General features: G+C 47.2%; 1 pseudogene; it reads right to left on the reverse strand.

Moving 5' to 3' along the window:
• Positions 1–12,612: 12,612 nt before the first annotated feature.
• Positions 12,613–59,901, reverse strand: LOC149351767 (uncharacterized; annotated as a pseudogene).
• Positions 59,902–60,948: the final 1,047 nt, after the last annotated feature.

Consider the following 60,948-nt stretch of genomic DNA (forward strand, 5'->3'; position numbering starts at 1 on the left):
GTGACCTTTTTACATGTCGGACGTTGACCCCTAGGGAATGATAAAATTCCCTAGGCGTTGTGAGAGGGTACTAAAGCGCGTGCTCTGTCTTGCACAGAGAATTTCCATATTCATTTCTGCCTTGAGAATAAGCCGTTAAGTTTTCTCATCCTCCATCTGCCTCTGCTTCGAGGACCACCTTCCGATGTCCTAGGCACAAAGGGCCGACGTGTCGCTCGGTGAACGATACACCTTCGGTCGAGTATCTCAGTGGGCTGTTGTGACTGTGCATTGGCAACGCGGGGCGGAGCACGCGGCACCCGCGAGCTGGCCACAAAGCCCTCATCCTCGCGACCACTTGGCGCCGTCTCCCGACAAGCAGCGGCGGCAGCGGCGGCGTCTTTCCTTCGTCTCGAGAAGGGAGTCCATCCCCACCTTGCCTGCAAACTACTTTGACGGGGTGCTCCAAATAGCGCGAGTCTGCGTCAGCCGGTCGTTGCCGAAGAAACAAAAGCCCCAATCTTCCCTGGGCGGAGAACGGCGGTGAAAACCGTCTTCTCCCACGATGGCTGCGAACAAAAGTCGACGACCTGGTGACCTTTCTGGGAAGGAGGCTTCAAGTTGCATCTAGTCAGGGACCGGTTCTAGGAGGGCCGGCATTCCCTGGTATTGAATTTCCATTCATGCCAGAAGTGTTGCGTCACGGAGGCCTCATCGTCATCGCTGTCGGAAGAGCTACCCTTGCCAACGTAACAACTGTGAGGTGGGTTCTGGTTGCACCTCTTGCTGTGGCCGGCCACCTACGGCAGGCATGGCTGTCCAGCCAACTGCACGCTCGTCAAGTATCTACATTCCCCAGCTAAATTGCTTGGGACATGAGAGCGTATAAACCCGCCGCTGGCACATGCTTCTTTGAGAAAAACTGTAAATATGTAAAATAGACTGTGCAGTCCCCTCTACAGCACTCTCGGGCTTTCTCAATTCCATCAACGGCCTCCTCGTTCCTGATCCGACATAGTCCACGCAGCCTGGGCCACTAGGCCCAAAGTAACAACTGTTGGTAGCTTTGGGATCCCCGCAACACCCCTTAGGCGCAGTGCCGAAGGGCGAATCGAAGGGCATGCTGCAATTATCATTATTATTCGGTATAAAAGCCTGTTAACATTCACAGCAGATTCCTAGAATTACCCATGCTTTTATTTTGGAAAACCAACCCCTTCGACTACTTTGCCGTCACAAGACATAGTTTATGGGTACACAAGAGCCTACACATTAGCGTGCACCTCACCTGAGTTTTTTGCCTATATGTTTATCCAGAAAGCTGGCGTGTCAGTTACTCATTATACGTGTGAATGCCGATCTTGGGTGCGAAACGTCGTCACAGTCACTTGACTTCTCAAGCCTTTTGGAATCCGCATCCCTCCTGGCAAAGTTAAACCGGAGACACAAAAAAAAACTACTTGTAGCGGAATTCGAGCCACGCCACTGCGTGCGCAAATTGCATCGGTCACTGCTGTAAGAGTGCAGGTGTCGTTGTAATTGGTATTTTGTCCGAACCTAATAGCAGTTGCAGGCTCACATCTTTCTGCAATCAGAAACGGCCGCAATTGCTGGACGAGATTAGACAGCGTATCCGCTCCACACGCATACCAGATACACCAGAGTGCGCATATATCGAACTCGAAGGGGTTCGCGAAATAGTTCAATATACTGATAAATCGATACAGAAAAATGGCTGTAGATTAGGTTATCGTCATCTAGAAGCAAGGGTGCATAGCGCCCACTTTAGTGACGAGCTTCTTGCAGCCATGTGGTGTACCCGCCGGTGTGCTAGCAGCGCATCGCTCGCTAGGCGCCAGTGGGACCAAGTTGCTTTGTATCGAAGCTGCAGCGGACGATGCTTTGGAACTAGCCACTACCTATCATAAATTTGTAATACAGTTACCACTACACTACAAATGAAATAATCTCGCAGTAAGTTTAATGTAGAGTTCGTTTCCGCAACGCCTTCAGCAGCGAAGCACGCCAGGCGAGTGTCTTTAGTCATTGGTTGCCTGGGTTGGCTTCACCGCATGGCAATGGCGAAGGAAAGTGAGTACAAGAGACCGAAGGCCTTTCTCAAGCACACTCTGCATTCTCTCGTCATACTGTTCCCGAGCGCTAGCGTTGCCTGCTGGTGCCCAAAGCCGCGAGCTGAAGCGCCTCCACGCGCGAGATGAGATCGAAGAACGACGCTAACAGAAACGCCGCTTGAGGGGGCGCGGCGCTGTTCGATATATTGAAAGTTCCGCTGAACGCAAGTTAGATAAACGTGAACAGTACTGTGATACCTTTCCATTGGCTTTTCAAGAAGGTATTTTTATTGTTCGATATACGCAATAATTCGACATATCTGGGCTGAACTGTCCTATACCAGCCATTTCCACTGCTTACTGACGGAGGAGGCATATTGCTGCCACCTGTTGAGGACGAATAAAATACTGAACCGAGAAGTTTCGTCATTCCGTGGCATATGACGCAACATTGTTGCGGCGACAGACACACACACGCACTACGTTAAACCGTGGTAATCTGTCATGTCCATGGTTTTAACGCGATAGCTTTAAGGCTGCCGTTGTGCAGAAAATCCGGCGTCGTCGTCGCCTGCTTCATCGGCGTTGTGAGGGAGAATTTCGCCGGAGTAGCAACCTAGGTCACGTGAACTTGTGGCGTCATCACAACTTGCCCACTGGATTGCGAGCAAACTGACCACCGTGGCAGGTGTTAGTTAAATTAACAATTGGTGGCGAGGAGTTCCCCAGGAGGACAACCTGGGTCCCACAAGTCGCACCGATAGCAGCACCTGCCGTCGCAGGGCCATCACTTAACCGCTCCACCACTGCGCCAGGACTGGTATGAGAACTCCCAGGCATCTATGTTTGTAAAGTCGACGATGACCAATTCCGCATATACGGGCGTTAACCTATCAAAACTATCGCATCATACATACCCGTAAAGCAGTTAAGTGTCCTCTCCAATTTTTAATGCACATAAGTGTGTGCTTCTCCATCCCGACTTTTCGCGTCAGTGTGTGCGCATGGCCGGGCATAACAGAAAAGTCACGTGGTCACTGGATGTGCGTGTGCAGAGCGATCGTTGAGCGGGTGTTGACTTCATCTCAACTTTTTACGTCTCTGTGTACAGGTTGAAGAGGCAAGGCCTCGTGACCACACGGTAAGCGGGCGCACCGCGACTTCTGTGCGACATGATGTTTAAACTGTGCTACGTTTAAGCTAATTTTCGGTGTGTGTCATGCCTAATATGACAAGCCTTAAGGATGCATTCCTGCAGAAATTCAGGCCGTGTATAGCCCGGTATACGGGGGATACCCAAAAGAAACCGGACTAAATTTTTTGGTCGACAAAGCTTCTGTGGTACCGCGTTTTGCCACTAGGAGCGCATAGAACGAACATTTCAGAGTCAGTAAGCCGAGTGCCGTCGTTGAAGGAGGTCAGACTAGTTTAGGCAGAGTTTTAGAGTGACGACTGTTTTGTGTGAATGTCGTTTTTGCAATGGCTGCTTTTTGTGAACAGCGTGCGCCGGTGAAATTCTGATTTTTGCTCGGAAAAAGTTGAATGGAAACTCTTGAAATATTAAGAAAGACGTACAAGGACGATGCTATGGGGACAACTCAAGTGTTCCTGAATCGAATCCTGAATCAAAGCAACAATCATGCCAATGGAAAACTTCAAATTCACCTCCCCTCAAGAAAGCTCGTCAGGTGAAACCAAACCTCAAAACAATGCTGATTTGTTTTTTCGACGTGAGAGGAGTCGTCCATTGAGAATTTGTTCCGCAGGGTCAGACAGTTAGCCAGGCTTTCTACTTGGATGTTTTGAAAAGATTGGGCAACAGTGTGCGGTGGAAGCGGCCAGATTTGTGGCGGTCGGGTGACTGGTTTTTCCATCATGGCAATGCCCCTGCTCACACAGCCCTGTATCTACGACAAGTTTGGACCAAAAATGGCATGACCCCTATTCCTCAACCCTCATACTCTCCCGACGTTGCCCCTTGCTACTTTCTTTGTTTCCTAGAATTAAAAAATAGGTGTATGGAAAGCGTTTCGCTGATGTTGCTGAGGTGAAGAAAAAAAACGACGGAGGCACTGTCAAGCATCACAAAAGATGAATTTAAACAATGTTTTGAAAAATGGAATGAAGGATTCGACAAGCGTATCATTGTAAGTGGGGAATACTTTGAAGGAGATTGAAGGTCTGTGCTTAAAATGTGAACAAATAAGTTCAAACAAAAATAAGTCCGGTTTCTTTTGGGTAGCCCCTCGTATACATCAATTTGTTTCTTTAATGCGAAAGCACGACTAGTCCCATTACGAGAAAAGGCGGCGTCTGTGTGTGCGTGTACTCGCATATGGTACAGACAATCCCAGTGATGGTCAGAAAAATAGGGCGACGTCATCATGCGGCCGTATGGCGCACACAGCAAGCCGAGACCCCCCACTTCAGACAATCACATAAATGTCGGTCGTCTATATAAACACTCCACTGGCCGACCACAATATGGTGCCAGTTTTTCCGACACCATTCGTACCATAATTGTGACAACAGTTTGTCGTACAGCTTTCCGGGTGGTGTCATGCGATTTCCCGTTGCATATAGCTTACATGTGACGCATCCGTTTGTCGTACAGCGTTACGGGTGCACAAGAAAAAAATTTGCGCCTATAAAAATGTAACACTGACGACTACACTTTTTCCACATCATTACTTTTTCTTGTTTCTTCATGGGTGCGGCGAGCTCGTTAGCACCTTTAATGCACCCATGCACCCTTGAAATGTGCACGGGTGCAAGGCTGCTGAAGCTCCTTCTTGTGCAAGGGTGTGTAAGGTGGCACGGGTGCTCTTGACTTTTTGAACAACTTTGCAGTAGTTTAATCTAGTGTGTTTTTGAAATTATGTGAGCTGTTCAAACTTTCCATTAAATGTCACCTGCAGCTTTGATGCATGCATTTATGACTGCGATTTGCCCTCCCATAACGTAATAAATAACTGAATTATTTGAGCTTAACTGCTATGAACCACTGACTTCTAATAGGGGCTGGTTGAAATGACATATATAAACTTGGAGAAGTCGTGGGCTTAGTAAGTATTGCGCGCAGCAGTGATGTCTTCAGTGTTGAAGTGCCTTAGACCACACTGCCCAATAAACTTCTCCCAAGTGTGTGTGCTGAACTCTGTCGCCTCAGTTGCTTTGTACGACTCATTCCAGGGACGCTTATACCTGTTTATGTTCATTTGGCAAAAACACGTGGCACATGCTAACATCGTGTTACATTACGAGCGGATTTGCTAAAGGTTGGCCTCCTTTAGCAAGAGATTTTTTTCTTCTTTGAATACATCCAGAAAAATCCAAGCATTACGAATATGAATCCACAGCAAACAGGTTCAGAAACGCCATGAAAGACATATCGGGGCATCATAATTATTGTTCGGGATGCCGTAACTCTAGTGCGAAGTGAAGTCGTTGGCAGCTTTTCGTGGGGAATTTCTGGCTTTCCTGGAAGGGTGTACGCAGAAAAAATGACCATTGTCTTTTAAAACACTCAAAACCTATGAACTGTAAAGCAGTCGGGAAAAGAGTGCAACTGTAACGACCACACCTTTACTGCACGGGTGTGACAAGCATACCTTGCACCCTTCTGGGAGAGTGCAAGGGTGCGAGTTATAGACACGCAAATGCACCTTTAAGGGTGCAAAATTTTTTTGCAGTGTGCTGTCATAGGATTTCTCGTTGCATATACCTTTCATGTGCTATTCAAGGAGGCTAGCTTACGACAGAGATTCGAACCGTCCGCATATACACCTTCAATTGTATGCTTCCCAGACTCTTTACCTCTTCCCTTAAGCACGGTTGAGGTGTCTCACGAGATGTAAGACAGTTACCGCTCCATTTCCTTGTCTCAAAAACACAATTTTCGCATCAAAATTGTTACGCAACCGTTCCTCGTACATCATTCCGGATAGCGTCATACGCGCATGTGTGTGGGGGTGTTGTGTGTGAGTGGGTGTCAATTCATGCACCCAGGCGCAGTAATGCTTTCGCTTTCCACGCGTAAGCAGACTTAAGTATCCTTGCCGGACTTTTGGTCTTACACGGCCAGCTACCCCGAAAGAATAGCAGTGTACAAAGGTCTGCAGTGGTTCCTCTGGTCAACAGTCTTAGAAAAGCCGCGTCGCGCTGGTTCTGTTTGCACTACAGCAAACATTTCAACGCGCCAGCTATGACCGCAACCGCACTCGTTACACGGAACTGAATCCTTCTTCAAAATATGTGTTTTGCGGCTGTGTAAGCTATGGTATATTTGCTTTATGTTGCACTGTTTAACCTCGTAGCAGTGGTACAAGCACGAAATGCCGGTTTGAGCAGCGTGCGGTCTATAATTAAACGGATAGATGAGAAGTCAGCATTTGCCGTCGGGGTCACTCTTGTTTTACTCGGCTAGGCGACCGTCGGACTCTATATGGCTTCGGCAACGACAGTTAATGTTTTTCCATGCCAAAATTTAATTTAGAAGATAATGTTTGGTCTTTATTAACAATCGTATGCTCCTGTAGCCATATCGCACCATTTCTTGTTAACTTTAATGAACTGACTAGCCTTTGTTTGCTGGGCACAATGCTGCTTGAAGTATGCTTTTCAGCGTCCAGGAAAGCGACCAGTGCTCCGCGGGCTTTGCTTCCGTGCTGAATTAGGGAGGTTTCAAACATCGGCGTGGCGAAGAGTTTGCACAAGTGCCTTATTACTTCCAGAGAGGGAGAAAAACTTTATCATGGCAAGTGTGTTGACCCCCCCCTTGGGTCAATGGACCACCGCACGGTCCCACTCTACGTCGGAACGTTCATGCGGTGTTTGTTTATTACTTCCAGAGTACTTCCATGGAGAGAGAGGAACAGTTCGTGGGTGCGCTGAATCCTTAAGCCTGCCCGCCTTTTTCGCAATAAAACTTCACTAATGTGAGGCTCGTATATTTATATTTTCTCACCTAGTGTTGTCAGAATCTGCTTTAACTAGTTCTGTGTCCTTTTATTGCAGGATATAGCTTTAGTACAGTACAAAAAGCGCTAACTGCACTTAGCTGGCATAAATCATCAGATTATTGCTTTCCGTGGGTGTGATTGCGTTTGGAGTGGTTTTGTTGTATTAAGTGGACAGAAATAGTGACAAAAGTTAAAATACAGAGCGTTTCCTAGTTTGCACTGTCGAGCGCATGGCTTATTCGACAGAGCAGCCTCCAGTGGCCTTAAAGGGCTCATAGAAAAAGGCGCACTGAAATTTGAATTTACTATTAAAAAAGCGAACGTGTCCGCCCTAACCCCAGAGTCCTTGAAGTGCATGTGCCTGTGAACTTCTCCGCGTGTTTTTTTGGTGAGTTGCAGGTAGTTCCTCGATGTAGCCGCCATTCTTACTCAAAACCTAAGCCAGACAAGATGTTCGGAAACTTATTCAGAATGTATGCAGCGACAGTGGTGAGATGTAAACAGCTTTTGACTGCTCAGTGTAAATACCATAAAAAGAAAATAAATGCTGGTGTATATCTTATCCATTTCGATTGAGCTTATATAGACCAAAACATTCATAATACTAAGAAAATTGGAAGGAATAAATCGAATCAGGGGTATTTGGAGGCAACATGATAAACCTAACAAACAAACGATAAACGAATCTTAAACGGTACGTGGTATACGGGGACTTTTCCTGCGTCCTGAAGAGACGGTGATCTGCCTTACATGGTTTGTAGCTTAAACGTACTATTGAAAAAAAAAAAATCATATTTTCACTGTTTTTTACGCCATATTTTGATACTTTTCCCATAAGTCTTTAACGACTGGATTCACAGCGATAGAATCTCCCTTTTTACGGACGTAAGACATGCACTGAGTACTACGCTTACTCTAAAAAATACATCTACACTTATGAAACAAATGGCCACTGCCGCTTGCCTCGGATGAAAAGTAACTGCAAATTTATTATTGTACGGACGTTCCATTAAGCATTATTGCAGGACTAAATGGAAAAGTAATTAATTACCTCCCTTCACTGACGTCCTCCGTACACGATGTGTAGAGTATTAGGTCTCCGTGCGCAAGTATTGCTCCTCATGGTCGATAAAGTTGATGAACTTTATGCACGTTATTTCGTGCTTGTTCTAGCTGTCTCTCAAACGAACCAAGATTTTCAACGCAGCAAAGGTTTTAGCTTATTAATTACCACACGCGCAGCAGACCGTTTCTCTTCAGGCCGAGCATCAACGTAAAGTCTTTCCGTTGTTGCATGTAGGCCCGCTGCAAATCAATATAGGGTCATTATTATGATTAAAAAATGCCGCTTAGCTTAGCATTCATTTTGAGGAGATAGATACGCTTCCGGAAACACAAGGTTATGGCGTATTCTTCTTAGAAAACCGATAACAGTGCCATAAACTGACGAGCACCTTGATTGAATTGGCTGCAACATTTTTGGGTAATGACGCGAAGGGCGGTACAGAGATGGCTAGTTCTCCCTGTCTTTGTAGTGAGCAAAAAAAAAACTGCTTGGGGAATAATTTCTGCGTTAAAGAATATAAAAAAACAACTAGCGCTTCATTCAGGAGTTTTTTGAGGGACGTGCACTTTTTCGTGACCCTTACCTATTGCTCTCCCCGTAGGCCATTAGAGCAATAAGAAACTCTAGAAGGGGACGGTTATTTTTACTGTTCTTGTGATAACGGCGCCTTCTCTTCTGGCTATTAAAGTTATTGGTATCTCCAGCAAGACGACATTGGGTCTACACCAAAACAACCGTTCGAGATAAGTAGGGAACGCATGTAATTGCTTTTTACTTTCATGCCTTAAAAACCGCGACAAGAACATCACTAACTCACTGACTGCTCACTTAACGATCGCTCATATATATCATGATAGCTTCATTACTCGCCAGCTATATCAGCGCCAGAAGGTTTGATCTAAGGTAGCGTTACATATTCTTTTCACCCTCGATATCTGCTATGCCGCGTTAAGATTTGTGTGCATAGTACAATTATGTTTCTTTTTTCCCCGCCTACTTAGCCCAGTTTGCCTCCATTTGCAGAATAAAATATGTGGATTTCGCTCATGCTCGCTTAATATGCGGGTGCCTCCTACTGCTAATTCACAGCGTTGCCGTTGAGCGACTGAGTAAAGATGCCAAAACAGAAATTAGAATTAGCCAAAAGGAGCCAATACTTTTGTTTCGGCGCCAAATTTCTCGCCAACGCTAACAAATACAATGAGAAGCTCAAAAATCACGACTTGCCTCAAACTATTATCATCTACAATATATGATGACACAGCTCGAGTAGTTCATATTCATTTTCTGCTGAAGATCCCTGGCAACCTCAAACACTGAAGAACTCTCGCCTTGCAGCAGTGATCCAAACGTCAGACTCATTGCCACAAGTAACTCCACCTTCATCTTGTTCATATGTTCGGCTTTCGTCAAGGCAACCTGGGGGAAAACGCGCTTCGCAACTCCGCGTTTGATATCGGAATTGGCATGATCTTGAGGACGTCTTCCGCCAGTTGGAGAATAGGGCACGCATCAGAAATGTTCCATTCTTTTGCAGCTGCATACATGCGGGTGCTTATGAATTGTAGGAATGTGTCGTCTATTTTTTATAGAGCAGCGATTATAATCTCCGGGAGCGCCATGCCATCTTAGTGCACTGGACAGTTTGAACACGCGCCTATTAAATCGAGTCGATCAAAGCGCTTGTGTCCAGCCTGCACTGTGACAGGACCATGAAATTCACTTTGCAATCCCAACCAATTTTGATATTTTGCTCCGACTTCTTCCGGACGCAAACGTCAAAGTAGCTCACCCGGCTATTACGACATCTGAGATGGTTGGGCTTTGCAATAAAAACTGATGTAAAACTCGCACGTTTTTCAGAGTGGCGAAAAGTTTCCGTCTTTAAACTATGAAAACAATAGTTTAAAAGTGGCCAACAAGCCGTCAACGCAAAAATGCACATCTTTAGTCCAACAAAGGTCTTTGACGCAAAGCCGCCACCAACGGCAACACGTATAGAGCGTTGCTTTATCATACATTGCGTTGTAACGTTCTTCTCCCTGCTTGCTACCCTTTGCTTTCACCCTTCACGTCAGCAGCGTGGCTTCGCACCATGTCCTTTTTGTACTTCTGTCTGTTTTTCTTACATGGATACTTGGATCTCCGCCTGGTTGAGCATATGAGCCGACGTCTGGAGATGAGTTTAGAATTCCACAATTATGGAACGCGATCAAAATATCTGCGTAGGTCGAGCTCAATCGATACTGAGCAAAGCTACCGCCGGTGCTAATTGTTGTAATGCTCAGGGTATAGCATCAGCTATCTCTTAAGGCTCTTTCGTTGACTGCATAGCCAACTCCGTATAGATCGTTCCGCAGATATACAATGATCTGATTCACGGGAAAGTGAGAATCCCACTCACTTACAGCATAGACAGAAGCATTGTCTATGCTGAAAGCGACTGTCCCGTTTTATGCTTTTCACTTTTTTTTACTAAGACATCAGAGCTCGAAGTATTGCGGGTGCAGTCCAATATCTCAACTTGTCGTCAAATTTCAGATAAGGTTTTCATTACGACGCCGGTAGGCACCACTAGAATAAAATAACTTGATTTCTTTTAATGTTGTTTCTTTTTTATCCTGTTTCCCTTTACTTGCGTTTCGCATTCGCCGGTCCTTGCGCGCTTTAGTTTATCATTTTGTTCTAGGAATGCTCGATCTAAGCGACTAGAGAGGAAAATCTTGCTATTTACCACACGATTTTTGATTCACAATCTTCACTTATTAATCAGTGTGTCTGTAAAGATGCAACTAAAAGGGTGAACGCATGGCTCACAAAGCTGTCAGCGCCGCTGAGGTTTGGCTGGTAAACCGAACTTACATTATAGACTGGCATGCCGCACACCATCGACAGTGGAAACAACTGCCACGAATATGAGCCTGTAGCCAGTCAATCTAATAACTGTGCTTACTGCCGACCGATGCGGCTTCGCGAGTCATGCTGCTGTCTGAGGCCCAATGGCCAATACTCTGTGCTCTACGTCGAATGCGCTGGTATGCGCAGGTATTCAAAATAAGTCTTCAAATTAAGTGCCACATAGGCAGTGCGGCAAAGTATAAATGGACGGCAGTGAGTTAGGAGTCAGGCCCTGAATCTACAAAGCAGTCTTCACAAGGACTGTTCTTGAGTTGCAGGCGCCTGCGTTCTTGCCACTCGCACTCGTCGACAATAGATAACTGAAACGCCGACTGTCTGCGCACCTTTTTTTAGGTTGCAGGATAATGATAATTCGACGCCCCTATTGTTTCGGGGTTACTGTGTCCTGAATATTTCTGGAGCAAGCCGAATAGTGTTTTGCTCTTTTTCACCACACAAAATAGCATCGGGACAGCATCGGACATGATAAACAGGAAATGTGCAAGAAACGCGTAAGGACCAAAGCTTCTTGCATTGCATAAATTGTCTTGCAGGCCGCTGGTGAAAATCAAGAGAAACCTGCCGGTGGGCGTTGTTAATCAAAGCTGCGGAACCATTTCACGCGTATGCACACAACAGTAAGCGAGTCCGATTTGCTTGATTTTTTATTGGCAATTGGGATAACACCCCTTTCGGAGACTGGTGCTTAATCTGCACAACAAGCTGCGCAATATTACACTGTACACCCTGTGCACCGTTCGCTTATGGGTGATGCGTCCGAAGCTGCTTTCCCCAGTTGCATCTAAGCATGTACTCGGCAATATGCCTTGCGCAAAAAGTCACCATAATTTGTCATTGATGAACCTAATTTTATTCGTCACGGTGCAAGTGACTACGAGCATGTTATTATTTTGAAGTCTTTGAAAGAATTAATAAAACCGAAAAATGAAAGCATATAATTATAGCTTCCCCGAATTCGATTCCGACACCTTTCTGCAGTTTGTCTTAAGTTGCACAAATCGTTCGCGTAACTCTTTTTTAAAATGTGCTCTGGAAATCTGGATATATGAGCACGTTCATCACTTGTGCCCAGACGATACAGGCCCGCTCAATATTGTGCACATGGGGGCGGCGATGGCTTTTTTCCTGTTAGGAGCGAAAGAGCTGGGGGTGTAAACAAAGCACCCCACAGCCCATAGCTGGGCCAATACGCCGCTATGGATGCACAAGATGTACCGCGGCACCTCGCCCTTGTGCGCAAACTGTGATTTGGGTGATGTGAACCATTTCGTTAAACCGTGCCCACTTTTTTCTGCCTAGCGTGAGACACTACTCGACAACCTCATGGGCTTGAACGTTCCACTGAACGACGTCTCTCGCATCGTGAAACCTAAGGGCTCCCGAAATAAGCGGCGATGAGTGTAAAAATCACCCTTGAAGTTTTTATGGCTCTGGCCCTATGTAGCTGTGGTAGAAACAACCATTCAAAACAATGACTGAGGCGGAGCAAAGGATGACAAGCCACACTAAGGCTAAGTCCACCTGTACATTCACACCACCACCACCAGCCCACAACTCGGGGTCTCAGGCGCGCTGCTGAGAGAGGACGGGTCCGGGGAAGGCGCATGAGTGCAGCTCAAAACTCGTCCCTCTACTTGTGGTCCTCGGCGGTTCTCTGTGCGTCACCCCCGGGCGCTGAGCAGACGCAGCAGGAAGGGACGAGGAAGCGTGACAGGAAAGGGCCTTTGTACGGGTCTGTGGGGTCGATCACCAGCAGAACCTGCAAGTTGTAGCGTTGCTGGCAGGTGGCGTAGTAGCAGGGCGCAACCAGGTTGCACGGCGCGTTTTCGTACCTGCATACACAAGACCGCTTAAGGAAGAAAAACTAAAGAAACCGTCTAGTAGAGAACTACCGCAGAGTGCACATGGGAGCAGCACATTTTGCTGCGCTAGCCCTAGGGCTTCCACTCCGTCGAAAAGCCATTGCCTGTTTGTCTGCAGCCTGATTCTGGCAGGTGGCCCTTCCCTCCCGCCTTCACACCATTGTCCCGTTGTCTGTCTGGTCCCTCAGCGACTTGGAAGAGCTGGGTACCAACCACCTGGTCAGCAGAGGGGGGGGGGGGGGGGGGGGGGCACTTAGGTCACGGGACCTAGTGCCCCGCCCGGTCACGGGACCAATTCACTCTATGCACCAGATTGTCAGCAAACTGCCCACCGTGGCAGGTGGCAGTTCAGTTATGATTAGCCGCGACAGGCCCACTGGGAAGAGCAACCTGGTTCTCACAAGCCCCACTGCCCACTGATGGAAGCACCTGCCATCTCAGGGCACTGGCGCGCCGCTTAACCGCTCCACCACTGCGCCAGGAGTGTTATGAGGACCCCCAGGAATCTATGAATGTATTGAATGACCAATTCTACTGCAGTCCGTCTAAAACGATGCAATATCACGCAAAATTACCACATATGATATATCAACCAAGCTAAGTCAGTTCAAATGAAGCAAAACCACAGAGAGTCAACGTAAACAATGCAAAATCAAGGTTAACCGCGCTAGCGCACGATAATTCGTGGTTAGCCTCAAGCTAAGCCGCCCGTAATTTTATTCCCTTTCAGATGTTGCTGGATTACAGTTTTAATGAAATACGTACAATATGCGCCGATCTGATACGAAAAGTTCAAATGTTAACAGGCCTACGGAAGTGACGGAAACGCGCGCACCTTTCTACGAAACGGCAGCATAGGTTTTAGAAAACACTTTACGAAACGGCAGCGTCGAGCTCGAACGAAATAACGGAATTCCTGGCCGCCATACTTGGTTTCAAAACCACAGTATAGATTGACGACGATCACTGCGTCGTGGTGCGGTCCTGTGCATACTTCGCCAGGAAGTGACTGAGAGCCACGAACGCTTTTTTGCAATATATAGCTTCCACCCTCTCCGTTCGATGACGTTCTACGTCACGCCTGCGGTAACTCAGGACGTTCTACGTCCGCCGTTTATGAACGTGGGCGGCGCTGATGAACACTCTCAAGGTTAGGTTAGTTGTAAACATAAATACCCCCAAAGCAGAAGGTTTGACAGCCGTCGCCGAAGCTCAGAGGTAGAGCACCGGACGCGTAATGCGGAGGTCGTGGGTTCGGATCCCACCGGCGGCATGTGGTTGTTTTTCTTCTGCTTTTCTAATCAATTAGCTTTAAGCGATATTATATTCAGTAATATTCTAAATTGATCAACAGCACGAAATCAATAAATAAAAAAAAATCCCCTGTGCACCTTGGTTTCTGTGGCTGTTGGCTTCTGTCATATCTATAACGAGTCCCTCATTCCCCTTCTCTTGTTTGCTTAATTGCTTAGCGAGGGCCTCGGTTCTGGCAGCCTTGACGCCATAGAAAGCATAAGAGGATTCTCACGCAGCTTCCACCCTCTCCGTTCGATGACGTTCTACGTCACGCCTGCGGTAACTCAGGACGTTCTACGTCCGCCGCTTATGAACGTGGGTGGCGCTGATGAACACTCTCAAGGTTAAGTTACTTGTAAACATAAATACCCCCGAAAGCAGAAGGTTTGACAGCCGTCGCCGTAGCTCAGAGGTAGAGCACCGGACGCGTATTTCGGAGGTCGTGGGTTCGGATCCCACCGGCGGCATGTGGTTGTTTTTTCTTCTGCTTTTCTAATCAATTAGCTTTAAGCCATATTATATTCAGTAATATTCTAAATTGATCAACAGCACAAAATTAATAAATAAAAAAAAATCCCCTGTGCTCCTTGGTTTCTGTGGCTGTTGGCTTCTGTCATATCTATAACGAGTCCCTCATTCCCCTTCTCTTGTTTGCTTAATTGCTTAGCGAGGGCCTCGGTTCTGGCAGTCTTGACGCCATAGGAAGCCTAAGAGGGTTCTCACGCAGCTTCCACCCCCTCCGTTCGATGACGTTCTACGTCACGCCTGCGGTAACTCGGGACGTTCTACGTCCGCCGTTTATGAACGTGGGTGGCGCTGATGAACACTCTCAAGGTTAGGTTACTTGTAAACATAAATACCTGCGAAAGCAGAAGGTTTGACAGCCGTCGCCGTAGCTCAGAGGTAGAGCACCGGACGCGTTATTCGGAGGTCGAGGGTTCGGATCCCACCGGCGGCATGTGGTTGTTTTTCTTCTGCTCTTCTAATCAATTAGCTTTAAGCGATATTATATTCAGTAATATTCTAAATTCATCAACAGCACAAAATTAATAAATAAAAAAAATCCCCTGTGCCCCTTGGTTTCTGTGGCTGTTGGCTTCTGTCATATCTATAACGAGTCCCTCATTCCCCTTCTCTTGTTTGCTTAATTGCTAAGCGAGGGCCTCGGTTCTGGCAGCCTTGATGCCTTAAGGCCGGGATACATGCGACGTTTTTTTCGACGACATTCGCGCGGCAGAAAACGTCGCGGCGGCGCGACGCCCGGCTGGAGATACATGGAGCGTTGAAGCGGCGGCGCGCCGCCGCGTATCCCTCGACGCGAAAGCAAATGTGATCAACAAGTGGCAAACACCACTGTGCAAGGAGGTCTGTGAGAACAGCGACGCTGCCCATTCTGTTAAAATCAGGAAGGTTTCACTTCGACACCATTGTACACATTATAGCACGCGCGCTTAAGTATCTAGAAAGATTTGCGTGCTCGAATGCATGCCGTCGCGTACCTTTGGACGCTCGCTCAGCCGCGGACACCAGCGGCTGCAGTTTTCTTCGACACATTCGCTTCAGGGAGGGAGCGCAGGCATTCCGATTCAAGATTCGGCCGTGTTCTCCAAAAAAAGCGACATTTCAAGTCTGATGAAGCATTTATTTTCACGACAATAACATTTCCGTGCCAAAAACACGGCGCAGCTCGACGGCCATGGCGGCCATGTTGGCGGCGGCAGGCAGAGGACCGGAAGAGCGGGCTTTCTGCGCCGCCATTGGCTCGCTTCAGCCGCCGCTTCCGGTCTCACCGGACGCCGCGCGTCAAAATCTAGCCGGTCCTGATCTGTGGCGGCGGGCGTTTTTCTCGACGCCGGGCGTCAAATCTGCGCCGTCGGGCGAAAATCGACGACGCGCCGCGGTAAAAACGCTCCATGTATTCCGGCCTTTAGGAAGCATAAGAGGGTTCTCACACAGCATCCAACCTCTCCGTTCGACGACGTTCTACGTCACGCCTGCGGTAACTCAGGACGTTCTACGTCCGCCGCTTATGAACGTGGGTGGCGCTGATGAACACTCTCAAGGTTAGGTTACTTGTAAACATAAATACCCCCGAAAGCAGAAGAATTGACAGCCGTCGCCGTAGCTCAGAGGTAGAGCACCGGACGCGTAATTCGGAGGTCGTGGGTTCGGATCCCACCGGCGGCATGTGGTTGTTTTTTCTTCTGCTTTTCTAATCAATTAGCTTTAAGCGATATTATATTCAGTAATATTCTAAATTGATCAACAGCACAAAATCAATAAATTAAAAAAAAATAATCCCCTGTGCCCCTTGGTTTCTGTGGCTGTTGGCTTCTGTCATATATATATATATATATATATATATATATATATATATATATGCATGCGCGCGCGCGTGTGTATGTGGGTGTGTGTGTGCGCGTGTGCGTGTGTGCGTGTGTGCGCGTGTGCGCGTGTGCGTGCGTGTGTGTGTGTGTGAGCGCGCGTGCGTACGTGTGCGTGTTTTCTCCATCTCTACGTTAACAACGTACGTAACGTAACAGATTATCTCCGCGCGCGCGTGTGTGTGCGTGTGCGTGTGCGTGTGCGTGCGCGTGTGCGCGTGTGCGCGTGTGCGTGTGTGTGTGTGTGTGTGTGTGTGTGTGTGTGTGTGTGTGTGAGCGCGCGTGCGTACGTGTGCGTGTTTTCTCCATCTCTACGTTAACAACGTACGTAACGTAACAGATTATCTCTCCACTTCGCACTTCTTTACCTGTCTCTCTCTGCCTGCCTTCCATATTCTTCTGTAGATCGATTTCATTTGAGTCAGGCGTTGTGGCATTTCTGCATTTCTCTCATACTCGGCACTTCCTCACTTCCTCAGCGCCTGTGTTTTGTCCTTCTCTTGTGTCTCGTCTTTGATTGCGCTGTTTTTCCAATTCCTCACAGCTGTTTTTGGTTATTAAATCAATTGTTGGGGAAAGTGCAAACGGCACCCTTCTTTTTATAAATGACCTAGCTTTTCCCCCACTTTCATTTTGCAGCCACATTAATATGGACTTGGCCCTGACCGCAAAAATTTTGAGAACCTCTTACAAGGTGCCGAATGTCGTTGCTATAGAAAACTTCCTTGAAGTTAGGCGACCTTGACTGGCATCACACGACTTTTGTTGTGCACGTGTGCAGTGGGCAGAGAACGAGGTGCGCGCTACGGGCACCCCTGGGTGCGCGCTTCACGGCTCCACGACCCAGCTAATTATTCTATAGACCAAGTACTTAACAGCGGGAAATGTTCAACTCTATGGTGAGTAAGCAATGCTACCGTCGGTATTGCTGTCGCCTTTCATGCTTGTTCACTTCTCTTCAGAACCCACGTAGCCCTTTCTGTTAGATTTTGTTAAGCAGACTTCAATAAAGAGAGCTGACAGTGCAAAATGTTCCTACAAAGGGCCGCAGGAACACATCCAGAGCCTGAATTTGTATTTGAAAGATGCCACACACCGACGAAAACCCCATGATGCCCTGAAGACTTTGGAAGAGAGGTAGCTGTCTGTGGCAAACATTTTGTGTTCATGGCTAACAAGTGCTATAAAGAGGCATGGAAAACGCGCAATAATTGACTATGTAGAGGCCTCGAAAACTTTTAAACAGCAGTATAGGTATTTTATTCGCGGTGTATATTCCATGTATTTCAGGGAAGACTTTAAGTAATTATTAGAAATAGGCTTTTTGGGGCAAAAAACGGCATTTGTGGCATAGTATTACCAGCGTTGGTGGAAACCGGAAAGCCGGTAAATTGTCTTATGTAGTAAGCTAGTTAACTAATTTTTAATAATTACCTTTTTGACTATTAGAGTTAGGCGCCTAGTTCCAAATAAAGGTTTGTAGCTAGTCTTTAGTAATAGCCATATCAGTTTTTACAATTTAATAATCGCGATTCTCCTCAGCGCTGTGGCTCGACAAAATTGGGCTACATCTTGCCAAAATGCATGCGCTTTCGAAAAGCGTGCAGGCAAAGCAACCTTTGTCGCACCATAGCACCCAGAGTAATCATCTTTTCTAAATACAAAAAAAGACTGATATGGCTATTACTAATGACCGGCTACAAATCGTTATTTGCAACTAGGCACCTAACCTTAATAGTTAAAAAGTTGATTATTAAAAATAATTTAACCTGCTTACTACTTAAAACGATTCACCGGTTTTCGGATGCCCGCCACCATTGGTAATGCTATGCTCAAAGAGCCATGATTTTACCTCAAAAAACCTCTTTTGAAAATAACTTAAATCCTTCCATGAAACATCTGGTGCGTGCAGCGATTTCTCTGGATGTTTGAAGTAGCATATACAAGTGGATTCGATTCCATAAGCTGATTGCCACTATGCTTTCACATCTGTTGAGCATCGTACATTAGTGGGTGTTTTCTCGCTGTTCTGGCAGGTTATACATTTCACAGGCACGGAGGGCACTTAAGACTGCTAACGTGCAATGGGTGCGAAAGCATTTTTGTCTAGCTCCGCGCCTCTGGCGCCATATGCCGTTTGTCGCACCCTAGACTGTTACCCTTTCCACATCACGTGACGTGGTGTGTTAGATCACGCCACATTGTACGATGTGACGTAGTTGATCACATCATATCTCATACGATACGACGTAATAGATGACCTAGTGTCACGCATTTATCATGCATGCTCTTCACGTCATCATGCACTAGACGTCATCATACACTATAAGTTTATGGTTTATGGTAGTTTAACATCCCAAAGCGACTCACGCTATGAGGGACGCCGTAGTGAAGGACTCCAGAAATTTCGACCACCTGGGACTCCGTAACGTGCATTGACATTGCACAGTACACAAGCCTCTAGTATTTCGCCTCCAACGAAATGCGACCTCCACTGCCGGGATCGAACCCGCGACTTTCGGGTCAGCAGCCGAGCGCCTTAACCACTCAGCCACCGCGGCGGCCCTTACACTATTACACGATGCCGTCATCAACAATGCCTGTAACTAACTATCACTGTCTTCGACGTCGTAGATATCACTGTCATTAGACGTTTTTAGCATATCGGCGACGTACTAGCGTAGACGTATACCGGTTCACCGGACGCCTCCTGCGCACGCGCAGTGGCCCCGCCTGGTCGCACGCTTGCCACTGCGCGTGCGCGAGAGGCGGGCGTCCGGTAAACTGATATACGTCTACGCTAGTACGTCTCGGGTGTGCTAAAAACGTCTATTAACTATTACTACCGCTAAGAGCCGCCGCGATGGCTCAGTAGTTATGGTACTCGGATGCTGACCCAAAAGACGCGGGTTCGATACCGGCCGCGGCGGACGAATTTCGAAGGATGCGAAATGCTAGAGGCCTGTGTACTCTACGGTGTCAATGCACGTTAAAGAACCCCAGGTGGTCGAAATTTCCGGAGCCCTTCACTACTGCGTCCCTCACAGTCTGAGTCGCTTTGGGACGTTAAACCCCCATAAACATAAACATTAACATATTATTACCGTTAACTATCTTATGGTTTACTTCTAACTTCATGGGGCCTTGGTGATGTCATGGGGGATTTTTGAGAGCACTTTTTCTGGACGGCGACGCCGACGCTGGGTTTCGTTTCTAATGACCCAAACACTGCTTCCGCATTAATATGTGTCTTTTGCGTGTGAATCGCTTCTCGTGATGAGTTTCATTATTCTTTTCTTCGCTTGCAGGTGACAAACGGCGTGATTTTTTAATGGCCTGCTATTCCTTTCGGTGTCATTTTTATTCAGTAGCGGTGTTGCCGTTACCAAAGTCAGAAGGAGTTGCCGGATCCTTTTAAGACGCCAACAGCGCCTCTGATACACATCTGAATAAAAAGTCAGTCTTTTCCGCTCTCTTAATCGGGGCACCCACTGCCACCTAGCAGGAATAACGAGCTCGCCGTTACCTCGCCGCTAAGGTTTTGAGGTTTTCGCGCCCCAGCTGCCGCTTTTTCACCTGCTCGCCGAATTCATTGTACTGAGTGCACACTGTATTATTAAAGAGCTGCGTAAGCTGCCGGTTTGTCAAAGAAAAACAAACCGCCACTTGTGCTGCTTTCTACCAAAGACAGAGTGTATCAACATTACGTCTTCTGAACGGTTACTCCCGAGCCCTTCTCGAGCTAATATTCCTTTTATATCACCTCCATCAATCTACTTCCGTCTTCAGTGCTTAGCGACTCTCGACGTCTTATTTTGATCTTGTGCAGCACTACCGCGTACTTGTGTCCTTGCGCGTACGGTTACTCCAATTTTTTTTCTCTGTGTCTTTCATGAAACCCCCCGCGCAGTAGATAATTCGATGCTTGAATGTACCAGCGGCACATGATACGAAAGAGATTCGCTTTCCGCTCTCCCGCGGACGAAGACCATTAACGGGCTATTTTCTGCTCCGAGACGACGAAGTCGAGTTTGTTTTTTAGCGCTCCTTACTTTACCGCTCACCCTATCTCTACAGCGACAACACAGTGGGATCTACTTTTAGAAACCGTCTTTCAGAGACACCTTTGTTCCCTCTGCGGTAGTAATGTCCAATGGGGATTTGCTACAAGTGTGTGGTGCGCGCTTCTTACTCTTTTAGGCATTTTGAGCCTGCTTTTGAGTGGGATCTCATCTTGAGTAGTTTTTTTTTTGTCTTACTTTTTTGCTACTTTTCAGTTCTCGGCGAAGACGAATCAGGGCGAGTGTCTATACAGTGATTTCCAGAAAACGACCATGCGGCGGAGGAAACATGCTCGTTGAAAGAACGTTTTGTCGGGCGAGTTGCTTCATTATCGTAAGCTGACAGAAAAGCGCTACATAGACTACCACAGAATGGAAAAGGGACACAGGCGAGTGCTTCCTTGTGTACTTTGCTTTAATAGTCGATTTAGATCTTTACTGTCTGCTCACGAAACCTGCTCGGCCGACGGCCATGAGAGATACTACGGCAATGATTGTGAGTGCTGTCCAATCGATACTTCGTCCATGCGCTACAAGTCGAGCACAATTTTGATGAAGAGTACAAAAGCATAATCAATAAGGTCTGCACAGCGTTCAGGATAGGAACTGCCGTTCTCCCGCCACGTGTGCACACACCGCGAAGCAGTCTCTTTGTGGCGGTGAATATTGTCTAAAGCATAACCTTGGTCTGAAGGTCCCTCAAGCGGCGAACTTGGTTAGACTGCAGTTGTTCCGGCTCAACTTTCTCTGGATCTGCGTTAGTAAAGAAACAAAAAACTGACAGGACGGTTACTACTGTGTAACGCGAGATTCAGCGACAGCTTTTGAGGTGTATTTCGCTTAATTATGAGGCAAAGAATTTGAGAGCGACATGAAAATATGCGTTGTTATAGAGCACCATTTTATTTTTCAGACGTGGTCGCTCTTAAAATAGCACTTCTCTCCCAGTCCATGATAGTCGTGAAGAAAGCCTTGTGACCTTAGTAGCACCAGGAGGAGAATTGGAAGTGTTGGACCAATGCCTAATTTGGAAAGACGAAGTCTATACATGTATTTCGGGAGGTCGTCACAGCAGTGGAATGGGCTAGGAGGCAGATGAACTAGACTGTCACAAGTGAAGTAACTTGGTTCGGACCACTCAGCGTGCTGCGTTGCCGTGATTCCTTACAGAGGTTAGATTGGGCTAGAGGAAAACAAATGCCCTGCCCGAACCATCTTGCGACACAACGGGCTGTGATTCCTTACAGTGAGGTTATAGCTGACGTCACGGCAACCCTCCTCCTCTTTCCATGGTGGCACCTATCTGGTGTTTTCCGTGGCTATCACGTTCCGCCTCCGCAAAAGCGTTCTATTGCCCTCCGGTTACGCGGACTATACTACTACAACTACAGCGCCGATGTTCTACCTATAGAACGGGGCTTTAGCACCCATCGCTTTAAAAAGGGCTCAGTATTGCATGCGGTGTTCTTTTGATGGGGGCCATCGGTCCTTTCTATTCGCGGCTTCCAATTAAAGCGCGTCAAAACAGTTCATGCAGGCGACTGTTATCGGAAGCAACAGAGACGCGGGCCTCGTCGATTAAAGCCGCACTAAAGGTGCTGCCTCTCTATGAGCGCATACGCTTCTGACAAGGCGTGGCCTCGTCAGACACACTCCCTTTTGGCAGGCGGCTTTCGCGGCCGAGGAGGTGTCGGCCGTAGCATACTGTCAGCAACGCGAGAAACGATCCCTGAAAAGCAGTCCTGTGGGTAGCTTTGCTGCAATCTTCCAAGGCAACGATTGATTTTGGTTGGTTCATTGGTTTCTGAAGTTTAACGTCCCAAAGCGACTCAGGCTATGAGGGACGCCGTAGTGAAGGGCTCCGTAAGTTTCGACCAGCTGGGGTTCTTTACCGTGCACTGAAATCGCACAGCACACGGGCCTCTAGAATTTCGCCTCCATCGAAATTCAGCCGCCGCGCCCGGGATCGAATCCGCGTCTTTCGGGCCAGCAGCCGAGTGCCATAACCACTGAGCCAACGCGGCAGGTTGCGATTGATTTTATTATCTGCACTTGTGCGTGCAGTGGAGCTATGTATGCTAAGCATGCAGTGGTGAAAATCAAGTTTAGAAATTTTTGTAGAGGAAAATTTTGATCATTGCACAATATTATACCCCCGTCACCCAGAATAATTTAATGTCATTCGAATCGAATGGTATTCGATGGATCGAATATCATTCAGACTCTTTCAGCGCTCCATTATAAAAAAAAGTAATGTTATTGGCAAGTGATAGCAATGGTGCTCAGCTAAAAAAATCGCGTAGGAAACCGAAATCACTTTGCATAAAATGTGTTTTAAATTTTCCTGGAGTAGAGTGAAGTTGGTGAGAACATGTCTGTGGGATATTATAGGCGTCGAGTATTATTTCTAGCCATGCTGCAGCGTTTCAGCCATCAAAAGCCAAGCTAAGTATAAAGTCAACTACAAATGCGATAAATCTAAATAAGCAGTTTTGCTGACACGACAGAGCGGAGCACGGAGTATGAAACTTTCATCAGAAAAGCGAAGCGTTCAGATACAGCTTTATGTGCTTCCCAGTTAAGCGTACATGCAACACCAACCAACAAGAAACACGGAACCCAAAGTGATGGACGATCGCGGGCATGGCCGTGCTCCATGCTCGGGCGCTGTTGAGACCGAGAGCAACAGGTAAGCACAACAGCATGTCATGCAGATGTTTTCATGCCAGAATCAACACCTTTCTGCCTTTCAGAACTCAAGAAATAAAACTGTTGACCTAGGCGGTGCACACATTATTTTTTTCATGTTCCTCGTTTGGTTAATGACATTAGATACTGACTTCATACGAATCGAATGAAATTTTCCAGTGTGAAAGTGATATTAGTCTGTTATCACGGCTGATCTCGTCATCAATGAATCTTGTCGACCAAATAGCAAGGTTACTGTAAAGAACAAGTCTACACGCGTGTTGCCGCAGACACGCACACGCGCGCACACACACGCTTGCAAACACACATACGCGCACGAGTACAGATACGCACTCACGCACACACACAAAAAAAACATTATGCACTTATATTTTCTTCGGATGTGAATTGCTGCAAAACGCCAAGACGCGTACGGAGTTCGATAGGAAGAAATCGATGTGCCCCATTTGCGCACTGTGTGCTCGAAACACGTCTCAGACTGAAAAACTCCGGCGGCGAAGAAAGAAAGCTCTAATTTAACTGTCTGCTTCGCAAAGTTACAGCAAAAAAACTCACAGGCGACCCTGGCATGAGGAGAGATTTAATATGCACACATGGGTGTCAGCTGCGTTAAAGTACAGAAAACTCCTTTTTTTTTGTTTTTTTTTAATCTTCTCTAAGAGCGTATGCAGGGGCTGTTTTTGTTGTGATATTTATTCCTGAGAGGTGAGCAAGCTTAACCCATATTTTGTGCTTCTTTCTTCGTACATTGTGCTTTACGCTGAAAAAGTAGTTCTAAGTTAATTCTCAATAACTCTCAGTAAGATGCAGACTTATTATGCCATCGCTCTCAAGAGAGAATGCCAGTTCTAGAGGGTATCTTTTTCCCTTTCCAAACAGGTAGATATTTAATCTGCAGAAATGAATTGAGGATGCCTCAACACCACAGAGATCGGGGCGGAGATTAAACACAAGAAACACACAGGGTCTTAGCTTCCGTATAAATAGAACAATGCAGTCGAAAGAAAACGATCTTGATGCTAGCTGACTTAAAAATAAGAATAAAATGCTACTGCAGTCATACTGCCATCAGATAAGGCCCGCTTGTATACAGAGTGTTTGTTTTTTTTCTTTATGATGCATATATCAGGTATTTTCAAGCGCTTCACTCTCCTCACGACTGTGGTGCGCGTTTGCGCTTGTGAGGTAGTGTGCACAAGCTGCAATCATGAATATTCGTACTGTCCCGGTCATATGAATTCAACTCGACACCACTGCTGCGACAGATTGCATTTTTAATTATGTTTATATGGTACTCAACAGAGTGTGTTTCGTTGTATTTAGTCGTTTTATTAGCATTCACTGCTGAACTGTACCCACCAAAACTGCCATTTCAAGCAAGCGAGAATGAGATCGCGATAGTGGAATTTGGCAGTAATAGGAATGGCCATAGTTAAACTACTCTGGCGATTATGTGTAGGCAGAATGATGGAAAACAGTAATTTTCCTGAGCAGAGCTGTTAGTGCTTATGTTCCGCCAACAGAAGCTCGGGTAGTACACCTTAGGCGATCTGCCACGCTTCCGTCTTCAACCACCCCCTATGGCAATTATCAGGTTCTTACACCACCTCGCAGAAATTCTGCGCTGCCGAAGCTGTAGAAATCGTTAAAGTAGGGTCGGGATTAAACTCGTGTGCAGAATGATTGTTTGTGCAGAACAGTTAAACTGAAATCCTTGTGCAGGGTGTGCAACCGCACATAATTGTCATTGATCTTCAGTACTTCCGTTATTTTTCATTCTCTGCGAGTAATTTTTCACCTAGACTCTATATCTCATGAGGAGAGTGTTTTTTGCTTAAGCTCATAACGCTTGGCAATATTGTCTCCGCGTTTAGAGAAGAACCCGTTTCGTCAAGGTCGATAGCACCGGACTCCCGGAAAAACACAATTGCGTTCGCTAGCATTGCTTTAGCAGGATCGTTTGGGGCGTAGCGGAAAGTGCATGATGCGACTCACTAACATGTCTTTGGTTCGTAAGACTTCAGTTTACATTCAGGAGGCGCGCGAAGCTGTTTCTTTTTTTTCTTTCAAACAAAGCATTTCAGTAAGCCGTAGGAAAACAGAACATTGATTTTAAGCTTACCTGCATGAGATCTCCGTTACAAATTGCTCGTAATAGAGCGTATTAATGACCACGAACCAGCGGCCGTCCGTATTCTTGGCCCAGCCTGGACGTACAATTCTCGTTACGGTGTCACACGCGAGGGCTGCGCTGGCGTCGTCTGCCAGTGGAGGGCTCTGCAAGTGGCGCAGGTCTCGGAAGAGCTTTTCAAGGGGCCACCGCAGGAACTTGGTCACTTGGATGACGACATCGCTGCGGAAAAAGAAAAAAAACAGAGTTATGGCGTTTGTTTTTGACCGAGAAAGTGTAAAATACGCGGGCTTCTTTTCCACTGTGATGATCTTGAGGGAAGGCAGGGAGCGATAGGCTCTCAGTTCGACCTTTGCACAACTGACGCTTCACACTTTTGATGGAGAAATCTCTGTCCTCTGTACTTCGTCGCGCAAAAATAAAAAAATGGCATACGGGATGCACTTTACGTTCTTGCTCTTATCATTACACAAAGTTCACCGCAGAGCTTTCATGCCACCAGGTTCCGTGTTATTCCGCTCGCGTCGAGTAGCACTGCCTTTGCTACCTCTGAAATCTAACACGACAATCAAAAGTTTTGTCTTAGTACGCCAAGTCAGGGCCACGATAATGCCACCAGGGTTCTCAGTTAGACCTAATGAGAGGAGAGTGACAGCGACCAGCTATCATTGATTGCAAGAAGATGCTTTCAGCAACACGCTCCTTGGAAGCGGCGGAGGTGTGTGTGCAGAGCTGGCGCGCCTCATTGCTGACGACACCACAAAGCAGCGATTAGAAGGTGCAGCTGATAATGCGTTCCAAAACGACGGATTTCATTTTCGGAGCGGGCTGCTTCAAAAGTGGGGCTGTGTTGAGCAGCGTCACTGGTTACATCTGTCGTGGGGACGGGGCGAATACACGCGTCCCTTGCGAGTGCACTTGCCTCGGTGCGCAGAAAAGCACGCACCTAGGATCTTCAGCTCGTGGACGAAGAAATTGAGGACACTGGACTGAACACGTAAGGGAAGCTTCTTGGCAAGCGTATTGAGTAAAATGGAGCATGTGGTTCGCGAGGCATACAGCTCTTTTGTCTTGCTTGCAGATCCCAGTGCAAGAAATGGCGGAGCACCAGAACAAAGAGGGAGAGAGGACGGATCGCTGAACTATCAAGTTTTATTTCGGAAAGAGGCGAACCCGTATTTAAGAGGTGTATATCAGGCCGCATGACCAATGCAACCTGAAAAAGGGCAGAAAAAAAACACCTTTGCAGGAAAAAACCTACAGAGAAAGGGGGTGACTGAAGCTCTTTTTTCTTCCCCCATGTCTGCGTACCTTCCTACTCTTCCTCTTGATACCTGCCGCGGCGGTCACATTTCGATGGAGGTGAAATTCTAAAGGCCCGTGTACTGTGCGATGTCTGAGCACGTTAAAGAATCTCAATCTCAGATGGTCGAAATTTGCGCAGCCCTTCACTACGGCGCCCTTAATAGTTTGAGTCGCTTTGGGACGTTAAAATCACCATAAGCCATAAACTGTTCCTCTTTCAAACAGTTTTGAGCCGGAACCAGCACTGGTTAACCGTCATGGGCTTTTTTTCGCATTTTCCTGTCACAACTGGCGGGCGGATGTTCTGCGGCCGTAACTGTTACAAGGCACGCCTGGAGCACCGCTAGCGACCAGTATGAAGTAATTCGAAGCTGGAAGTCAACTGAGGCAAGAAGCAGCTGAAGCTCACGCGTCTGATTCGCTCGGAGTGTTCTGTCGTTATAAGGTGGTCAATAATGAAAACGTACCGCAGCGGTGGCCTAGTCGTTTGAGCATCCACCTCGCATGCGGGAGGTGCGGGGTTCGATCCGAAGTGCCACCGGGTGCTCACCGGTGATACAATGGGTACGATATTTCCCCTGGTCTGGTGTTCGGCTTATTGGGGGAAAAATGCTTGGGAAATGAGTATTTGACCCCCCCCCCCCCCCTTGAGTAGAAGAAAATACCTTGTGCCGTGGCACTCTTTGACCTCAGATGTCCTTGCGCCATAAAAACCCATCACCATCATCAACAAAGAAAACGTTTTGGCCGCATAAGACTCAACAAATAAGCCACTGCGACAGAACGTCGCAGCTGGCAAGGCTGAATACCACATCGTAACCATGCTGTAATTATGAAAGGATGCAATCTGACGACTTTTATCCCATGCAGTGTTTAGTATTAGAGCTCGCTCAGAAAACAAGAGGGTCCGAAGAGCGACTGTGCCGAAGACCATTTTATTTTTAGGCGAAACTAAGCGTAAAACATCTGTCGAGCTTAGACATTTCACATTCCGAAGCAAGGGACATGCAAATGTGGATACCATCATTTATTGTGCCGCCGAATGTCGACGTCGGTGAATAGATTAGTAGCAGTGCTTAATGTGGAAGAAATGGTGAACAAAGAAAAGGTGGTAGTTAAGTTTGGTTGGCTGCCGTACAGCGAAGGAAGGAACATTTATTTATTTTTTTTTATTTAGAACATACTGCAGGCCTACAGTAGGCCCAAGCAGGAGGGGCGAATACATAATATATGAAAAAAAGAACAGGTTTAGCAAAATTGAAAAATGTTAAATACAAGTTGTAACACAAAATACAGCAATAAATACAAATAAATAAATACATTAGCCAGAAAGGGATTATTACGGGCTCTTAAGACATACAGTAGCTAAGGAGTTGGTACGGCGCTTATATTACGTGAAAATAAAAATATTTCCCATTACACAATTTAAATCATTGTACAGTCTGACTTCCCAAAAACAGGTCCCAGTACTTTGAGAAGTGTCTCACCCCGACGGCGCATACTTTGTTATCTTTTTCTTCATACGTGCACTGCAGTGCGTCCCACGGCATGCATGTGCCGCGCGACGAGTGCCAAGGAATTCTTGACAGGGCTCGCTGCCAAGTATTCAGATATGGCAATTCTATATGCTTTCATTGTAAGCGGCACACAACTCCTGCTAACCTGCGGCGTTTTCTCTGCTAGACAATGGTACGCTAAAGATCAGTGCCCTCCATAAAATGCGCATGTGATATCTGAATTACCGCATGATTTCTTCGCAAAATGTAAGCGTTTCTGTAGTAGTATTTGAACCTGGATACGCAATTCGCCACCCTCAGCTCTTCTTTCGTATTTTTATCGCTGCTTTTTATACAGCTTAAATCGCAGCTCAATAGTAAATTTCCAACTTTTTCTCGGAGATTATTCCGGTGTTGGTGAAGATTTCATGTCATGAACACGCGACTGACAAGCGCGCACTCCTTCCTGAGAAGAAAATGTATGGTGCACGTACCCAAAATCAATTCCAGTGCAATATGTTCGCAACAATACACGGGACTGACAAACTCCTCATAATAACTAACCACAAGAAACCCACAATAAATAACGACATGTCAACGCTGCTGCGACACGCCAGTGAAGCCACGAGTATATCGCGTCATCGGACTGCATCTGCCATTCGCTACGCGCCGACGCATCTCTTTAAAGTGTCGTTCCATTAAAGTACATTGCTAAAGATGGCTGCAAACCATGACGCACATGGAACGAAAAACTGGCAGCTGTCTGTCCACGCGACAGTTGCTACTATCTATAAGCGGTATAGTGAATAGTGATCAATTTGCCTTCGAGAAGGAGCATTTCAAGCCAAAAGCTCGAATATATTGTTTTTTTTTCATGACAAAACAACTTCACCGTAACTGATGCCTGAACTTTCGCAAGTGCATTCTGAAAAAAATAAAAGAAGGAAATAATAAATTCAGCATCACTGCATGCTCGCATTCGTTGTCATTGGGCTTACAGCTTCTTACACCGTTCAAACTTTCTCTCCGGATAGTTAATGTTTTAACGTCTGGTAGCACCTATTTAACAGCCTGGTGGATATGGTTGAATGAGTGAAAAGCAAAGCGTGGGCGATCGTGCTCTCTAAAAAGGCGATGAGAGAGACCGGTTTTAATCAAGCTAGAAATGCCATCGTTGAAGGCGGTCAGACATGTAGGAGATGGAGGGCGTATGTTTCAAAGAAAGAAGTAGAAAAAACCACACAAAAACTGGGAGCCTCTCCTCTTGATTGCCTGCGGCTTTCGCGTGCAAACAGTGAAAGTGGTCGAGAAAAGTTTTTGATCAGTTTCCTTTATAAGTTATCGTTGGAATTTATTTGTCTATTATACTATTGGTTAAACCCACAAGGGCTGTCGGCTTTTAGAATCACGGCGCAAAAGAAAAAAAGAAATCCCCTGTATAGTAGGAGAGTGACTGAAAAATCTAGGCCTCACCACTAACTTGCCCCCCCCCCCCTCCCTCCCCTTTCTTTCTTTGGCGTAATACACAAATTCTATTCCTGCAGGCCCTTTTTGCACTCTCTCAAAAACATGTCAGGCCTTCTACAATGCCACTCACTCAAACGATTGGCCGCTTATAATTCATGGAACTAAAAGGGAGGCGAAATAAAAAGCAGCGAGCGTCCGATCATTATTTCATCAACGCTCAAGTTTCGAAGTTTAGATGATAGAAGGCAATGGCCGGTGCTCTCCCATTCATAAAATCACAGGATTCGTGTAGCCTGAATGTTGGCGTATTGTTACCAGTGTGACAATGTGATATTTTTTTGTGTACTTATCCCCACATATAAAATCCCAGACAAAGCATGACTGCAGAAAGAACTTATTTATTTGCACATAAAAAAACTGTTTTATTGTGCTCAAACATGATTTCCTCGAGTGAAAGCTATCAGAGCGTAGCATATCAGTTCTTTTTGTATGAAGCTTTGAATGACAGTGAACTACGAGTATTTTTAAACGCTAATTTAGATAAATGCACTGCCACGCGTAGATTACATCGCCAAATATGTCATGTGCTTTGACTTATGCAAAAAAAAAAATTCGCTGCTAATTCTCAGCATACAACCTATTTCTTGATGCGCATTGCTGGAAGCATATTTCCTTTGCAACGGCTTTTATGAGCTGTATTTTCCTTTTCAATGATGTTATCTATGTGGATCCGTTCGCGTATCTGCCTTCTGTCTACAATCGCCTCTTTCATTTTTTTTTCGAAAGCACTGTACGCTAACAATTAAAATCCTAGCATTGGCTTGTAACCCGCTCCCTGCGAGAAAACCAGCGCATTAGATTGCTACGTAATGTCGCATTAATAGCGAACATAACAAATTCTTTCTTTTTTAGGCTTGTAGCTGGTCACCTCCCTGGAGAACCGAAGAAAGAAAACGTTAGCGCCTGTTCCCAACCAGTTCTCCTAAAAAAAAAAAGCGAAAAACCTCTACCAAAACCATTGGATCCGTTAGTGCTAATAGGATTCCCAAGGTGCCCTATAACGCCTTAACTACTGAACGAAAATCAACTATGAATACATACATTGGGTAGTCCTCCGTGTAGGGACAGTAAACAGCGTTGAACTCTGAGCACGGTGGTGCGGCTGGTGTTCCAACTGCTGGCCCGAAGTCCTCGACCGATCCTGATGAGCTGTGATGTGTCACGTCATGCTGACCCGTTTCGCTCGCTTGTTGCTGTATTCCTTGCTTAGCACCTGAAATTTCGGTACCTGAGGGGCCCTGGTGTAATGCCACCCCCTTTGGCACTGCTGTCATCCAGTGATGGACCTGGAATGCGATGAGGCTCGCAGTTAACAAAACAATCGGTAGGGTTTTAACATATTTAAACCGCGTAGACGCTCGAAAGCATGTGTTAAGCCTGGTTGGCACATGGTTTTGCTTTGCTGCGTTGTCGGCACGTCTGGCGACGATATAAGGCTCTGATCGAGGTTAAGCTGATCTGATCTGTTCGCGCCGCAGATGGAAATAGATTAAGATGGCTACGTGCAATGCACAGCGCGATGTTGTGGTAATTTAACACGAGGTGAGGTGGGCTGCGGCGATAGCATAGTGCTTTCGTGGAGTGGCCAGCGAAACTGATCTGTTCGCGCCGCCGTGGATTCGACACCAGTCGCGGCAATATTTATTCTATTTCTTCAGGTATCGGAGAGGCCTGAGACAGACATCGCCTTTTCAGGATTGCTAGTCAAGCAGTGCTTTCGCTCTAAAAGGGGCTTTTGTCATGCCATACTACTCATGGTGGGAGATGCGATGTTTATGGGCAAAGCAGTCAAGTTTCGGTTCTGTTCATATCCGAAAAAAAAAACGCGTTTGGAAAGCGCTATTGACCTATAATTGCATAAGAAGAAAATGTGCAGAGTTGAGGAGGCAACTGTGTGCACTATCCCTCATGACGCGCACGTGAGCGGCTCTGAAAGAGTGCCTTAATCGTCAAGAGTGAACTACAGCATATTAAGCCGTTCATTCAAGTCTACACAACTCTGTTTTGTCCCCTGGAGCACTGTTAGCGGTGATTGATGGGTAGAACAGATTATATGCGCAGGGACAAACATTTCATCCCCATATGTAAGCGGTGTTGTTAACAGCGCACGCCATTGCGCTCTGGGCCAATATGCCTATTTTGTCTCTGCTGTTCTCTGCTGTTCTTTACGCTCAGCGAAGGTAATAACTCTTGATGTCAAGGCGCCCTGAGTGGATTCTCTTTATTTTTAATAATAATGTTGTTGCCTGTGCTGACGTTGAAAGGCTGTTTTCAGAAATAGTGTTAGGTGTGCAACACACCTTGTGGGTTGATCGACGCTCGCGCTCGGCGCGCATCGTCGGTCGCGAGATTTGACCAAGGGAGTTTTGTGACTCTAGAAATGAGGTCAGGACGTTTGGCGATATTGCACTTCTGCGACGTTGGAGGGAATTGAATAGTGCGACAGCTAAATGAAAGCCGATGCCGGCATGGACGCCCAGCGTACACACTGTCTTAAGTGCTCTCCGTAATTTTTTTTTACAACGTGCTTCGCAAAGAGATTGTGCATTAGCTGCAGGAATATTTAAAGACAATAGTCCAAGAATAATTATCTTCCTAGAGAGCGCGCACTCTCCTCAATAATGTGGCCGTGAGGGTGACAGCTCAATAGCGCGACTGTTGGTTATACGAGGTCTGTTAGAAAAGTATCCGACCTTTGGTCGTTGAAAAAAAACTTGCATAACTGGAGCGTTGCAAACCTAGTCATCTTTAAAGTAGTCTACTTGGGACTCCACACACTTCTCCCAGCGGTGCTGCCATTGTGGGAAGTATTCCGAAAAGGCCCTTTTCGGAATGGAGTTTCGCTCAGCTGTCGTTGCAGCCATAATGTTCTTCCTTGTCTGAAATCGCGCTCCTTTCAATGGCCTTTTGATTTTGGGAACCAGCCAGAAATCACAGGGGCCATATCAGGACAGTATGGAGTCTGTTGAACTACATGAGTCTGGTTTTTCACCAAAAAATCACCTCAGCTCCGGGTTCTTGCGCCGCACAGCATCACGTAGGCAACGGAGGACATCCCTGTAGTACTCTTTGGTCATTGTTTGACCCTGTAGAGTGCGTACTCGTGGTCTGCCACACAGAGGGTGTCAAAGAAAGCAGTCAGCATCACTTTCACATTGCTGCGCAATTGGCGGGCCTTCTTAAGTCTTGGTGACGTGGAATGCTTCCACTCTGACGACTGGGATCTGGTTTCCGGGTCGTACCTGTACACGCAAGACTCGTCACTAGTGTTTATGATGTTGATGAAGTCGGGGTCACTGTTTGCGGAATCCAGCATGTCCTGTGAGACTTCAACACGAAGCTGCTTTTGCTCCACCGTGAGCAGCTTCGGCACGAATTTCGCCGCAACTCTCGCCATGGCCAAATCTTCGGTGATAATGGAATGTGCGGAGAAATTGCTCATGTCCACCTCTTCCTCAATTTCTCGGATAGTCACGCGACAGTCCCGCATCACCATAGCGTTCAGTTCGGCAATGGCCTGGTCATTTTGGCATGTTGATGGCCGATTGGAGCGTGGCTCGTTCTCCACCGATGTGCGGCCATCTTTAAAACAATTGTAACACTGCTTAAACTGTGTGCTGCTCATAGCATCTTCACCGAAAGCCGTCTGAATATTTCGAATGGTTTCCACTCGGCTGTCGCCAAGTTTATGGCAAAATTTGTTGCAGTAGCGCTGCTCCTTTCACTCCGCCATTTTCCTTGCAATAAAAAACCGACGAGAGCACTGCACACTGCCTCACTCAAACGCTGCTTCCCAGCGACTGACGCTATCGGCAGGCGGGAAAAAATTCATGCATGCGCATGAAGGTTCAAGGTCACCTGATGCAAGCGCGCTTGTCTCATATCCATCAGGTGTTCGCAAAAAAAAAAAAAGTCGGATACTTTTCTAACAGACCTCGTATAGCTGCTTAGGGAAGGCCATTACATTTCTTTCGCATTATACAAGATGCAAGCGGCACTGCGCTTGGGTAAATAATGTCTTGACATTTGCAGCGACAGAAGGTTTACTTTCACCGTGCGATGACAAGACAAGAAGGACCGATGATAAGACCACCTTGCTGGGAAATGCTTCATAGCCAGTGCAGTTTACGAGACCAGCTCAATTGTTCTCGCCCAATCTATCTTTATCCTGCTATGCGTCTAGTATTTGATATTTAATCTGCATAGGAATATATTCGTTTAGTTTATGGGGGTTTAACGTCCCAAAACGGCTCAGGCTATGAGGGACGGGCATAGGAATATATATATATATATATATATATATATATATATATATATATATATATATATATATATATATATATATATATATATATACATATATATATATATATATATACGAGGTCTGTTAGAAAAGTATCCGACTTTATTTTTTTTTGCGAACACCTGATGGATAAGAGACAAGCGCGCTTGCATCAGGCGACCTTGACCTTTATGCGCATGCATGAATGTTTTCCCGCCTGCCGATAGCGTCAGTCGCTGGGAAGCACCGTTTGAGTGAGGCAGTGTAGTGCACTGCACGGGCTCGGGCCAGCCCAAAAGCCCGGGCCCGGCCCAGCCCGCGGGCCGGGCCGGGCCGGGCCGGGACATGATTTATTATGCCGGGCCTGGGCCGGGCCCGGGCCTGAAGTTGCGGGCCCGGGCCGGGCTCGGGCTTAAAGCTGCGGGCCCGAGCCGGGCTTGGGTCCGTACAGAAACGGCTGGTGTCCGACTTTTCGTTCACTATTGTAGAGTGAAGTACACGACTGCCGCTTTGAAGCAGCGACACGGATGAGCTACGAGTTATAGTACGCGCTGAGAGAAAAACTAAGCTTTATTCACTGACTTATTTATTTCCACGCCGCGGTGTGTAAAAGTAAAATGCAAACGGCCTTAATTACTATTAGAAATGCATTCGTTAAGAACATATTAGTTTAGGACGCTTGTAGTCCTCAAGCACATACCGTGAAATACTCAAGCCTTTTAGCTTTTCGTTTCTGCTGAAAGGCGATCAGTTCGGCTATGAGCTCAACGTGTAAGATCGCGTTCACTAAAAAAATGTCATCCTACTGCTTGCAAGGCAGCTTTAATATTTATACTTCGCCGGCGGCAGAATATCAATAATTAAAATCACGGGGAACGCAAAGTAGACTACTACGCGTGTATGCAGCCCTATATATTTAGCTCTCGGAACTTCCGAATTAATCTTTGCCCACCTACACGAGATCACTCTCCAAAAGACGAGCCTGGCGAGCACTACTCTTCACCACTTCCTTCTCGGTTAAAAAGAAGCAATTTTCTGGAAGCAAAACTGCCGTTTCAGAACCTTTGTTGGCCAGTTCCTTATCGGTGTAGTAGCAGTCTACTTGCTCAGAGTGAGCAATATACCTCAAGCTTACTGTGAAGTGGGCCGGGCCCGGGCTGGGCTTCACTCCGGGATTCACGGGCCGGGCCGGGCTCGCTAGAGCGATAATTTAGCGGGCCCGGGCCGGGCCCGGGCTTGAAGCCGCGGGCCTGGGCCGGGCTCGGGCTCCAGGTCTCGGGCCCGGGCCGGGCTCGGGCCTCAGATTGAGGCCCGTGCAGTGCTCTAAGGCAGTGTGCAGTGCTCTCGTCGGTTTTTTATTGCAAGGAAAATGGCGGAGTGAAAGGAGCAGCGCTACTGCAACAAATTTTGCCATAAACTTGGCGACAGCCGAGTGGAAACCATTCGAAATATTCAGACGGCTTTCGGTGAAGATGCTATCAGCAGCACACAGTTTAAGCAGTGTTACAATTGTTTTAAAGATGGCCGCACATCGGTGGAGAACGAGCCACGCTCCAATCGGCCATCAACATGCCAAAATGACCAGGTCATTGCCGAACTGAACGCTATGGTGATGCGGGACTGTCGCGTGCCTATCCGAGAAATTGAGGAAGAGGTGGACATGAGCAATTTCTCCGCACATTCCATTATCACCGAAGATTTGGCCATGGCGAGAGTTGCGACGAAATTCGTGCCGAAGCTGCTCACGGTGGAGCAAAAGCAGCTTCGTGTTGAAGTCTCACAGGACATGCTGGATTCCGCAAACAGTGACCCCGACTTCATCAACATCATAAACACTAGTGACGAGTCTTGCGTGTACAGGTACGACCCGGAAACCAGATCCCAGTCGTCAGAGTGGAAGCATTCCACGTCACCAAGACTTAAGAAGGCCCGCCAATTGCGCAGCAATGTGAAAGTGATGCTGACTGCTTTCTTTGACACCATCTGTGTGGCAGACCACGAGTACGCACTCTACAGGGTCAAACAATGACCAAAGAGTACTACAGGGATGTCCTCCGTTGCCTACGTGATGCTGTGCGGCGCAAGAACCCGGAGCTGAGGTCAACAGGAAATTGGCGCACCCATCGCGCCAATGCTCCTGCACATTCCTCGCACTCGAATCAGATTTTTTGGTGAAAAACCAGACTCCTGTAGTTCAACAGACTCAATACTGTCCTGATATGGCCCCTGCGATTTCTGGCTGGTTCCCAAAATCAAAATGCCATTGAAAGGAGCGCGATTTCAGACAAGGAAGAACATTATGGCTGCAACGACAGCTGAGCTAAACTCCATTCCGAAAAGGGCCTTTTCGGAATACTTCCCACAATGGCAGCACCGCTGGGAGAAGTGTGTGGAGTCCCAAGTAGACTACTTTAAAGATGACTAGGTTTGCAACGCTCCAGTTATGCAAGTTTTTTTTCAACGGCCTAAGGTCGGATACTTTTCTAACAGACCTCGTATATATATACATATATTGGCACGTAGCAGTTGGTACAGGTAGCGCCGCGTCTAGACGGCAGAGGAACGCCAACACCGAGAAGATGCGAACGCACACTGCGACGGCCAGGATGGAACGTCCAGTTTCGTCTTCTTCAGCAGCGAACAGCGGGGCGCACGAGCTGCGTGCCGAACAGCCGCCGAGCGGCTATTCTTGCAGACGCGGCATTACCCTCCCTCTCGGAAAGAGCATCGGTCCGATGCTTTAAAAAGAAAATAGGGAGAAAGAAAAAAAACAACAGAATAACGCGCAGCACTTAGTTACTAAATGTCTCGCGAAAAATAGGGCTTCATCCGCACCACATGAACAATCTCTGGTCTCTGCTGACGGCGAGTAGTCCGGGAAGCCCCATCCGGAAGAACTTCATAGGTTACGTCGCTTAGCCGACGGAGAACTCGGTAGGGGCCGAAAGACTGCTTGAGCAGTTTTTCGGAAAGACCACGGCGTCGAATGGGTGTCCATACCCACACTTTGTCGTCCAGGGCGAACGTCATCAGTCTGTGGCGGCGGTTGTAACGTCGGGCGTCACGGTCTTGTTGGTTCAGGATGCGCACTCTTGCAAGTTGTCGAGCTTCTTCTGCGCGAAGCGTGAACTCCTCGGCTCCAACGTCGGGGTCGCGGCCATCATGGGGCAGCATTGATTCCAACATTGTCGACACTTCGCGGCCGTACAATAGATAGAAGGGCGTGCTCCGCGTGGTTTCCTGTTGAGCTGTGTTATACGCGAAAGTAATATATGGCAGGATATCGTCCCAAGATCGATGCTCAACGTCAACATACATGGACAGCATGACGACGAGAGTTTTGTTGAGGAGCTCGGTCAGGCCATTCGTCTGGGGATGGTAGGCGGTTGTTTTCCTGTGAGTAGTGACACTTAGCCGCATGAGGGATTCCAAGAGTTTGGCAGTGAAAGCGGTGCCTCTATCTGTGATAATTAGTGCTGGAGCGCCATGCCGGAGGACGATGCATTCCACAAAAAATTTCGCAGCCTCGGCTGCTGTGCCGCGCTGGAGGGCCTTGGTTTCAGCGTAGCGTGTAAGGTAATCAGTGGGGACTATAATCCACCGGTTTCCCGAAGATGAAGTTGGAAAAGGGCCGAGAAGGTCCATGCCAACTTGCTCAAACGGAAGTCTTGGCACTTGAACGGGATGTAAAAGTCCAGCTGGCTTGAGAGGTGGTATTTTTCGTCGTTGACAATTACGGCATGTGCGCACGTAGCGTCGTACAGTCGCCGCAAGCTTAGGCAAGTAATAGCTCTTTTTGATCCAAGCCAGAGTGCGGGCGTAGCCGAGGTGACCGGCGGTGGGCTCGCCATGACACGCCTGCAAGATTTCTTCACGGAGTTTCGCTGGGACGACGAGGAGGTAGTCGCTTCCGGTCGGAGAAAGTTGGCTTTGTACAGCACGTTGTTGCGCAGACAAAAGGAGGACTGGGTTCTTGCGAAGGGCGGAGGAACCTCCGTGGTACGTGCTTCCAAAAAGTCGATGAGAGGTTTCAACGCCGGGTCCTCACGTTGCTGACTGGAAATAGTCGCTGCGTCTACGGCTGCGATGAGAGGGAAGTCCGGTTCTTCGTCGTCGCGCGCAGCTTCGACTGGATATCTGGACAAGCAGTCGGCACCGTTGTGCTGGCGCCCTGATTTATACACGATGGACATGTCGAACTCCTGAAGACGTAAGCTCCAACGCGCAAGGCGGCCAGAGGGATCCCGTAAGTTCGTCAACCAGCAGAGAGAGTGGTGGTCGGTTACGACTTGAAAACGTCGGCCGTACAGGTAGGGTCTAAAATTTCGTCACAGCCCATACCACGGCAAGGCATTCTTTTTCGGTCGTGGAATAATTAGATTCATCACGAGACAGAGTGCGGCTGGCGTATGCTATCACGCGCTCAGCGCCGTCCTGCCACTGGACGAGTACAGCACCGAGGCCCACGTTGCTGGCATCTGTGTGGACCAGAGTCTCCGCACGAGAATCGAAATGACCGAGGACAGGCGTGGTTTGCAAGCGTCGCCGTAATTCATCAAATGCCTGCTGTTGCTGTTCTGTCCACGCGAATGGGACGTCCTCTCTTGTAAGATGCGTCAACGGTGCAGCAAGTCGGGAAAAGTTGGCAATGAACCGCTGGTAATACGGGCAAAGGCCCAAAAAACGCCGGACCGTTTTCTTGTCCGAAGGAGTGGGAAAGTTGGCGACGGCAGCCGTTTTAGCAGGATCCGGCCGGACTCCACGATGGCTGACGACATGGCCCAGGAAAAGGAGCTCCTCATAACCAAAGTGGCATTTCTCGGGCTTCAACGTCAGGCCGGCAGATCTTATAGCCTGTAGCACGGTCAAGAGGCGCTGGGGGTGTTCTTCGAACTTTGGCGAAAATACAACAACGTCGTCCAGGTATACCAAGCACGTCTGCCATTTCAGGCCCGACAAAACAGCGTCCATCATTCTCTGAAATGTTGCCGGAGCCGAACACAAACCGAAAGGAAGGACTTTGAACTCATAAAGGTCATCCGGTGTCACGAAGGCTGTCTTCTCGCGATCCCGCTCGTCAACTTCAATCTGCCAGTTACCACTTTTTAAGTCCAGCGAAGAAAAGTAGCGCGCGTGCCGCAGCCGGTCAAGAGAGTCGTCAATGCGTGGCAAAGGGTAGACGTCTTTCTTGGTAGCCTGGTTAAGCTTCCGGTAGTCAACGCAAAATCGCAGACTACCATCCTTCTTCTTAACCAAAACCACAGGCGAAGCCCACGGGCTCCCCGATGGCTGAATAACACCATCCCGCAGCATCTCTTGGACTTGTTCAGCTATGACTTCACGCTCCCGCAATGAGACACGGTATGGGTTTTGTCGAATTGGTCCGGTACTGTAGTCTGTAATGATGTGGTGCTTAGCGAGACGCGTCTGTTTGACTGACAACGTAGACGAAAAACAGTCTTGGAACTGATGCAGAAGGCCGACTAGACTTTCCCTATCGGTTGGGGGTAAGCCTGGGTTCACGTCGAGGATCAACTGAGGTGTGCAACAAGTGGACGTTTCCCTCTGGAGGGCAAGGCAGTCGTGAGTTTCGGCGATACCCTCGAAGTATGCGACCGCAGTGCCCTTGGCGATGTGTTGCCGTTCGGTCCCGAAATTCGTTAGAAGGACATCTGCCAGGCCGTTCCGTAGCGTGACGATACCCCTCGCGATGCAGACCCCATGAGAGAGCACAAGCGCAGTGTTCTGTTCTGCTTCGCCGTCAGCACTGCACCGGTCGTCACAAATGACGGTAACGAGGGCACATGATCGCGGAGGCACGGTCACATCGGCGTCGATTATGCGCAGGGCCGCTCTGCGTGGTTCGGTGTCGGCTGAAATCGTTCCAGGGGTCGAAAATGTTACCAGGCGACCAGGAAGGTTTATGATGGCACCGTGCTCGCGCAAGAAGTCCATTCCGAGGATCAGGTCTTTGCAGCAGTGCGGCAGAACAACAAAAGTGCCAACAAAAGCAGAATTGGCAATGGTGACTCGAGCAGTGCATCTTCCGACAGGCGTCATGAGGTGACCGCCAGCAGTACGAATTTGAGGTCCATCCCATTCTGTCTTTAACTTGCTGAGGCGATCCGCGAGCTGCTTGCTTATTATCGAAAAGTCCGCGCCTGTATCAACTAAAGGAGTCACTGGGTGCCCGTCAACGTGAATGCGGAGGTCGGCGCTAACTGCATCGGTGTCAGGGAAACTCGGCGTCACAGAATCGGGCTGCGGCGGCATCAGGATCTCGGCATCGCGCTCCGGCGGCGTTCTGGGGTCTTCGTTATATCCGCTGTCAGCAACCTTCCCCCCTGAGGTTGCCGCTTTCAGTTTCCCCGGCGCGGGCTTGGAGACCGGCCCCGCCGTCCATCTGAGAAAGCCTGGCGGCTGGGCAACGTGATGCGTGCGGGAGACGGAGATCGGGGTCGGCGGGTTTAGGTAGTGTCATGGGCAGAAAGGTACTCCTCTATTTCGTGGGGTCGGTCACCGAAACGGGGACAGGGAGCGTCACGTGGGAAACCCCGGAGGCCTATTTCACGGTAGGGGCAACGGCGATACAGGTGGCCGGCTTCCCCGCAATGGTAACAGAGTGGCTGCTGGTCAGAAGTGCGCCAAACAGCCGCCTTCCGGGCTGGTGGACGCATGGCAGGTCCTCGCTCAGGCCGCTGGTAGAATGACGGTGGCGGAGCGGTTGGCGGCGGCGGGTGGTACGGCAAGCGTTGCACAGGTGGCAACTCGGAGCGGAGAGCCGCGGCGTAGCTCATGGGGCGTGGCTCCGGCATGACTGGGGGAGGCGGTGAAAATGCTTGCCGAATCTCGCCGCGCACAACCTCGGTAAGAGCCGCAGCCGTCGGATCAGGTGAGGCAAGGGTCAATTTCTGCAACTCTTCACGGACCACCGCGCGTATGAGCTCACGCAGCGACGAATTGTCGCTGGACACGCTCAAGGAATCCGCACTGGCGCTTGGCTCACCGCACAAGGAGACATTTCGGCGGCAGCGCTGATGCAAGGCCCGCTCAATGGCGGTCGCCTCTTTGCGGGCTCGACGTCCCACACCCAGCACCTCCACCAGTGTCACGTAGCAGTTGGTACAGGTAGCGCCGCGTCTAGACGGCAGAGGAACGCCAACACCGAGAAGATGCGAACGCACACCGCGACGGCCAGGAGGGAACGTCCAGTTTCGTCTTCTTCAGCAGCGAACAGCGGGGCGCACGAGCTGCGTGCCGAACAGCCGCCGAGCGGCTATTGTTGCAGACGCGGCAATATACAGGGTGTTTCACCTAAGACTTTCTGCAATTTTTAAGAATAAGCTATTTGAATTAGATGCGCGCTTTTTCTGGCATAGCATTGTCAGTGGTGTAGTACATCATAATGCTGCTAAGACGTGCTAACTAGCAGGCTTTTTAACCAATATTTAATAGTTAAATTTTAAACTATTACCGTTGGGCTCCTTAATTATTGAGAGGCATGTAGCCCACCGTAAGTAATGTCCATATCCGTTTTTAGAATTTCGAGAACGCGATTATCCTCGGCGCTGTGGCCCAACAAATTTTGGCTATTTCGACGAGTTAGGTTCACTGGAGAGGTTGCTTTGCCTACAAGCTTCTCAAACCGCATGTATTTTGGCGCGATGTAGGCGAAATTTGTTGGGCCACAGCGCCGAGGATAATCGCGTTCCCGAAATTCTAAAAACGGATATGGACATTGCTTACGGTAGGCTGCATGCCTCTCACTAATTAAGGAGCCCAACGGTAATAGTTTAAAAGTTAACTATTAAATATTGGTTAACGAGCCTGCTAGTTAGCACGTCTTAGCTGCATTATGATGTGCTACACCACTGACAATGCTATGCCAGAAAAAGCACGCATCTAATTCAAATAGCTTATTTTTAAAAATTGCAGAAAGTCTTAGGTGAAACAGCCTGTATATATACATATACATGGTCTGTTCTGAAAGTAGTAGGACTCATTTTTTTAAACAAAATTTATTCAAGAGAATAGTACAGACGATTACAATTTTTCAAGGTAGCACCCTTCCGCACCCACACGCTGCTGCCAATGAGTTTCACAGTTTTCGTACGCCTCCAGGAACGCATTGACCGGAGTGCTGTTTAACTCCCTCGTCACGGCCTGTTGAACCACCTCTACCGATCCGTAATGTTTCCCCTTGAGCGTCGATTTTATTCTCGGGAATAGAAAAAAGTCTGCCGGGGCCAAGTCGAGACTGTAGGAGGGCTGAGGCAGCGTTGCCGCCTTGTGCTGGCCAAAAAATCGGGGTCCTCATTCACATGATTAAGAAATTCCCCCGGTCGGCTTTTTCCTCCTCTGACAACACTCCCGGCACCAACTTCGCGCACGCTTCCCTCATGGATAAGTTTTCTGTCACGATCTCAAAAACTTGGGTTTGAGGATTGCTCAAGTCATCAGCAATCATTCTGATACTCATTCTACGATCACTGTTAAGTAAATGTTTCACTCGCTACACATTTTCGTTGGTCTTGCTGGTCGAAGGGCGTCTGGAGCGGTCGTCTTCTTCCACTCTTTCCTTACCTTCTCGGAACAGCTTGTGCCACTCAAAAAACATCTGATCTACCCATGGAAGCGTCACCGTAGGCCTCCTTAATCATTTTGTGAGTCTATTTGCCCATTTTACCAAGACTTACTCAAAATTTGATCGTGTATCGCTGATGCAGTAAACGCTCGATGATTCTGCGTGACGAGACGTTTCGACAGGGGTTCACAGTACAAGCGATCTCCTCTCTTCAACGGCCGAGAGCCGACTGCCGATTTTCCCCAGCATTCCCAATATCCCCCTTCAACGATCCTGCACGCGCAGACCACCTCTTTTCCGCCCGTTCGCCCAGGAAAAAACCAGTCATACTACTTTCAGAAGAGACCCTGTATATACAGGGTGTCCCAGCTAACTTGGACCAAGGTTTATAAAAAAACTAAGCATTCTTCAGAATTGAAATCACGTGGATGTTGTTGACGTTTACCTAAAGTTACAGTAGCATTTTTTCGATCCTCCTATTTGAATAATTAGTCGAGATAAATAAATTAACTTTTTAATATAGCTTGAAGCGTTCCGGCATCAATAGGAAAGTTGTGGAGCTCCACAAATATCGTCCAACCCAGGCACTTCCAACGAGATAGACTTAGGGTGGCCGTTTTTATTCGGGAAAAACGAAAGCCCGCGGAGTTTAAAAAATACCACGTGACAGCGCGCTCCGTGCGCCCGGATGCGCCGCGATTATGGCGCTCTCATCCGTGCTTTGTAAGAAACATCACCCGCTTCTGGCCATTCGTGCTCCAGACAGGGCTTCGCGATGTGCTTGGTTCCAAGATAACCGCCAGTGGGTACGGGCGGGAGCTGAAAGCGCGGCTCCCGTTTCTGCGGCAATAACTGCACACTCACGTTAGCAGAATGCATGCGGAGGAACGATGACAGTCTCATGAGTTTGAATTTGGGAACTAGATCCCAACAAGCAAAGACGCATATAACAAGCCTGATAACGTCGTGTGAATTACGCTGAAAAACAGGAGCCGCGCTTTCTTTAAACTCCCGCCCGTACTCACTGGCGCTTATCTTGGAACCAAGCGCCTCGCGAAGCGCTGTCTTGGGCAGCACGAAAGGCCCGAAGCGGGTGATGTTTCTTACAAAGCACGGATGAGAGCGCTGTAATCGCGGCGCATCCGGGCGCACGGAGCGCGCTGTCACGTGGTATTTTTTAAACTCCGCGGGCTTTCGTTTTTCCCAAATAAAAACGGCCACGCTAAGTCTATCGCGTTGGAAGCGCCTGGGTTGGACGATATTTTTGGAGCTCCACAACTTTCCTATTGATGCCGGAACGCTTCAAGCTATATTTAAAAAAATAATTCATTTATCTCGACTAATTATTCAAATAGGAGGAGGAGCGAAAAAATGGTACTGTAACTTTAAATAAACCTTAACAACGTCCACGCGATTTTAGTTCTGAAGAACGCTTAGTTATTTTATAAATCTTGGTCCAAGTTAGCTGGGACACCCTGTATATATCACGGCATCACGTTGGCTTAACACAATGAGAACTGGGTATGCCAACAAGGAACAAGTTGACGGCGCCCAAAAACTTGGATGTGCATCATCCCGCAGCTTGTTAATTGGCGCATGCAGTGATCCCCGGGCTTCCATGTGCTTAAATGAGTCATAATTGAGTCTCATAATCAGTGATGCGCTTGTGAAACGAGGTCAAGGGTACACGTAGAAGGAACGGGTACGTGCTTGCGCGAAGAAGACGGGACAACAAAGAAACACACACGACATATACAGAGTTTTATAGACAACAGACAAAGTTTTACCTGAAAGTTTTACTTGAACGTAGAAGAGCCGATTTTTGGTTTTCATGTGAACTGTTGGTCTCCGGAGGCATTTGCCGATAGATCACAACCTGGTTCGGAATTCTGGTACTATGTCTCGTTTTCCCAACTCATAGTTAATAGCAATACTTACTTCTGTAACATATTTGCAAAAAAGAAACTAACTAGCTTTAGCGGAAATTCCTGTCATCTTGAGCAAGCATATTTGAGTTTGAGCGGCAGGGACACTCTGGCTGATAGAACAGGTACTTACTACGGTGCATCAAAAAGCGGGATGTTTTTAAGCATTATAAAAATCAACAAGTCTTGCACATGTGGTTATATCTAGAAGAGTATGCTTTAACTAAAATACTGATGTCATCTTCCAGCCGTCAAAATGCCCTCGCAAGAATGACGTCTGTTCTCGAGGTATCATGTTTTCCTGTTCTACAACCTTCCCTTCAATCACTCTTTAAAAACGGTCCCTCTTCCTCTACTACTCCTGGGTTTTCGGAAAGAAGTCGTCGTTCACAGCGAACACTTGTCTCTGTGACGCTACCAAGACTCATACGAAACGATTCCTGCGTAGACGGTGACGGAACGCTGATATGTCGATTGCTGAGACATTTAGAACGAGAATAACTGTAGAACTTGCCATAAAATACTCCTTAAACTAATTTTCCCCCGCTGTGGACGCCACTGAGACACTCGTGCTACGAAAATCGGCCACGTGCAGCCAGAGCCACTGATCTCCACTGACCAGTGGCCTGAACTGCAGCACTTCGACTACATGAAGATGATTCTGGAAACGATTTTGAACAGATTGTACACGCCGTGCCCAGGACCTTTGTATTATTCTGTGGATGTGCAACGACCAGACAGACTGCCCACCATAATGACGCACGCCCGCCTCGAGTAATTGACAAGTAGCCTGGAACCAGTCACTTCAGCATGGACTAGACTCCTTACTCTCTGTGCTGTGCGCACCGTATATGTGGAAAAGGGCATGCGCTCATCGGACGAGGTCCAGTCGCCGCGCTTACATAGTGCACATGAAAACAATTCGCGGCTATCCTTTTTTTTTTCTGGGGTGCGTCTTACACTCGAAGAGTGTATACGTGGATGCATGCCCTCATCCTGGTCAGTGGTTGTTTAGTACCAAAGCAGAGCTGTACTAAACCAGAGCTGTACCAGAGCAGAGTGTGTAGCGTGCTATTCATATATGCACTGTATTTTTGAGTACAGGATGTAGGCCATTGTGGCCACCATGTTGCCTGCCCGAGCTTTTTGCTTCTTTCTGATCTTGACTCGTTTTCGACTACACAACCCTTTGTCCGCAATAATTAGCCTTTGTTCATTGTTAGCGGCTGCACTTGCATGTAAAATGCAGTCTCTGAGGTAGCTTGAGGGCTAGAGATTGTGCGCGCCCAACTATTCGTAGACCTAGCTTGACTAATGAAAGCTTGGTAATCGTTGTCTGCCTTCATTTACACAGAAACAATGTACAACGGAGATCAAAAGGGAGGCAGGCCTTTTCGGAGAGTGTGCGGGGGGGGGGGGGGGGGGGGGGACTTTAAACATGCACTGACATCGCTCAGCACACGGACGTCTCGTGCGTTCCGCCTCCATCGAAATCCACAAGACGTCCGTGTGCTGTCGGTGCGAGTGCATGTTAAGAACTCCAGGGAGAGACTGCCGGCAAAAATTAAGCAAACCCAAACAGTGATCTTTTCCTGAAAATCAAGTTTGCAATCGAAACATGTGATTCAAAGCAAAGTACAAAGTGTATAACCACAGTGCGGTTGTGTAAGAGTACTTTTTTTGAATGATAAGAACCAATGAACGCTTACTATATGTCGCCCAGGGAAGCATAAATCAACGAAGAAAGACGGGCTAGTTGGTGCTTTGGTTCACTGGCTGAAACATGGGTACTAGGGCTCAAAAAAAAAGACAAGGGACAGCGAAAAGATACCGACGCGACAAACCATGTTTCAGCGAGTGAATCAAAAGCATAAAGATGAGCAATAAAGTTTTCAACAGAAACATACTGGTGTCTTTTCCTATTATTTGTACAATTGTGCAGTTCCACGATGCCGACTAGGTATGCCGCAGAGTCATTCACTCAGTCGGGCTTCGAACTTTGATTTTAGTTAGAACTTTGGACATTTTGTATCCAGACCACAGTTTCACGCGCGGACCTGTTTGCCGAAAAATGGCGTCTTCTGAATAAGTTTGTTTTATAGGGTGCCATCATCATCAGCCTGACTACGCCCACTGCAGAGCAATGGCCTCTCCCATGTGTCTCCAATTAACCCTGTCATTTGCCAGTTGCGGCCACCGTATCCCCGCAAACTTCTTAATCTCATCCGCCCACCTAACTTTCTGCCGCCCCCTGCTACGTTTGCCTTCTCTTGGAATCCACTCCGTTACCCTTAAAGACCACCGGTTATCTTGCATTCGCATTACAAGCCCTGCCCAAGCCCATTTCTTCCTCTTGATTTCGACTAGGATGTCACTAACCCGCGTTTGTTCCCTCAGCCACTCCACCCGCTTCCGATCTCTTAACGTTACACCTATCCTTAGCTTAAGTTGAACCCTTTTTGTTAGCCTCCACGTTTCTACCCCATAGGTGAGTACCGGTAAGATACAGCTGTTGTAGACTTTTCTTTTGAAGGATATTGGCAAACTGCCATTCATGATCTGAGAGAACCTGCCAAATGCGCTCCATCCCATTCTTATTCTTCTAACTATTTCCCTCTCATGATCCGGATCAGCGGTCACTACCTGCCCTAAGTAGACATATTCTCTTACTACTTTTAGCACCTCGCTACCAATTGCGAACTGTATTCCCTGGCTAGACTGTTGAAAATTACTTTGCTTTTCTGCAAGTTAAGTTTCAGCCCGACCGTTCTGCTCTGCCTGTCTGAATCATTGATCATGCGTTGCAGTTCCTGTCGTGAGTGACTTAGCAAGGCAATATCATCAGCGAAACGCAATTTACATAGGTATTCTCCATTAACTCTTATCCCCAACTGTTCCCATTTCAGGCCCCGGAATACCTCCTGTAAACAGGCGGTGAATAGCATAGGCGAGATCATGTCTTCCTGCCTGACACCTTTCCTTACTGGAATTTTATTGCTAACTTCATGAAGGACTATGGTAGCTGCGCAATCGTTATTGATATCTTCTAGTATCTTCCAATATATAGGTTGTAACATCCCAGAACTACTCGAGCTATCAGGGACGCCGTAGTGAAGGGCTCCGGATAATTTCGACCACCTGGGGTTAACATGGACTGCCAATGCACAGTAGACTGGTCTCTATCATTTCGCCTCCATCAAAATGCCACTGCCGCGGCCGGGATCCAGCCCGCGCCATTCGGGTCTGCAGTCGAGCATCATGAAACCAGTGAGCCACTGTGGCTGCTGTTCTGAATAAAGGGTAGTTTACCTTAAATGGTGGTGTTGGCCTCGATGGAAGCTAGTATCAGGCGCATAAATTAAAGGAAAAAGATCGACTCTCGCTCATAATACACGTTGAAAAGATAGGTTGCAATATAGTGAGCATAAAAGGGACAACCGCAAGGAGAAAACTTTATGAAATGCGGTTTGGGTTTTTTGGTGATATTGGTAAGCACTTAAGAGATCATCAGAAAAGAATAAAAATCAAGAGAAGAGACAGAGAAGGCACAGACCACCACTTTTTTGAGAGGGCGGTATTTTCTTGCACGGCCGACCATTCCGCCAGATTTTTTCAGTACATGGCTATGTAGTTAACGATATGAGCGAGCCAACTGTGTAACAAGATAGAAACAAATTGGGAAGGAAGATTTGGTCTGCTATGTCGGAGGTTCTCCCATACCCTTCTTGCTCGCGTTTGATCTTGTGGTACACACATGGTTGTGTAGCAGAGAATGAAAATATAATTCCATGTAGAAATGGGTACGGTGTAATAATTTCTTTAATTATAACTTTTTTGACAATATTGTCCCCCTTTTACCGAGCACTATTTTTTACTTGTGAGCAGTGCATTCGCAATTGGGCTGTGGTATCTTGGGTGCACAGCCCGCCCTCCTACGGTTATCTTTAGGTAGCAGCCAGTCATTTAGATACAGACCTTGCATTTACATGATTCTCGCAGAATCTTTTTGTGTGTGCAATTTTTTTCTCTTCCCAGACTTCACCTTTTAGTTGTATTCTAACCTTTGGCCCTTGTACCGGCCTATTCTATTCTGAATCATTCCAAAGTTGAAAATGGGGACACATAACTGCTACAGTATACATGCTGGAAACTGCATCCGAGTGGCACACAGCGCCGTTCTTCCGTTCCTGCTTAACTTGCCCTTGTAGGCCCCGCTTTCGACATCCCTACTCGTGTGTGGGCTGCATTTTTCTCCGAGCAGTTCTCAATTTTCATGGACAGATGCAGCAGAGTACACTTTCCGCATGCCCAGGCAGAAAAGCATATTCAACGAAACCACACTACGAAAGAGCTGATTTCGAGAAGACACGAATATTTCTTTCGGAAACGAATGCGCTTCATTGTTTAGCAACATTACATGTTAACGTCGAACTTTGTGCTCTACCCCTGTCATCGTTTTACTGTATGCCTGAAGAATAGAAGAGCAGACTGCAAATTCGTGGCTGTTCTTCAGACAGAGACTTCACTATGAAGACATCAATGGGCTGCAAGAAAAATGGCTGTAACTGGCTGTAACTGAAATGGCACTTACTTACTACTTGCTGGTACCTGACAAAGGTAGGCTCTTTTTTTTCATCAAAAAAACTCAACAACTGACAAAATCCCATACCACAACGGCCAGGTATGACTAAAGAGGGCCATATAACGGTTAAAATGTCGTTGAATCTGAACACAATAATCACTTTTTGTCACTAAATAAACAGAGCAATCATAAAAGCCGGCTCCTGATGCCAAAGCAGATGGCGGTCCCGGTAGCGACATGACAAATGACAATATAAAAGCTGATTGCTTTCTACGTGCAGGTTAAGCACAAAACGTGATTTAGAAGAGATGATTGTTGCTTGTGCTACTGCTGGACCGTCAGAAGGTTTTCAGTGTTTTTTCTTGTTTTGTTGAATTTGTTAATAGTTTTGTTAACTGTCGCTAGCAACGCAAAACCATTCCCAGAAATAAAGACGGAGCACATGATGACGGAATAGCTCACTGCGAAAGCGCTGTTTACGCATTATATAGCCTAACCACAAAGATTGCATGCTTAGAGAATAAATCATAAAAAAGAATTGGATGGAGCCAAATATTTCTAATGTTTACTATCGTGGACATGCTGGAGAAGCAACAGTCATTCACCTTAAGAAGGTCACCCGACAACTTGACCGGGAAAATGTCGATTTAGAAAATTGATCATCCTAAAATAACCTGGCAATTTATGCACTCCATGAGCGACGAACGGTTAATAAAGTTTTCTTCTTTTTCGCCTTCACCTGTTCTTTCCCTTCAAAAGCCCAACACAATTTCTTCGCTCCGCATTTCAGTTATTGCCCATGAAGCTAGAAATTAAATCGGTCGGTATCGAGCGCTGTGACAGGTTCGGCGCACAGAAAAAATGAGAATTTCGGGTCCGTTGGGGCAATTTGCCTGTTATCAGAACATTGCTTGTGCAAAAAGTTCTTCTGAGCTCATAAAGCCAGAAATCTATATAATCAAAAGTTTACTTCTTTACGTGTGGCAGGTGTACAAAGTACTGTCGAAAACTCCTGTTATTATTACAAAAGGCACGGCTAAGTTCATATAAAACGTTGCCACTGGCATAGCAGAGAATGTCCTCTGGTGCGCTAAGGGCAACGCTCAGGCGTGCTTCTTTGAGGATGGGCTACTTGGTATGCTTATTTCATTCCAGTGTTCAAGATAGAGCGGTGAGGGTAATTGCACTTCGCAAGTCCAGCATTTCAGACATAGCTTTTAATTGCGAGGAAGCTGTGGACTTTTCTAAGGCACGGTTATGAATGTATTCATCGGAATGGTCTAACATTTCTATGCGGAGCAAAACCTAATTTTTAAAGTTCGTCCTGCGCTCGCACCGAATAGCTCGGACTGCCATACGAAACCAATGAGGTTCATTTTTGAATATTGTGAGACCACTGTGGAATATTGCGAGGTACTTTTGTGGACATATTGATGGGAATGGTCTAAACTTCCGATGCATAGTAAAATTTTGCTTCTAATGTTTGTCCTGCGCTCAAGTAGAGTTTTTAAGACTGCCATAGAAAACTTATGGGGTGTTTTTTTTTTACAGTAAATAGCAGAAAACTAAAAGCGTCCAGAAGAGGGATCAGCGGATATTTGGACTGCTATGCGTGATATGCGAAAAGATTGCATTCATACTTTTCGTTAAAAAGTGCGCTTGTCCAGAATTTCAGGGTATGTGTTCTCCTTAAGCTTTCTGTATGGTAAAACAAGACGAAGAACTTTCCTAAGACACAAAATTGATGGTTCACACGCGTCCGATTAACAAAAACTCTGAAACCCATGTCGATGAACCAACTTTCTTGGGCACGTGTTTCTCCCCGAGGCGAATTTATTCCGAAAAACCATTATCGGTGCCCAGCCGGGCCGTCTCCAACTTGACTATGAAATGAGTACTAGCCGGGGAAAGTGTGTTGTTAGCTTTAGTTTCAGACCGCAGGCATCATGCTTTGCATTTCGGTGGCTTTTGCCGTAAAGGGAAAATAAACACTGTACAAAGCAAATGCATGAATATTCTATGAGCCCTGTCTTCTCGCAGAGATCAAGAAAGCGCAGCACTTTTCCTCCAGTTTCAATATTCAAACTCCAGCTAACACACAGGGTGCAGGCGCGGAAGCTAACCTTCAATATATTTTCCGTCTGCTCCTTTGGCTAGAAGTGTGCCTAGGTTGTCGCAACAGCAAATTTTCGAACGCAGCAACTTTGTTCGCAGAACACGTGCACAGTTTTTGCGACACTCGAAAGGTCAACTCATACTGAACACTTTTTTCATTATTCCACACTTTCTGCCGGATGCAATCTCGTGCTGTAGCAAACACCATAAACTTATCCTTGCAATAGCAATATCTTACGCATCGCATTATCATTCGCAAATATATAGTTACGTTTACAACGATGCTGAGTCTGCGGCCCATACCTGAAACAGGCGCCGGTGTCTCTCATCGTCGACCGCCTGGTCCACCACGTCCCGGGAAGGCCACTGCCAGAGGTTGGGCCACCCGAAGGGCACTTGGCTGGCGTTGTAGACAGGTGCCTCTGCAGAAAATCTCAGCTTTTCCCATATCGAAAGTGCCGGATGTGCTTGCGTGACGTAAGGCTTTTCATCGCGTTTTCTGCTCCCAAACAGCTTAATTCGACGGCCTCGTCTTCTCCAGCTCACGCGCTCTCCCAATGTTATCAAGCTTGTGCTTGCGTTCGGAGTTCGATCGCGTTCTCCGTCTTCGGTTCGGCATTTCGGCTTCGCTTTCGCCAGGAAGGATTTCAACGGTGATGGCGCCGTTGAAACTGCATTCGATGAGTTGACTGACGCTCCATTGTGATTAGGGGAAGTGCTTGACCTCACATGGGGGTGAGGCAGGAACGAATGCGTTGCACAGAGCAGAAAAGCCTGACAAAGAAAAAAAGAAACACAGGCGCTGACACACATGTGGTTTACGACCGCATTATCTCTCGACTCGGGGACAGAACGTCTGTCGCCCATTTGTTTTGATTAAGTAATTAGGGCGCGCTAAATAAGAGAAGTATTTTTTGCTTATATTTCCATCCCTTTAATAACGGATGGCAAGCGCGAAAGTTAGATGCAGGGCGACGGGAGGATCGCTCTCGACATGGTGATCACTCGCTCTTAACAACAATCCATAGCACTACACCAAGCCACGGTATTCTCACTGAACAAGGAGTGAGGGTAGAATATACAGCTCCTGCATCCAATTTAACGTTGGCAACACGCTGAACCTTACGGCACACAAGACAGGAAGGCATCGCTTTGGCTTCATAGACATAACAGTCCGCTAGTAAGCAGTGTCGCATGTGGTTCGATCCGAGGACCTTCCCATTTGTGCATTAATTTTTTCAGCCTCATGGCTAATGAAATTTGCCTCTTCCTTATTCTTTACTCGTAGGCAATTTTTCTTCATGCCGCTGGATAGAAGACTGCTCCGCATTCATGCATGAATGAAGGCAGTAGCGCAGGATACATGGAATAAGATAGCAGGAAGGGGAGCGAAGAAGTTCTCGTGTCGTATTCATTAATCTTTGTCAGTAACAACTACTGATCCATTGGCATGACTTTTTGTCTTAGCAACCGTTCTTTTCTTAAGGGAATATCCGAGAAGTCTGAGCACTTTTTTACGATGTCTGTGTCTATTACGATGTCTGTGCCTGTCTGTACGCACCGCGCTGCGCCTAGAAATAGGGAGCGCAGGCGACACTTCGTGGTGCATTAAATTGCATTTCTGCTTTCTGTGCGCGAAGAACATATTGCAAGTAGTCAACGCAGTATTCTTCGAGGCTCAAAATAGTTCCCAAATAATGCGTTTTTAGACTAACGTTATCGCCAGTGTAGGCTTCAGAGATTTCTTTGGCCTTTTCCACAACTAGCTGCTACCTCTGAGGTATATATTTTTTTTAGTATGTCGGCTCGACGCAAGTCTTTCGTTTGCCCCTCCTCCGCAAGACCATATACCTGTACGACGAGCGAGTCTATTATCCGAATTATTTAAAGTTCGAGTAATCCAGTTTTTTCTGAGTAGGAATGGAGATGAGCGAGCCTTTCGGAAAGTTTTAGCTTCTGCCTTCTTTTACGAGTAGATGAGAAGTCTCACACCCGCACTGGCTTTAGAAAATTATTCCTGATGTCTAGAAGCCAAAATTTTGGCTAATGGTCAGCCACAACAAGCAATAAAGCAGAAATAATAAGACACACATTTAAAAATGCAGCGACACAAAATAAGCTACTAGGCAGCGTTACGTCATCATTAACAACCTTTTTTTCCTGAAATTGTGCAGAGCAGGCATTAATGAAGTAACATGAGAAGATTTTGTTGCGAGCGGTTTGAAAGGGACACTTGAGGACACCGCTAGAAGTCGCAAGCGCCAAAAACTCTATGGTTTCATTCCCGCTTAAATACTGCATGCGCAGAGTTGCACGCTGTAAGCATGTTTTCTGAGCACGCCTGCTTTACACTTCATGACTCCGGAATGAGGGTCATATTGTATCAGCTGCGGCAGAAAGCAGCAGCTTACCCCTGTTTCTGTTTTTGGCCCCAGATTAGTTTCGGCGCAATTTGCCGAAGGCAAACAATCCCCGCACTCCGCACGCATCCGCTCGCTAGACGCTCAGTCAGCGGGGCGTGGGCGTGTTTTGTGCGTGGGTGCCGTGGAGCCAAGACCCGCAAAACACATCCATCACTTCTGCGGCACTGTGGATACCGGGCTGCGGGCATCTTTTTACCGCGCACGTTGTCTCGATCGAGCGCCTTGTCAGTGATGAGAAGATGCTCCCGCGTTGCCGCGCAGGCGGGAGGGAATCGTCGGTGGGCTCAGCTTTCGCTCGGCCGCGTTTCCGCGTGCATACCGACGGCGATCCGGGATATTCACGCCAGAGTGAAGAGTGCAAGGTGTTTTGCCCTCGGCGGAGTGACCCGCGTCGTGGGAGTTTGGCAGGAGAAGAAGGGAGGACGAACGCTTCCGGATCCATGCATTTTTCACACCTGTCCTGCGTGCCATGGGGAGAACAGTTTGAGCTATGCGTCCAAGCTCCTGCCTAAGGCGCTTGTACAGAGGGCAGAGATCCTACGATAGAGATGCCTCGCATGGGGTATTTGTGATGGGAAAAGTGTGTTGTCGTCTTTGCATTTCGCCTAACTCTCCGATCTTTTCGCGTTTCTCGCCTTCAAAAGGCTAATACTGGCAACACGGCCGCTGCACTACGGGGACCCTTTTTCTTCATTTTTGTTTCATTGTTATATGCACTCTGAGGAGCTGATAGAGTTATATCAACAATAGCGGCGCTATTGTGACGCTGAGGCTAGTGACATTAGTAACAATAATGAATGAATTAATTAATGAATGAATGTGAGAGCCCAAACCTCCTGAGCGTGAAGATGAAGTAAAGAAAGGGAGAGGGAAGAAGTCACCAGTGAATAAATAGCATAAACTGTTATAATATCTCAGCGTAAAAACAATGGAAATTTTATGTTCGAGTTTGGCAATTAATTAAAATATTGAAGTAATTAGGTAGTTAAGCCGGAATTCATGCACGCGCCTGAATGCGACAGTTTTAATTACAGTATTTACGTGGTTACATATCTTCCTGGATTCTTTTGTCATGAATACAGTAATAGCAGGCCAACCTGCCAGTTTAACAACTGAAACGGCGCACTTTGTATTCTGAGTTTCAAGACAATTGAATCAGAAACCCGACAAGAAGAATGTACGATGAAGAATGTCGCGATGCAGAAAAAAGTCGCCTAGTAGCCATAGAGTTCGTTAACACGTTATGCGAAATCATAAAAAAAATCAAAATAACATCAATATTTACGTTTTTGTTGCGACCTATGTGTACAGGTGCCGTCAAAAGTAAATTTAAGGCGATATTAACGAAAAAATTTAATCATTGCCTCCCCCCCCCCCAATTCATGCAACCTTGAATACACATCTGCAGCCTAATTGTGATTGTGCGAATTACACTGTGCACCAAGAAACATGGACCATTATGCTTTACATTTAAAGAAATTAATTTTTTTTTTGACTAAGTCGCCTTCCATTTACTTTTGACGGTGAGTGTGCATTGTACGTTCGACGCACTGCTATATCTCACCGGCTGCCAAATAAATTAGTAAGCTTCTTTGCCGATGTTCACTTGGTTCTTTGGAGGAGGAGAGACAAGGAGAAAGAGAAAATTTTTTTACAATACAGCAAGCCCTATGCTGCAACAACGCCTGTGAAAGAAAATGCAGTGCTGCTAACTCTTATATGCCTCGAACATACATATTCATGCGCGGAAACCTGACAGCGTCGAACAGATACAAGATTAAAGGCGACCGTTTGGCGTGGTAGACAGTTTTGAAAAGTTGTAGAGGTCACTAATTAAGCTTTTTTCCGAGTTCTGTACAGTTAAGAATGTACGCTGTACCACTGTTCACTAAGTTTCGATCACTCAAATAAGTAGCCCTATTTCCGCTAGAGTAACCAAGGGCGACCATTGCTCAGTCAAGTAATATCCAAAAACAGCTCGGAAAGATTCCTGTCAGCACTCCACCTAGCTTCTACGCAATATGCCTCGCTTTTCTCCAGCCATGTCACCAGCTCGCACGCCTTTCATTTTCAGTCTGCTGTCGTTCAAGAAGCTTCACAGGCATCTGCGCTCCTACCATCGTTACTGCCACGGTTCCCTCCCGTGATGACTTAACACAGCCGATAGTCCTTGTGGGGTCGAAAATAGCCCCGTCTACCCTTCACTTTCGATCCTCTGTTCTCAGCGCCGGGAGCGCGTGACAGTTTTGACTGAGCAGCCCTCGCGATGCGCGTTGGCCCGGGACTCTCGCGCCAGATCTAAGCACACGTCGCGGCTCCGTGGGGCGTGGCGGTCATTTCTCAGCTGTCGGCTGATGGCCCTTCGTTCCGCTCGGTTAATTCGGTGCGCCTGTTTTCGGCCGGAGTGAGACTTGGGATTCATCCTTGCCCCTTTTCTCTGAAGTCGCTCGTAAAGAAGTATTGTGCCTCTCCTCAAGTGCTCTACCCTCCCCCTTACCTGCCCCCCTCGCCGCTCCCGACGACGTAAGTCTAGCGCTTCGCTCGGAGAAACTCAGGCATGCTGATCCTCTCAGCATCCTCTCAAACATGAGGACCAGACTCTCGGTGGCTGCTGCCCCGAGTCGCGCGTTGTGTTCGGTTCGGGCGTGATTTTGAACTCTACCTACACTCGATCCATCGTCTCAGCCACTGAAATAAGTTCTTCAGTTGCGATCGACGAGTGAAATGTAAGCAGCTCCTACACTGTGTTCCACACTTTCGTTGTGAGGCTTTGATGGGAGAAAAGCCTAGCCAACGAAAGAAAACACCTGTGCACTATTTCACCTTGCACCGCATGTGGCCTCCGGAATATTTTTCTGCCGAAGATAGACTGCGTAAGAGCGCAATAGGCGGACAATGGACTGCGTCCGAGGTTAGCAGAAAAACCAACCGGACACGTTTTTGTACCTGCCGGGGGCAACTATGGTTGCCCCTGGCAGGTACAAAAACGTGTCCGCTGACAATGCTAAGACAAAAAAAAAGGAAATTCTAACTCAGAAATCCTCTTTTTTTTAAATTGTGTAAATTCTTAGATGAAACACTCTGTATACGGGGCGGCGCTGGAATAGCAACTAATTTAAGCTTTCGCACAGTTTCTCCACCAGGCAATGACGCTAGAATAGGAGGTTCATTGGCAAAATTGTGCTGTGATTCCTGATGTCACACACAGCTTCCTAAAGTAGAAAAACAAAACATTATTCGTGTCAGCGAGGCATTGGCCTTCCTTTACGGGTTCAAAGTTTGTTTTTGATAAGTCAGAATACTGCATATATGCATCATGTGTGAGACGCAATGACTTCCTATTTATTTATATTTTTTTTTGGAGGGGGGAGAGTGCAGATTCTCTCTTGTGCGTGTCTCTGTCTCTTGGAAAACTGTGACAAAGAATAAACTAATCACTTGCGGGAAGAACAAACTAGGTCACAACCAAACCCAAGCCACCCAAGTCTCACCGATGGCAACACCTGCCATAGCACCTGCCTTGCCGGCTCACCTGCCCACTGGGTGGCTTACTTGCAAAGGTGAAACCGGTGTAACCAGGCGAGAACCTAGGGCACTAATTATGGATGGCACCGCCCAGCGAAATGAGCAGCAGCGGTTAGGAGAAGAACGTGATTCCAATGATGCTTGAACGGTAGCTAAACGGAAGAAGAAGATGGTGTGGTAATTATGTGGTAGTCTGGTACCGCCTTCTAAGTCGTAGCTACAACCGACAATCCACCTATTTCACGAAGCGACTGCGCATGCGCATGCGGTCGGCTTAAGGGAGGCATTGTATACTGCGTTGTAAGATACTTGCAAAGGCAGCTTCGCTATACCGATCACCTCGTAACTTCGTTCGTTGCACCCCAGCGGCCTATGATTCGCGGTAACTGCAATTAAGCTGGACAACTGCAGTTAAACATAACCACGGTCAGACTGCCCAAGTGACTGGGGTAACGCGAAGCATGCATCAAGGCTGTTCACCGGCTAAACAGTCACGGCAGGCCTTTGGAGACGCGTGACGTCAAGACTGTGCGTGTATCAGCTACGGACGAGGTACTGAGGCTAAATACGGGCGCACTCTATGAAGAAACCTTTTATAGATGGGCACAAAAAGCCTGGATGTCACGACGGCACCCAGACTTCGTCCCGACACTTTTCGTTTTTGCAAGCAACAATGGCAAATGGGCGAGCGCCCTGAGCCGCTGTCAACGCGCGCCTGCTTCGCCTTCGCCTCGGACTTCGTACTCGGCCACTATTAAGCCTAAGAAATCCTCCAGGTACCATGTGCTGCCGAGGACAGGCCATCCTAGGCAAAACTAAGGGAAGCAAGGCAAGCAAAACGTATTCCGCAGTGACAACTCCGCACTCAGCTATACAGAGCAGGTGTCTCCATCCTGCCCAGTACCCTACCAGTTAGGTTCCAGAGTCGTACGCCAGGTGACAACACAAGGAAAGGAAAAAGCTAGATTATCCGCATTGGACTGATTACCCAAATCGACTGACATTTCTTGCGGTAATTATTGGTAATGACAACACATGTTCCTTTCTGCTGTTTTTGACAGCGTACGCGTCAGCAGTTTACAAGGCTTCCAAAATTTCGCACTGGCGCTTGCTCCCTTGATTTACGAGGTGCACTAAAGCTGTCTTTGGCTTTAAATATATTGTTAACGAGATTTTACTTTCAAAAAGGCTTGACCCTTTATCCCTTCATTCGTCTTGTATATAGGATTTCATAACACTGAGTGAAAAGCACAACTTTATGACCCTGAGTCAAATTGAGCGTTGACAATTCGAGGTGTAAAGGAAATAAAAATTATAAACCTCTCCCGTACCACCGAAGTACTGCGTGCATACGGAAGAATTCGAGGCTTAACGAAAATAACAATAATAAACCTCTACCCTACCACTGAAGTATTGCGTGTATACGGGAGACGCAAATATTCACATTGCGACAAACTTCCCATTTGTTTGCTTCTTACTGATGCGTTTTTCGATCGTACAAGTGTATGGCTTGTTTCGCCACACACTTCCAGCCATCCAGCGTCTGTCCACACGATGCGCCTAGTTGGCGGAATATAGTGTTTGCGAACACGAAACTACAAATATAATCAACAATGCTGACTCTTTTATGCATGCGAGCTGCTTTGATGTTGATGTGTCACGTTTAAACCGAGTGTGTTCGACGGTCGTGGATAGCGGGGTCAGCATTTGCCGACATTTTCTATGGTTTTCGCTGCCGTCAATATTCGTCCTTATTTTTGTAGGGACAGTTTTGCCCCGCAAACATTTAGCCTGCAGGCCCGCTAGTTCACGTCGGCCAGCCTATTGCCTCCACGAAGTGACAACAGGATTAGGGGTGGCTGCACCCGCTATAAATGCACTTAATGCTGTTCGAAAAAACACACGCTTTCAGCTCTAAGCAACGTGAAAACACGATACGTGTGATTATCGAAACTTCTGACCTAATTTGCGGCAACTAACGGGATATACAGCACCCGCCTATATTATACGTGGTCACTGATGCCACGACGCAGAAGTTAAATGCAATCGTGTTTTTTTCTATGTAGGAACTTACGTTCAAAAAAGCGTTCAGTTTTAGACTTTCCTTGTTTATTCGGACTCATGGCGCGTGCAGAGAGATGAACAGCATCTCTTTTGTCTGTTGTCTGCTCGAGCACGATGCCGACAGGTCTGCTGTCTCCTTCAAATATTACAGGTTACGAGAAGGAATATAGCAGTGGTTCTGGAGCTTGTAGGATATAAATGAACGAGTCTCAATTCAGCTGGAACAAAGAAATTGTCGAACATTCGTCCAACGTTAAGAAATAACCTTCCCGCATATCTATGTTCAGTTATTTTATATTTTGTTGGCCAGAATCGAGTTGCAAATTGCAACAGCCTACAAGAACGCTAACTCAGTACAGGGGCGAACAACCTTAGCAAGAGCAACCATGAATAATTCACAGCTCTTCTCAAGCGGTTCATGATCGAAAGAGAAGCCGCTTTAGTATCAAAACGAATGCTCCCGCAACAGTCTTCAATATCTAGTAGACCGTACCCAAGGTCTCTTTGATCTCAGCTGGGACAGTTGCGAAGCCCAAAGTGGGAATTTGAGCTATTGGTATCCTTCCTATAACGAAACACACACGCGGGCACACACACGGTATTATTTCTTACCATTGCCCCGTAGACTTCCATGTCGATTCAAGCGGTCTTCAAGCAAGTTCTCTGATGTCTTGGCGCGGAAGCATTTCTTTCCGTCGATGGCTCTGCGGCTTCTCCAGAGCGGCACTCCTCTATAGAGTGTGCCCGCCGCGCACCGTGTACCCCCTCTGTGTTCGAGGCGTAAAACGTCTTTTTTTGTTGTTGTTTTATAGCTCGCTATCGCAAGTGCTCTGCGCTTGAAATTTTCCCATTACAAGGCTCAAGCAACAGAGGTCGAGAGATCGCCGCGAGCGACTTCACCGTTCAGGAGGCCATTCACACCGCAGAATCTGCCTAAAGCAGGGAAACTAAGCTCTTTCGCGAGCTGCTTTCTGTGCGCGTTTTTTCTTGTTGATCTCTTTACTGGTATCACGACATCTAAGCTAAGGGCATTCCGTGCGACATAGCGCCGTTTTAACTGTCACCTTTCACAGTCCGGTGGGCAGTCGGTCAACCATGGTCGCCGTTTACGAGGCTGTAAATGGGAATCTCCTGCAGGGTCCTGTTCAGACAAGTCATTCTATTTTTTGCTCTCGCGCTCTTCTGTGAAGGAGCAGGTTTTATGTATTGTAGGAATTTTCAAAAGTTTTTTCTTTTTTGTCGGCGTCTGCACCATCTCCGTCAAGCACGTTAGGTGGAGTGCTATCTTGTTGCTGCTAGAAATAGTATGGTTCTCAGGGCTACAATAAAATTCATGTCGGTGTTAATTCTTGGCCAGCTGTTCGCCAAAACACCGCGAGATACAATCCTATAATTTTTCTTTGTTGCTTTCTTAGGACACATTAGAAACCCCTGAAAAATAAAGCCATAAACATTTTTTGACTTGAAGGTTTGAAGGTTTATTAAAGCGAAATACAAATGAGTTATAAGTTTCATAAAAAATTAGTACAGTAGAAGGTCCCGAAGTGAAAACTGTCTTGGGGACCTCCTATCAGGAATACATAAGAAAAGTGCACAAGTTTGGCAGAGGAGCTGGAACATAAGTATACAACCAAGTAAAAACCTATTAGTATAATTTGCGGCAATGAGTAAGTTATACAA

Source organism: Amblyomma mixtum, chromosome 3 (genome assembly GCF_055824585.1).
Source record: "Amblyomma mixtum isolate Tamu chromosome 3, ASM5582458v1, whole genome shotgun sequence".
NCBI lineage: Eukaryota > Metazoa > Arthropoda > Arachnida > Ixodida > Ixodidae > Amblyomma > Amblyomma mixtum.